Genomic DNA, 72,089 nt, shown 5'->3' with positions numbered 1-72,089 from the left:
ATCATGGCCTCTCCTTGGATCTACAATCAACACTCATGGAAGCAGCAGTTAAAAAATCAAACAATGTATTTCACTGGGAAAATCTGTGGCAAAAGACCCCTGTAAAGTGTTAAAAAGCAAAGATGTCACTTTGCAGACTAAAGTGCACCTGACCCAAGCCATGGTATTTTCAATCATCTCATATGCACTGAAAACTGGACAATGAATAAGGAAGACTGAAGAAGAATTGATGCCTTTGAATTATGCTGTTGGAGAAGAATACTGAATATACCGTGGACTGCCAGAAGAATGAACAAATCTGCCTTGAAAGAAGTACAGCTAAAGTGTTCCTTGGAAGTGAGGAAGGCAAGACATCATAACTTTGGATATGGTATTAGGAGGGACCAGTCCTTGAAGAAGGACATCATGCTTGGTAAAGTAGAGGGTCAGCAAAAAAAAAGGACTATGCAAAGGCATTCAACTGTGTGGATCATAACAAATTATGGATAACATTTTTAAGAATGGAAATTCCAGAACACTTAATTGTGCTCATGAGGAACCTGTACTTAGACCAAGAGGCAGTCATTCAAACAGAACAAGCGAATACTGCATGTTTTGAGATCAGGAATGGTGTGCGTTGTATCTTTTCACCATACTTATTCAGTCTGTACGCTGAGCAAATAATCTGAGAAGCTAGATTATATGAAGAACAAAGAATCAGGATTGGATGAACACTCATTAACAACCTGTGATATGCAGATAACATACCTTGCTTGCTAAAAGTGAAGAGTGCTTGAAGCACTTACTGATGAAGATCAAAGACCACAGCTTTCTGTATGGATTACACCCCAACATAAAGAAAACAAAAATCCTCACAACTGCACAAAGAAGCAAAGTCATGATAAATGGAGAAAATATTGAGTTGTCAAGGATTTCATTTTACTTGGATCCACAATCAATGCCCATGGAAGTAGCAGTGAAGAATTCAAATGATGTATTGCACTGGGCAGATCTGCTGCAAAAGACCCCTTTAAAGTGTTAAAAAGCAGAGATGTCACCTTGAGGACTAATGTGCACCTGACCTATGCCATGGTGTTTTCAATTGCCTCATGTGCATTCGAAAACTAGACAACGAATAAGGAAGACAGAAGAAGAATCGATGTCTTTGAATTATGATGTTGGGAAACAATATTGAAAATACTATGGACTGCCAGCAGAAGGAATATATCTGTATTGGAAGAAATACAGCCAGAATGATCTTTAGAAGTGAAGATGGAGAGACTTCATCTCACATACTTTGGACATATTATCAGGAGGGATGTGTCCCTGGAGAACGACAGGACATTATGCTTAGTAAAGTAGAGATGCATTGAAAAAGAGGAAAACCCTCAATGAGATGGATAGATGGATTGATACAGTGGCTGCAACAATGGACTCAAACATATCAACGATTGTGAGGATGGTTCAAGACCGGTCAGCATTTCGTTGTGTTGTACATCAGGTCACTATGAGTCTTAACCAACTCAGCGGCACCTAACAACAACATAGTGAGTACATCTAGGTGTGAACTTACGTGTTTTGTGCATATCAATATATAAGGCTATGTTGTAGTGTTAATTGGTGTATCTTGTCTTCAGGAAATCTGGCAGTTGCTAGAAAAATGTCTCACAAAATTACCACTGATGTTACAAACCACTTGAAAGAAATGTGTTCCTGTGACAAAACTTCTGCACATGTGCATCTGGTTTTTGTTGTTAGGTGCCATGGAGTCCGTTCTGACCCTATGTACAACAGAATGAAACACTGCCCGGTCCTGAGCCATCCTCATAATCTTTGTTATATTTGAGCCCACTGTGGCAGCCACTGTGTCAATCCATCTCATTGAGGGTGTTTGACTTTTTCTCTGACCCTGTACTTTACCAAGCAAGATGTCCTTTTCTAGGGAATAGTTCCTCCTGATAACATGTCCAAAGGACATGAGACAGTCTCGCTATCCTTGCTTCTAAGGAGCATTTGGCTGTACTTCTTCCAGACAAAGACAGATTTGTTCATTCTTCTGTCAGTCCATGGTATATCAATTTTCTTTGCCAACACCGTAATTTACGTGAATCTGAAGTGCATTATTATCTGATTACACAACGATGTAGGTAAATATAGTAGAAAACTAAAATTAAAATTTATTTCATTTGTATGCTTTAACTTCATTATTTTGTATATTTTTCAGAGTATACAGGAAGGTTGTCCAAATACGTCAGGCAGTTATTTAATACAAATAGTTTTTTTCTCAATTTTATAATGCTTGTCCTACCATCAGGTTTTTTTCAATACGTATTTTTATTAATTTATTCTTTCTTAAATAAAGTCCCCCAAATTATGTGAACTATTATTCACCCTGATAAATGTTCAACAATAATAATTTAAACATCCATTTGGTCAAAAGACCATGAACTCCTATTTCCTTAAGCAGAAGTAGCTTATAATTTATTTTTGACATAGTTTTATATCAGCGATGATAATGGGCCTGTAAGTATGACCTGGTTCACAAATGAGACGACTGAAGGTAACAGGGAAGTGAGTTGCCAGGGTTATTAGACAGATAGGAAAAAAAAAACATATAAAATGACAGTGTCATGAATGTATATAAAACTCTCAATGCATCCTATGAAAAATCTTAGTATGGGGAAAGGACATTGATGTCTATAAAGATCTCATTATCTGAACTATTTTACAGATCACCTCATTTGAAACAACTGATTTTCATGTTTTTTTTCTTTATAAGGGTTCATCGATACTCAAAGTTCAGTGCCTTTGAAATATCTCAGAAGATTTGTTATTGGAAACTCTCCCATGCTCAAAATGGTTTTCCAATAGAATATTTCAGAAATGAGAAGTACTGGAAGAATTGATCAATAATCATTTTTTCCTATATGGAGTGTTGTAACTATGTGCACATTTTAATATGTTAGACTCTAGAATGAGACTAATACAATGCACAAGGTACTTACCTTAATCGTTTGCATTACCAAATACTGCAGTTCTTGATTTTTGTGATGTTTGAAACAGTGATTCTAGATGCCTCACTCTGATAGTTCTTGTATTCTTCAAATTCCATTTCTTTAATGAAGACTTGGTACTGACCTTCTTTAACCCTCTCTCCTCTGAAATCTTCCGTTACTTATTGCTTTACAAATTCTCTTCATAAATAATTCCACTTTGCTATCTAAATTCTTCATTTTTCTCAAGTCTTACCTTCTCAATTAGCTTTTAATCTCCATCAAGGCAGGTTGCGTGTCTTTTGACTTTTGGTACTGCTCACAGTAATATATAAGTAGTTCAGATTTAATGTAATTGAGTTTAATTTAATTTGATGTAGATTCCAATGGATTTCTTCCATTTAGACTTGTGATATTTTTACCCATTTAAAAATATCTAATTATATCAATTTCAGCCCTTTTCACTTATTCAGGTAATAAGCTAAGACTTATGTATATCTTGCAATCTTGAGTTACATTTCATATCCTCTTCATCTAACTCTGGAGCCCTGTTGGCACAGTGGTTAAGAGCTTAGCTGCTAGCCAGAAGGTTGGCAGTTCGAATCCGCCAGCTGCTCCTTGGAAACCCTATGGGGCAGTTCTACTCCTTCTATCCTATAGGGTCGCTATGAGTAAGAATTGACTTGATGGCAACGGGTTTCATTTTAATAGGTTTGCCTCTAATCACTTTTCTATTTATATTCTATAAATTCTGGCCATAAATTACAACATAAAATTTCCTGAGCTCATATTTACTGCCTTCCTTATTCCATAAAGATACCATATATTTATATATTCATGAAAAAGACATCAACAGATATATGTGAAAGGACATATTAGTAAATATGTTATTTAAGAAAGAGGTGATAAGTTATCAGGCCCGATTTCAGTTAAAAGACACACTGTTTTGTCACAAGTACAAATTTGTTTCTATCAATTGATACTAGGTTTTTTTTTTGTATATGTGAGTACTATATTGGGTCTGGAAAATGCTAATAAATATTAATATATTAGACCCGTATTTCACTTTGCAGTTTCAAAGCACTTAATTCATTCTCACCTCATTCTATCTCTCTGTCTTTGTCTCCCTTTCTGAAAATAACTCTATGATGTAGCTGGGAAGATATTATTATTCCCATGTTAAAGACAGGAAATTGAATTTCAAGGGAATGATGTCATTTTTTTCATGGTCATATAGCTAATAATTGTTAGCAATTGATAGTATTAAGATTAGGAGGCTAGGTTTTTAATTACTAAGAGGCAAGATAGTGTGGTAGAAAGACTGCTGTCAGTCTTGGTTTAAGTCTCTTCTCTGCCAATTCTTAACCATATGGCCTTGGACAAGTGTTTTAGGCATAATAACATCAACTTCCCTAGCTTGCTACAGGGATAGTGAGATCTTATGAGTAAATTACCTAGACCCTTCACTCGTAAACATTTCCCTACTCCTTCCTGAGCCTATTCTATATCAGTGATGCAGTCTTTGCATTCAGGTATCAGCCAATGTAATGAAATGGAAATGTGCCTTTTTGAAAAAAATGTAGCTGTCAGCAATGGTAGTAAAACAGAAGATGAAGAAGCAAAATATCAAAAATCCATAAGGCTGCAGGAGTCCTAACAAGATAAAACATTTGATTACTTCTAGGTCACAAGATCTTGTAAAATAATTCCTGCAATTCTTTGGATGTGCACCTAAACATTTTAAAAGGTCTGTCAGGATTCTCTCTATATCAAGGAAGCAATGGGATCAAGGTGAAAATATCAAAAAGGATTAAGAAAAATGATGTATGAAGGTAAATCCTAGAAAATATTTAGTAACTTTCACCAAAACATGTGGCTTTGTGTTAAAATGGTATTTTAAAAAGAACTTCCTCTTGCTTCTTATCTTTCATTTGAGTCAGAGGGCTAAGTGTGTTTCTAAACAAATTAAAAAATACCAATGCCAGGCATCCTGGTTAAATTCTGTATCCCAAGTAAGTTTGTCAGGATAGACTGGAGAAAATAATGAGTGAATCAACATCACAACTGGCTCCCTGTGTTTGTGTGTGTTTATTTAAGTCAGGGGATTAATGTTAACCCATTCCCAATCGCATCTGCAGACTTTTTTGCCTGTTGGCATCGGGTTGATTCCAAAGCATGATGACCCCATGTGTATCTGAGTAGAAATGTGTTTCATAAGGTTTTCAATGGCTGATTTTCAGAAGTAGATCACCAGGCCTTTCTGCAGAGGTGTCTCTGGGTGAACTCAAACCTTCAACCTTCCAGTTAACAGCAGAACGCTTTAAACATTTGCACAATCAGTGGACTCCATCTGCAGACTAGGGGTGGTGAAATAAATGCATGGCTAACTGTGTGTGTGTGTGTGTTTCTTCCACTTTCTATTTATCCATATCTTAGTTTAACTCTTTAAGGGTGAGAGACTGAATATACTAACGGTTTATGCTTTTTGCCAAATCATATGTAAAAGTAGAACTCTGATCCACAATCTGCAACAACCAGTTTAAGAAAGCAAAACGCAGCCTCTGTAGCAATTGGTCCAAAACAGCCAGGACATGATCAATAATTGACAGCTTCACTAATTTTTGCTCCCTTTTCCAACTTAGGACAACTGGAAAGAGCCAAATATGCAACTCCAGCCAATCACGTAAGTTAGCCTATTTCCAGAGTCCCTATGCCAACAACCTCCAATCAGGACATTCTGAAGCTTCCCCTTTTTTCCGTTTTAAAGCTTCCCCATGTCTCTGCCAAGTGAGTGATGGGTGACTGACTCCCTTGCTACAGCAAGCTCTGAATAAATAGCCTTTACTTGTTCTCATTTTGTTGGTCTTTGTTTATTTCACAGGACTCAGCATTTTCACCTTTATAATTTGATTTTTTCCCTTTTATTCCTTCCCTCTCAATACTGACTCTTTTTTTCCTCTCTCTCTCTTTTTTTTATTGCTTCCAGGGACATCATACCTTGTTCTCTTTTGTGCCTCTCTAGCTTCTGTTCTTTTCTTATTATTGTCCTGTCTGCAAGACAATCCTTTTTGAAAAGTGTTCTCTCTTTAGCATTTATCTTCATTTTCTCTAAAGTAAAACTTGAGAAAAATCACTAACAATTTCTAGTTAGGAGGGATGTTAGTACCAGGACTCTGGCATGTCCACTCAAAATCTGTGTACTCTCTTAAAAAATATATATATGTATATACATATATATGTATATATATATATAATTGTTTAAGGTATATGTCACCAGTTTGCTGAGTTGTCTAAACTCAATTGGTTAAAAACATGAAGCAGTTTATTTTTCTCCAATCACTGCCTTCTGTTATGCTGTGAAATATCTCCTTATCTGGTCTTCATATCTGAGATTCCCTATTCCTAGCCACTTTCTCATTTATGAAAACTTCAGTTAGAAAGTTGGACCTTGTCTTAGGCTAGGTTCTCCAGAGAAGCAAAACCAGTAAAGCATGTAAGTATGTATATAGAGAGATTTATATCAAGGAAATGGCTCATGCAATTGTAGGGGCTGGAATGTCCCAAGTCCGTGGATCAGGATAGAGGCTTCTCTCAATTCACGTAGCAACAGGGGCTGGCAAACCCAAGATCTGCTGGTCGCAGAGAGCAGGGGCAGGGCTTTTGCTCGTAGGCTGTGAAGATTGATGAATCCCAAGATTAACAGGCAAGAACACAAGGCTTCTGATTCACGTAGCTGCAGGGGCTAGTGAACCCAAGATTCGCAGGTCCGAGAGTGGGGCTTCTGCTCACAGGCTGTGAAGACCAAGGAATCCCAAGATAAGCAGATAAGCTGATAGCTCAAGTCCCAAGAACCGGAGGTCACATGAACAGGAGGCAACCGCAGGATCCAGAGGGAACAAAAAAGCCAGAATGTTTGCTTATATTTGGATGCAGACCACACCGCCAAGGAAACTCCCTTTCAACTGACTGGCTACTTACAGCAGATTCCATTATGGGAGTGATCACATATAAACACTGAGAATCATGGCCTAGCCAAGCTGACACACAATCTTAACCATTACACACCTCAAACTTCATTTAAGCCTCATGTCCCTCCCTATATTCAGAGCAAACTAGATTTGTGGCTCTAGGGATCTGAGGGAGCAGTGGAAGTGCAGTCTGGCTCTTAGACACACCCTCTACCACCCTTTTCTTGGTCCAAGACTTTCACTGTCAGGAGTTAGGGGTGATGCTTAGGAAATAAAGCTAGTCTTATTTAAGTGGAAAGTATTGAATTTTCTCTTTGTTGGCGGTAGAGCTTCTCAGATTATCACAACTGCTTCTTGATGCTTCAGTGTGGTAGACATACAAATGTTTGCTCTGTGGGATTGCACATCCCAAGTTTTTAAGAAAATCCTTCTTAAGAGAATGTCTCCCGACTGCACAGTTCCCTGATCTGGAAAGTCTGCCTCAACCTCAACTTTTTGCATCTCCTCTTATACCCTGTCACAGGCAGTCAATCCAAAAGCTTGTGCTGGCTTCCTCTTGCCTTTTGGTTAGTCCTTAAACCTGGTCTAGTGAAAAGATGGCTCAGGTCTTCTGTGGTATTCCCTTGACCTCTGGAAAACCCAGACATTCTTGATATTTCAAATATAGAATACAGGTTGCTGTATGCCTCTCACACACCTCTTTCCAATTTTTTTTTCTTGCTCTGGGTGGTCTACTGCCTAAAAGACACCTAACCAGGGGAATAGTATGCTAGGCTCCCTTTTCTGCAAGTAATTTCTAAAAATGTCACATGATTTCAGATTTTTTTCTAGAAGAAGCATCTTCTTCCCTATGGGAAGACATCTTAATAATTTTTCTCCAAGAGCATACAGTTTCTACAAGACCAACAACTTGATTTCCTCTCTATCTTACTCCACATAGACTCACCCTCTTTCTTACAGATTGGGAAGAAAAGTGGAATAGTAGCTGGTAGTGGAGTTAATGCTGGTTCTCCAACCCCATAAAAATCTCTGGAGTGGAGTGGGATGGCAATGTTTGCCCTCAACTGTTGACCAACTCTTTTTGCGTATTGGGTAGTTAGTGTCGATTTTTCCTCAACTTGGGTCCTAGCCACTGATACTTGGGAACTGGAAGATATTTCACTTAGCTGTCAATTACACATGCTTAACATAATAACCCTTCACTAGTGTCATGGATTGAATTATGTCCCCCCAAAAATGTGTGTATCAATTTGGCTGGACCATGATACCCAGTATTGTGTGGTTGTCCACCATTTTGTGACTGTAATTTTATGTTAAAGAGGATTAGGGTGGGATTGTGTAATACCTTTACTAAGATCACATCCCTGATCCAACGTAAAGGGAGTTTCCCTGGAGTGTGGACTGCACCACCTTTTATCTTACAAGAGATAAAAGGAAAAGTAAGCAAGCAGAGAGTTGGGGGACCTCATACCACCAAGAAAGCAGTGCTGGGAGCAGAGTGCGGCCTTTGGACCTGGAGTCCCTGTGAGAAGAAGGTCCTAGTCCGGGGGAAGATCAATGAGAAGGCCGACGAGAGAGAAAGCCTTCCCCTGGAGCGGACACTCTAAATTTGGACGTCTGGCCTACTAGACTGTGAGAAGATAAATTTCTCTTTGTTAAAGCCATCCACTTGTGGTATTTCTGTTATAGCAGCACTAGATGACCAAGACAACTAGTTATCCTTGAGTTTGTGGGTTTGGAACTTTAGAGTACAAAAGCAATTAGCAAGATTTGATTTCACTATTTATTTGACGTCTTACATAACTTTTTGTAAAGTGAGGGAACTGGACTAAAATCTGGAGTTGCTTACTCATATGATTTTAGAGGCTGGCCAGGAAAATAAATGCATCATTGTGATCATTGTGAATGGGGGCTGTGACCAACTTATAGAGTGTCAATACCCACCTGAGGTATTGAGATAGTTGGTCAAACCAATCTTAGCATGCATTCTTGAAACCAGTTACTAGCCTCTGCTAAATGGCTTTTAATGTCTATTCCATGTTCAATTGTCTATGAATTTGTTCTCTATGGGCATTGAGATAATATATGAAAATATATGAAAGCGTTTTTTCATTGCCTTATGATAGGGAGGGGGTGCTACTAGCATTTAGTGAGTAGGGGACAGAAATGTTATACATGTAATTGTCCTTTGTTACACATGATTTTCAAATGACACGCAGGTATTCACGCAAGTAACAAAATCTGCTCGTATTTATTTGAGCGTAGAATCAATTCTGTAAATATGTGTGTGTATGTAAAATATAAAATTCTGTGTACGTGTGTATAGATATACACACAAAGTAAGTTTTGCATAATTTTGTAGTGATAATTTTTTTTCAGAAATACAATTACTGTGTATGTTGTTGTTGTTAGGTACCGTTGAGTTGCTTTCAACTCATAGCGAACCTACGTACAACAGAAGGAAACACTGCCCAGTCCTGCGCCACCCTCACAATTGTTCTATGTTTGAGCCTATCGTTGCAGCCACTGTGTCGATTCATCTCGTTGAGGGTCTTCCTCTTTTTTGCTGACCCTCTACTTTACCAAGCATGATGTCCTTCTCCAAGGACTAGTCCCTTAGGATAACAAGTCCAAAGTATGTGAGACAAAGTCTCACCATCCTTTCTTACAATGAAGATTCTGGCTGTGCTTTTTCTAAGACAGATTTGTTCTTTCTTCTGGCAATCCATGGCATATTCAATATTCTTCACCAACACCATACTTCAAATTGCTGTGTACACAAAAGGATTATTGCACTTTATTTTGTTTAGAAATTTGCACAGTGTCATGAAGTATGAGCCCCCTTTTCAGAAAATCATTTCAGGAGCAGCAAATTGCTCGTAGTATTTGAGGCCGCAATGTTTCACACCTGAATGTAATGTTGCATTCAGGTGAGTATACATACGGAGGCCAGCATCTGGCTCTGTCATTGAATCTTCTGGGTAGTTGTGCTTAAGATAGTACAGATTGAATTTCAGATTTTTTCCTAATAAAGTTTATTTCTTATTATCTATGTTTTACATTGCAGATAGGGCACTATACAGATTTTTTAAAAAACAGTTCGTGTAGGTAAATCTTAATATCTAAGATCTTCATTTCAGAATGGTGAAGCATGTATTACAAAATATTAAGTAAAAACAGTAGAAGTTGGTTTTGATAGGTTTGAGAAGCAATGATCTATGTCCACTGCCAGAGATCTACAAAATCCTAAAGGTCACTGTTGTGGATTGAATTGTGTCCCCAAAAAGCTTATGCTGGAGTCCTAATTCCTGTACCTGTAAATATTACCCTGTTTGGAAATAAGGGTTTTCTTTTGTTACATTAATGAGGCCACACTGGAATCGGGTGGGTCCTAAAGTTATTCCTTTCTGAGTGGTGTCTTATAAAAAGGAAAAATAAACACAGAGAGGTGCATACATACACAGAGGGAAGACACCATGAGAAAACCAACTACAAGCCAAGGAATGACGAAGAATGCCCGGGGCTATGATATGATAAGCAAGGGCCTTCCCCTAGAGCTGATACTCTGATTTGGACTTCCAGCCTCCAACGCTGTGATATAATAAATTACTTTTCTTTAAAGCTACCTACCTGTGGTATTTGTGTTACAACAACACTAGTTAACTGAGACAGTCATCAAAATTCCAGATACATATATAGATGTATAGATAGTCACCTATCCCCGGGCGTATATATCTCCTGTGTCCTTTAACGTTTTATTGTCCTCAGGCTGTAATACTCATTTTTTAATTACCAGGAGTCTAAAGTAATCTAGTCTTACTTGTAGCCTGAGACCAACTGAAAGGAGCTGCGTGGAAATTTCACATTTATTGTTTATTGCCAACAGTATAGGCCTAGCTTCTGGGATATTGTGGTATTGTTAATGCATAGCTTGCATAGTTCACTTTTGCATGCTCTTATGATTTTAATTTGTTTTCCTCCTATCCCCCTCTGTTGCTTTCCCATGACTTTGACGTTTAACTAAGTTTGTCTTTGAGAGGTAGAATGACCTTGGAGGGTAGAGTAACTCATCTGTGATGTGATAATAACGGGGCGAGATGATCTTCAAAGATTGCCAGGTGCAGAATGTAACCACCAGAAAAAACTATAATCTTGTGCATATAAAAACTTTCAGCGAGACTCCAAAGGGGAGACAGTTCTTTTGGAGGAGGTCATTCACCTTTGTCTCCTGTGTATCAATATACAATAAAACACTCTTGCAGCTCATCCCACCCGTCTCAGTATTGGCTTCTGAGGCAGGCGGCTCAGACCCGCCATTGCAGTAACACAACTGCAGAGAATCTATTCAATCAGATTGTTTCCTGAATAGGTATAGTTATAAATTATAGATTTAATATGAGAAAAGTACAGTTTCTTAAATATTGTCTATGGCGATTTTTAGTTATATACAGAAACTTTTTTTTTTTTACCACTGCTAAAACATTTATGAAACTGACAGGATTTTAAAATACATGCTAATAAATTGGATAAACTCAATGTTAAGTGGCAAAGCTTTTTCAACATTATAAAGAGAATGCATCATTTAATTTTCAAATGTTATATCTTTCTAATTAAATTTCTAATTAGTGAGTACATGCTGAAAGAGATGAAAATATTAATGAGCTATTATTGATAGATGTTTCATAGAATGAGGTCAAATTTTATCACTTCTATGTGTGTGTATATATGTGTATATATATAGTTTGTGCATATATTACAGAGAAAAATCTCATGCAAGATAATTAAGTGTCACTTGTCACAAAATTTTCCCAAAGAGGTTACAGGTGGCATACAATTGCAGGAAGTCAATTTCTTAATCTTTCCCCTTTCAGTTATTTACTCCCTTTTGTCTATAGATGGATCTTCCTATTTGCTCATTTCTTTCTCTTTAATTACAACTTAAAAAAAAAGAACTTGAGACAGCAATCTCTACTGAAATTTCTGTGCTCATTCTGTAAACATGTGAAGAGCATATGATATAGTCAAGGGACCATGCAAATATTGTGAGGGATAGAAAATTTATGCCTGCCCCTCTCCTCTTTATACTACAGTTATAGAAACACTTAATTTACATTTTCCTTTAAAAAATTTACATATCTCTCATTTAGTTATGTTTTTTGAGTTGGACTGCAAAAAATAATTTTTAGCATAGGCATTTTTGTATCTTCCTTCTCCCTGTTTTGTATTTTCCTTATTTCTATATCATTGTTCTTTCTTTTGTAAAGTTTTGTATATCAGTGATCTAGTGTCTAAATTATGAGATTGAAATAAAACCCAAATTGATGTTCTATATGTAACAGGAGTATAATCCAGGAGAGGTACCTTTATATTGTTCATAAACTTTTCTATTTTGGACTGTAATTATTAAGGGGCTTGACTAACAGAAGTTTGTTTTTTCAGAGGAAGTAACCACAGTATTATATAATACGTGAATTTCTCCTCAATATAGCAAGTTGGTTTGAAGGAATCTGTAACTACCATGTCCCGAAGGGTGCTTGAACTGGGGTTCGTGACTTCAGGGTATCTGTGAAGTCCTGAAATTATATGCAATATTTTATGCATTTGTATGAGTGTACGTGTGTGTGTGATTTTTCTGAGGAAATGGCCCATTTGACATTACCAGATTCTAACAGTGGTCCATAACCCTAAACACCTTAAGATACCCTGAAATCTCAACTTATTGTCTCTAGACAATTCTATGGGAAAATATTTAATTTCCCGTCTTCCAATGTTTCACTGAATAAATAGAATTATCCTGCCTTTAATGATAGAGACAATACATTACTTTGGTCATTAAAATCCACTATTGGCTTTGACAGGCTTTGCTCAAATAAAGACTAGTTTCACTTCATTTCTAAGCAATTCATTTCCATCTAAGTGACATTCCTGAAAGCTGTACATTTCACTTGTGCATTTTAATGATTTAATTTCATAAGCTTAATAATCTTATCTCTAGTCAAAGATAATGTAGCACTTTCATAACTCTAAACTTTGGGATAGAATGAGATTCTTTCTGCTTCCTTTTCAACCTAGACCCTGTTAGGATTATATCAGATACCAAAGTAAGTGTGAGACAAGTCTACACACGGAGATTTTAAAAGAAACGCGTCCAGAACCTACTGTTTTATTCTTGAATCCCCTCACCACTTAGAGAATATATAAGAGGAGTAGTCTCAAGAGAAGTTTTTATAAAAGGGATTAGTAAGGATATTTCTTTGGAGAGGACTGTTGCCCTGCAGGCTCTTATTTGAGGAAGAGTTACCAGGAAGGAGATTACTTTCCAGTCTCAAGCTTGAGGAGGGTAGACTTCTTGGCTCTCAGTTGAAGAACTTTGAAACAGTCAAGAAACTTCTGGGATGGTGCCTGACCACAGCAAAGCAAAATAAAGCAGATTGTGGTCAGAGGTTATGGTAGAGTTCATTTTGAAACTTAGTGATTCTCAGAACATGGATACCACTTATGTTACTGAGAGTTTTCATCAAGGGTCAATACTCATTAGTCCATACTACTGTGTTTCCCAATTTCCCACTGGAGAGGAAAAAAGAAAAAAAAAACTGACTTTTAAAGATAGATTGTCTGGAAGTCACAATGTAAAATTGCCTTCTAAACTAACTCAGCTAAATCACATTTGATATCATATTTTAGTGACTTTCTCATGACTGTTCATCAGCTCTCTCAAGTCTCAAATGGCTCTTTAATTAACTGATCCTGCTTCTGTGGCTCGTTTTCTGTCAGCTCCCTTTCCTTAGAACATGGGTTTACCTCCATATGGCAGAAAGGCTGTCTGAGAGTCCGTTATTATTAAATGTGGCCCAGCAACACGTAAGTATGTTACCTCAATGATGGTGATGTCACTCAGGTAGTTGGCCTACAAGGAACTTTCACAGTTTCACTTATTTCATTTTAATGGGTCTCTTGGCTTTGAAGCTAGAAACTGAAATACCATTGCAGTCTCCTCCAGCAATCTCAGACTTAATTATTCCACTCCAGGAAGCTGTCTGATGGTCCTGCAGATACCTGCTTTTGCACTAAAAGGCAATCCCTTATTGTGTGACAAAATCACCTTTGTTTCATGTTCTTTTTTTATTTATTTACAAACAGCATGGAAAAGCACTTCTCAGCACAATTTAATGGGTAATTACCACAAATCTGATTTCCAGATTTAGACTGGATATTTGTTAGGGTTTTCTTTCTATCCTTTCCTGTGTAATCATGATGACTTCTTAAATACTATTCCAAGTACTAGGCATTGTGGGTAATGTGGTGTAAATTGCCAGGATAGCTGACTCAAATCTTTTCCCCTACTAAGTTTTGATATTATTTATTAAGTTTCATAGCTTAAATGACACCTCTTATATGCCCATCTCTACCAATATCTTTTTTGCTGCTTTGAGCAAATTTAGTTTTCTAAACTAAATTTTTTTAAACTAAATTTCTATGTGATTTTGCACAAAGCAGAAGAAAGAGAGACACATTGCAAGAAAAAGAGGTAGAGAGATCAGAAATTTACAAATTTTGACATTTCAACACACAGCTATGAAAATGAAATTGGTCAGTAACATTGGCTGAGAGATCAAAAATTTCCTTTTGTAATCTCAGAATATTTTCACTAATTTGAATAATAACCAAAATATATTCACTTTTATTAGTAGTCAAAAAGAGGTAGAACTGAGAAACAGAAACTTTGTAATATTTTGCAAGGGAAGTATCAGAACTCTGTTCATTACTCTGCTCAATGAGGACTGATAGAAAATGTCATTCTTGCTTCTTTCTTATATTTTTAAAGACAAAGGAGCAGGCAAAGCATGTGGTATGTTTCCTATTAATAACATTTTTTAAAACTTACTGGTTTCTTAGACTTTGAAAAAGTGGTAGGTGAGAGAAACAAAAGTGAGAAGGGCTGGCATTAGAATACTTTCTGTGTGCAGGTAGTTTTAATTTTGTTCTTTTCAACCTAATGCTTTCATCTGTGCAAGAAATTAAATGCATGAGAATTAATACACTCAAGCCAATAGGTAACTGAAGAGAAAGGACCTCCATCGTGCACAAGGTTTATAGACATTTAATTCCCTGTGTGGATGGGATGTTTACTTATCAGGACCAGAGCTTCACACAAAACAAGAATTAGATTTTCTTCATTTTGAGCTTGCAATCCAACTTCATTTAACAACTGTGGAACTGAGAAAGAAAAACAGATGTGGAGACAGACGATATTTGGAAAAAAAATGCCAGAATGAAGCTGAATTCTGTTTGTTTATTTTGGGTTTAGGAGATTCTGGGGGGAAAGAGATTGAATTTACACACACAGAAACCACAAACACTTTTTTCTAAAACTCATTTTAGTTTATCTTCCCTGAACAAACTGAACAATATTTAGTGAAGCTCTGTCTTAGTCCTAGGGACCACTTTCAAATTATAGGATGGTCAGGGGAGGACTGGTGAGCACAAAGGAGATTGACTAGTCACTGCAGACAGAGCAGGCAGAGGCAGGATTCACATAATTTTACTTTTGTCTCAAAATGAAAAATTCTCCATAAAATGAGTTTCTGTATTTTGCAGGCACATTGACAAACATATAGATTTACAGAGATGTTATTTGATTAGTCTTAGAGACAAACAAAAACTAATATTAAGACCACATAAAGAAATGACATTTTAAATATTCTTCCTGAGATCTAATATTGAAGATTTTATGATCAAAGACTAATATGCCAACATATAAAACCTATATATTGTTACCACACAACCAAAGCATATTGTTTCCTGCTCAAAGGTAGCTAGCAGGTTAAAATGAGACAATAGCTTCAAAGAGCTTTGAAAATGTGTGGTAAGAAAGTTACATAAACCTGTAGCATTAATTTTAATTTTTATACATAATAAATTTCATTCTTCCACTCTCCATCGGAAGATATTATTTTTCATATTCAACAAAGAAGGCTGATTTAATCAACAAATACTAATTAATGTACTAAGTACTAACACTTAGTGCTGTGTGATTTGTTTGTTTCACTCCGTGTCCATTAAATGGAAGACTTTCAGGCAGAGTGGGTACAGGTTTTGTGGGGTCTGACTCTTACACATTTTTGGGAGCCCATTTTAAGAAATGAAGTAATGAAGTACACAATTTCAAACACAGCTCCTAGGGCCTTGGTAAGGGTGGGTGGGAGGGCGGGGGTGGGGGGCTGCTACTGATGGCCCTGAAGTTTAAGCATAATCAGCTTCATAGTTAATCTTACCCTGTTCTCATGTTAATTTCATGAAAAGCACAATCCTTTCTTCTTTTGAATTGGAAACAAATGGCTTCAACCTTCAAAATCAAAGAAAAAAGAATGCACTCTCTTTTTCATTTCAGTACTATGTTGAACAAGAATATCTTCAATTCTCCAGCATAAAACAGTCATAAATAAGCCCTACCTGCTTAGTGATGTTATTACAATGGCACAGTGTTCGGGCAACAGTTGATCTAAATGACAGACAACAGAAGATTAATTCAGCACCATCAAAGAATGTCTTCAGGAACTTATGGCCTCATAAGGGGAAATATTATGAGACAGTCTAGAAGCCAGGCCTATAAAACCAGGCATGAACCACAAGGCCTCAAAGCAAAGATTCAGGTTAGGGAAACTGAGGTGCATGGCAACTTTCCATTTACTAAATTAGGATACAGGACTAGGTTTTGGTAAGGTTACTCATAAAACATATTTGCTGGCCACCTACCTACCTGTTGTTAGGTGCTCTCAAGTCAGTTTCCACTCATAGCAACCCTATGTATAACAGAACGAAACACTGCCTGTCATGTTATCAGGAGGGACCAGTGCCTAGAGAACGACATTATGCTTGGCAAGGTAGAGGATCAATGAAAAAGAGGAAGATCCTCAGTAAGACGGATTGACACAGTGGCTGCAACAATGGGCTCAAATATAACAACGATTGTTAAAATGGCACAGGACCAGGCAGTGTTTTGTTCTGTTGTACAAAGTGTCACTATGAGTTGGAACAAACTTGATGGCACCTAACAACACAACAACAGCATTCAGATACCTCCACGGTCATTTAATCCAATCTATCAGATTTCAGTTTTTCACAGATGCTGGGGCTTAGTTAGTTCTGGGATGGTGCAACTGGGGCAAAATTTATTCTGCATGGTACAGTTAGTGTTTCCATGTTTAAATATGAGAAGGATTCAACAAGTCTAAAATCTAAAGTCCTTACTATGCCTAATGATCTGTCCTCCTTGGTATTTTTCTGACCACATGCTCTTGTCTCTCATCTGCTCACTTGGGTCCAGAAAGGCTGGCCAGTTTGCAGTTTCTTGAAAACGCAAAACATGTTCTCACCTCAGGACCTTCACACTTGCTCTTCCCTTTGTGCAACACCGATCACTTGAAATTCTGTCTCCCTCTTATCTTGCCTTATTTTCTTCATACAATTTATTATCACTTAACATATTATATATTTATTTTTTATTTTTTTAATTGTCCATCTTTTCTCATTGTAAGGAAAGCTCTACCAGAGTACAAACTTTGCTTCTCTCAGCGCCCTTTAGTCAACCTAAATCAGAGCTTGGCATAGTACGTTGTTGTTGTTAACTGCTGTTGAATTGCCCTCTTACCCATGGTAACCACATGCACAAGGGAATAAACAGCTGACCAGGCCTGCATTGAATGCTATAGCATTTTCTTTTGCTGATTTTTGGAAGTACATCACTAGGCCTTTCTTCCTAGTTCTTATCAGTCTGGAAGCTCCACTGAAATGTGTTCAGCATCAAAGCAACATATAAGCCTCCACTGATGGTGTCTGTGCATAGGTACATTTTCTGAGAATTGAACTCAGGTCTCCCGCATGAAAGGCAAGAATTCTACCACTGAATTATCACTACCCCTGGCATAGTATGGATACTCAATACTATTTTTTGAATAAATGAATAACATCAGTCCAGTGAGAAGATTTGACTCACCCCATGGCTAGTACATGACTAGTACCTGCTCTTTATCATTGCATCAACTTTCCCCAAACATCAGGAATAATTTCATGGGTTCCTATCTGATAATTAATCAGCACTATCAGAAGCTAAAGTTCTCCAGATAATGAATCATCACCTTGACCCTCATCCACTTCTCTTCACATTCATTAACCTGGCCCTGTTTCTTTTTCATCAAATCCCTCCTTTATCAAGCCCTTCCTCTGGGATTTAATCTACCATCAGCAAATGATCCTGTACTCTCAAGCTCTTCTCTTAACCTGCTCTTCACACTCTTATCCCAACACAAATTGGCTCTCTCTCATTGGCATGACTTCTCTGTAGCTTTCCTTTTTTTTCTTTCTACCTGACATGCACATAGACCACTGTATCTGAAGTAGGAGGAGATATTCTCCTTGATCCCTACTTTATTTTTTTTAAAAATATTTCTCCTCCTTACACATACAAAATCGCTAGCCTATTTGAAGTCATCATGAGGTTTTGTAGCTGTAACCTGCATTCACTCCACTTATCACGATTGCTTTAGCATCTCACTCAATCTCCTATTTGCTACTCCCTTTCTAAATTACTCAAGCAAATTTAATCACTTTAAGATTTCCACTGCACTTTCCCAGTATGTTTTGTTTCCTCATTCAACAAAATGGTTATTTGATGCAATATTTGTCTTTTCAAATATTTTATACCAACTCTCCCCTCCTACCACACCCCTTAGGCAAAGACTTCGCTTCATAATTTTTGAGAAAATAAAAACAATCAGATAGGAACTCCATCATCTTCTGACCATCAAAATCTCTAATCAGCTTTCATTTGTTCTCATACTTCCTATTCTTATCAAAGTCAGCTCTCTCCCTTTATGCCCTGGATCATAACCTTTCACCTCTCATAGAGTTGGCTTCTGTAATCATCCCTTCTATCTCCTGCATCATCAACTCTCCCTCTCCACTCAATCACTCCATAAGTATACTGTATACTCAGTTAACTTTTATTTTGAAAACTTCAAATAAAAACTTTTAACAATTTTTATCAGGTCCCTATTCTCTTCCAGCCATCACCCTATTTCTCTAATTTATTAACAACAAAATATGTTGACGTAATCGACTATTGTCTCTTTTTTCCAATCTTTAACTTACATTCACATCTTAACGCTCCAGATGAGCTGCTTCATTGAAATTGCTCTTACCAATGTCACCAAAGACTCTCAACTGTATAATTTCCTCATGAAAGCAGGACCTGCCACACTTCTAAGCTTTACATCTGCATTAAAGTTTGGAAGAAAGAATGTGTCTGTTCTCTTTATCGGGAAATCAACAGCTTCACAGAAAGCCCCCAGCAGGCTGCTGTTTCTCTTTGACCAGAATTATGGCACTTGGCTATCCCTGGCTTTAAGGGAGTCAGGGAAAGTAAGTAAATAGTTTTCCAGTCTTTATTTGGGAGACTGCAACGGAAATGAAGGTAGGAATTATCGACTAGATTTAAAAAAAAAAAACCAAACCTGTTGCTGTTGAGTCGTTCTCTAGGACAGAGTAGAACTTCCCCATAGGCTTTCCAAGGAGCGCCTGGTGCCAACATTTTGGTTAGCAGCCAGACTGTTAACCAGTATGCCACCAGGGCTTCCACTGACTAGATTAGCCATCAGGAATGTCTGCAACAGTTTTTCTCCATCAACATTACAACCAGTCTAGTAAAAGCCATCATCATCTCTTTCTCGGACAACTATATAGCCTGCAGCTGGTCTCTATTCTTGACCCATTGCAGTTTATTTTTCATGAAGCCAAAGTCATCTTTGTAAAACATATATCCGATTTGTCATTCCTCTACTCAACCCATGCACTTGCTCCTATCACATTTAGAATAAAACCTGTATTTTTTAACCTGGCTTACAAAGCTCTGTTTATTCTCTGACTTTTTCATTTCTTATCACTCTCCACCTTGCTCACCCTGCTTCATCACTTTACCCTTCTATCTGTTTCTAGAACAAACCAAAATGATTTGAATCTTGTTCCTCTGCCTGGAAGGCTGTTCCCTCTGATCTTCTCTTGTTTGTATCCCTTTGTCATTAGATGGTAAATTAAATGTCTCCTCCTCAGAAAGGCCTTCCCAATATTAAGTAACCATCTTTTCACTATTGCATCACTCTGTTTTAGTCTTTACGTAGCATTTATTTCTCTCTGACTGTTTTTAAATTTATTTTTGTTTTTCTATTGACAATCCCCATCTGTTAAAAAGCATATACCATGAGAACAAGAATCTTGCCTCTCCTTATAATGCTGTATCCTCAGGTCCTAGAACAGTGCCCCCACATAGTAGGCATTCAATAAACATCTGTTAAATGAATAATGAATTTACCAATGTGCTAAAAAATTAAACATGCCTGTATTAACCTCTAAAAACATTATGAAATAGATATTAATATATTTCTATTTTCCAGATTAGAAAACAGAAGCATTACCAGAGACATTTAAAATTACACTGTATGGTTCTCCAGGATTGCCAGTCGGACCTTCTGACTCTAACAGTTATTTTCTTTTCCTATTGAATTGCCTTGTTGCTTACGTGAAAAGCAATGGGTTCAACCACGTGTTTGGGTCTATTTCTGGACTCTATTCTAACCAATTTATATTTTTTCTATCTTTATGCCAATACCATATGGTTTGATTAACGTTGCTTTTTTGTAAGTTTTGAAATCAGGTAGCATAAATCCTGCAACTTGGTTCTTTTTCAAGATTGTTTTAATTATCTGAATTCTTTGCTTTTACATGTAAATTTTAGCTTGCCAATTTCTAAAACAACAACAAAAAAGTCCATTCTCTTTCTATTTCATGCTGCCATTCAATGTAATTAATGTATTCATTACAGACATGGGGAAAGTGAGTAGCTTAGAGAGGAGAAAATAGATTCCATTCTATAGTGGTTCTTTAATAACTCACTTATCTACAGCTGGTCTGAAAAGTTAACTCATAATGTCTTGAGAAACTGGAAGTGAAAGATCGGTAATGCAGTTATTTCCCCAACTTTTCAACTTCTAGTTTACAAGAGTGAAGAGGTTGTTTAATGGGAGTATTTTGGAAGTCTAAAAGAGAAGCATGAAGCTGTGGAAAAAATTTCTTATTACAAATATTACATAGATAATGAGGTAGTAAATGCATAAAAATAGCTTAAGGGCAATGTCTGACCTCTTACTTCACAAGGGGAAAAGAGAATCAATATCAACAGCCCAAGGCTGATTCTCATGAGGCTGAGGTCAGACTTGCCTCCTCTCTCTGCCATCTTTACTAATTCTGACACCAACCGTCCCTCCCACAGCACTCTCCACTGGGTTTGGCAATTCATTGCAATGGCCACACAGAACTCACAGACCATACTCACAATTATGGGGTTTATTAGGGAAGTAGCAGTTACAACTCAGGCCCAAGAACACTCAGGATATAGTTTTTCCATTAGGAGAGCCTCTCCCCAGCCATTCTTGCAGACACGCCTCTCCCTGGCCTTCAGCCTTTGCCCAAAGGCACTCAGTTTTCTCTCTCTGTGAGCTGGGAAGCCCACCGTACCATCTCCTGCTGCTGGGTCTCTCTTGCTGCTCCCTCATCCTTGGTAGAGGTGGGCTCCTCTCCTTGCTCTGGAATTGGCTCTCTTTTAAGGCAAAACTGACCAATCCCCTTGGTAGGCCACAATTACCCTATCACACAGTCACCTAGGTGGGAGTCTTAAGGCCAAGGCTATAAAGGCGACACACAAAAGTAATTAATCCACCACAAAATGGAAACATGAAGCTAGGGATATCTCTACAACAGACCATGGCAGAGTTTATGAAGCCATAAATAAAAGTAAGTCAATCTTCCTCCAAGTATAAAAAATAGCAAGCAATCCTAGAATAGAGGTTAACTGCAGCTAAAAGTCATTGGATGAAATAAAAAAAAAAAATAAACTTGTGCTGTCTTAATTTGTAAATCTTTCATTAAAAATTATGTGGGCATAAGTTATTGACTGTATATCAATACTTACAAAATTACTTTTCTTTTAGAAATCGCTATTTTTGGAGAAAAAGAATATCTTTTATCGATGTAAAAAGTTGTTAGCCCCATAAACCTAATGTCACTTTATTATTGTAAGCTATGAAGAAGAAACTGATATTGCCTCAGTGCATTTGAGATTCAATTTTATTTTAGGGATCACAACTGCTCAATAGGACAAAAGTGATATAGTTTTAACATCTCTAAATTAACATCATATAAAAGAATTTCATTAAATGCATTATTTACTGCTATGCATCATATACTATGTTAAAAATTGGCCACGTTAATTAGAAGAGAATTGAGGACTTGATTTGAGTGGTAGTTAGTATAGTAATGAATGTGGCTAAAGTAGCAGGTGATCTAGTTTAGTGAATAGACACGACATTATTGATCTATCTTCTTTGCAAAATTACTTATAACTTTAAGGAATGTTTGAAAAGATTGGAGAAGAAAATCTGAACATCCCATTATAAAAGGTTGAGTGTTGAAATGTGAATATATTTCCAGAAAAAGGTTCCTAAAACATCTCAAATGAAAGCGGCAATTTTCCAGAGAGTGTAGATGACAGAATGCAGAGTATATTCTTGACCCCCTGGCTTTTCCTTCCTCTACATTGTGCATGAGGAAGAGCCATACCAATTCAGTTAGTCATTGTGTTACGGTTGGTATATTTCCGTTTTAAATTTAACAGAATTTATTTAAGCAGTTAACATGTTTACATATTTCTGTGATGGCCTGGTGTGCTTGCTTGATTTACAAATACCCAGTGCTGTGTGTGTTAGAAGATGCCAGGACAGTCAGCACCCATGAGGCTCCTTCTGGTCTGTGTCTGCTGTGCCTCTCAGGTAGGGGTGATGACTGCTCTTTCTAGAATTTGACAGCTGTACCTCCAGTATGTGAAAGTTTTTCTTACTACTTTCAGGGACGGACTTACTCTGAGAGTAACAAAAGCCTTATTTTTTTCCCCCGAGGCGTTCAACACTTCAACATGTGGGGCCGGGAACCATTTTTTTTTTAAGAAGTGAGAGAAATTGCAAGTTTATCTAAATTTTTGAGTAATATAATCTGTGAAAACAGTTTTATTACTCAACACTTCTGAAATGTGAAAATGAAATAAACAAAACAAAAGCAAAAGCACCATGGGACTGAATAGTCTGTAAAATAGATGGAAGAATTAACTGGAAGCTGCAGAATTTTTGATGTTGTTTCAGGTATTAACAGGCAGCAAATAAGGAAGGAGTGTAAGCAAAAGACTTTACGCCTTTATGCCAGGAAAAGAAAATCTGTACAAATAATGTGTGAGTACACAACATTCAGAATTTATCAAATTTTTTGAAAATCTGTATGTAAGAAACAGCCATAGGACAGATATTTGGCTTCATTTACTTCTTTTTTTTTGCTTCATTAACTTAAAAAAAAAAAAAAAACTTTATTGAGGCATGTTGTTGTTGTTGTTAGGTGCCGTCGAGTCGCTTCCGGCTCATAGCGACCTTACGTACAGCAAAACCAAACACTGCCAGGTCTTACGCCATGCTTGCAATCATTGCTATACCTGAGCCCATTGTTACAGCCACTGTGTCAATCCATCTCATTGAGGGTCTTCTCCTTCACTGACACTCTACTTTACCAAGCATGATGTCCTTCTCCAGGGACTGATCCCTCCTGATAACATGTACAAAGTATGTGAGATGTAGTCTCGCCATCCTTGCTCTAAGAGTTATTGAAGCATAATTCACATAAGATATAATTCATCAATATTAAGTGGATGCTATGATGATTTTTCCTGCCACTTCCCCCTAGTCTCATCCCCTGGTAACCATCAATATTCTTCTTACTTTTTTTTTTTTTTTTTGATGAATTTATCTATTCCAGATATTTCATTTAACTGGGATTATACAATATTTGTCTTTTTACGTCTGGTTTCCTTAACTTAGTATTATGTTTCCAAGGTTCATCCATGCTATGGCATGTTTCAGAAATTTATTTCTCTTTTTGTCTGAATAAAATTCCATTTTATTGAATAATACTCTATTGTATGAAACACTGTGTGGAGTATACTCCATATTGTTAATCCATTCATATGCTGATGGATTGGGGTTGTTTTCACCTTTTGGCTATTGTGAATAATGCTGCAACGAACATCAGTGTACTTGTGTCTGCTTTTGATTATTTTCAGTATATACCTAGGAGTTATACGGTGAGATGGGTTGACACAGTGGCTGCAACAGCAGGCTCAAACATAGCAATGATTGTGAGGATGGTGCAAGACCCTGTTGTACATAGGGTTGCTATGAGTCAGCACTGACTTGACGCCACTTAACAACAACAACGAATGGTATTTCCATGTTTTTTAAAGAACTGCCAAACTGCTTTTCTACAGTGGCTGCACTATTTTACACTCCCATAAGTAATGTACAAGTGTTCTGATTTCTCCACATCATCACCAGTACTTGTTTTCTGTGTATGTGTGTGTGTTTTTAATCGTTGCCATCCTAGTGGATGTGAAGTGGTATTTAATTGTGGTTTTGATCAGCATTTCTGTGATGACTAATGGTATTGAATATCTTTTCATTTGTTTGTTGGCCATTTGTGTATCTCCTTTGGAGAAATGTCTATTCATGTCTTTTGCCCATATTTTAAATGGGGTTGTTAGTCTTTTTGTCGTTGAGTTTTAAGAGTTATTTATAAATTCTGGATATTAAACCTTTACTAATATATGGCTTCCAAATATTTTCTCTTCACTTTCTTGATAATATCCCTTGATGCACAAAAGTTTTTAATTTTCATTAAGACCAGTTTATTTTTTTCTCTTGTTGCTCATGGTTTTGATGTCATATCTAAAAATCCATTGCCTAAAAGAAGATCTTGAATCTTTACCTCTGTGTTTTCTTCTAATGGTTTTATGGTTTTAGCACTCATATTTAGGACACTGATCCATTTTGAGTTAGTTTTTGTGTATGGTGTGAGCTAAAGATTGGCTATGGGTCTACCTTCATTTTTTTGCATCTAGAAATCCAATTGTTCCAGCACCATTTGTTGGAGAGACTATTCTTTCTCCATTGAATAGATTTGGTACTATTATAAAAAATCAATTGGCCATAGATCTATGGATTTCTAGATTCTCAATTCTTTTCCATTGGTTTATAGGTCTATTCTTAGACCAGTAACACACAGTTTTTATTACTGTAGCTTTGAAACATGTTTTCAAATCAGGAAGTGTTAGTATTCCTTTTTTTTTTTTTTTCAAGACTGTTTTGGGGATCCTTGCAATTCCATATGAGTTTAAGGATTGTCTTTTCCAATTCACGCACAAAATGCTGTTAGAATTTTAATAGGAATTGTGTTGTATCTGTAGATGACTTTGGGTATAATTGACATCTTAACAATACTAAATCTACCAATCCATGAACATTGAATTTTTTTTCCCATTTATTTAGATGTCCTTCGATTTTTTCAGCAGTGTTTATCATTTTCAGTATAGACGTCTTTCACCTCCTTGGTGAAATTTATTCTACACATTCTTTTAAACAATACTGTAAAAAGAATGATTTTCTTACTTTCCTTTTCAGATTGTTCTTATATGGTAATATGTCATGGATTGAAATGTGTCCCCCAAAAATATCTGTCAACTTGGCTGGGTCATGATTCCCAGTATTGTATGATTGTGTACCATTTTGTAATCTGATATGATTTCCTTCTGTGTTATAAACTCTATCACTTTTATGTAATAAGATGGATTAGTGGCAGTTACACTGATGAGGTTTACAAGATTGGATAGTGTCTTACGCCAATCTCTTTTAAAGATATAAAAGAGAGAAGAGACCAGAGACATATGGAAACCTCACACCACCAAGAAAGCAGTGCCGGGAGCTGAGCACATCATTTGGTCCTGAGGTTCCTGCGCAGAGAAGCTTCCAGACCAAGGGGAGACTGATGACATGGACCTTCCTCCAGAGCCAACAGAGAAACTGTTCCCCTGGAGCTGACACCCTGATTTTGGACTTGTAGCCTACTGGACTGTGAGAGAATAAACTTCTGTTTGTTAAAGCCAACCACTTGTGGTATTGCTGTTATAGCAGCACTAGATGACTAAGACAGTATATAAACACACAACTGATTTCTCTGTATTCCTCTTGTACCTTGTAACTTTGCTGAATTCATTTATTAGATCTAGCAGCTTTTTTGTGGATTCTTAAGGATTTCTATATGTGGTATCATGTCATTTGCGAATAGATCTTCTTTTCAGATTTGGATACATTTTACTTTTATTTCTTGCCTAATTGCTTTGGCTAGGACTTCCAGTATAATGTTAAATAACAGTGGGGAAAGCAAGAATCATTGTATTGTTCTTGATGTTAGGAGGAAAGCTTTCAGTCTTTCATCGAGTTTGATGTTCATTATGAGTCTTTCATAAATGCCATTTATCATGTTGAGGAATTTCCATCCTATTCCTTCTTTTCTGAGGTTTTCATCATGAAAGGGTATTGGATTTCACAACTATACTCAAAAGCAATATTGGTCTGTAGTTTTCTTGTGTTGTCTTTGTCTGGTTTTGGTATCAGTGTAATGCAAGCCTCATAAAATGAGTTACGCAGTGTTCCATCTTCCTTTATTTTTTGGAAGAGTTTGAGAAGTGTTGCTAATTCTTCTTTATATGTTTGGTAGAATTCACCAGTGATGCTATCTAGTCCTGGGCTTTTCTTTGTTGGGAAGTTTTTGATCACTATCTGTCCTAGTCATCTACTGTCACTATAAGAGAAATACCATAAGTGGATGGCTTCAATAAACAGAAGTTTATTCTCTCACAGTCTAGGAGGCTAGAAGTCCAAATTCAGGGCATCGGCTCCTGGGTAAGTCTTTCTCTGTCAGCTCTGGAGGAAGGTGTTTGTCATCAATCTTGCGCCGGACTAGGAGCTTCTCCATGCAGGAACCCTGAGTCCAAAGGATGGGCTCTGCTCCTGGTTCTGCTTTCTTGCTGGTATGTGATCCCCAACTCCCTGCTCGTTTCCCTTTCCTTTTATCTCTTGTAAGATAAAAGGTGATACAGGCCACACTCCAGGGAAACTGCCTTTACATTGGATCAGGGATGTGACCTGAGTAAGAGTGTTACATCCCACCCTAATCCTCTTTAACATAATCTAATTTTGCCTCATTAATCACAGAGATTACGATTTACAACACATAGGAAAATTATATCAATCACAAAATAGAGGACAAACCACACAATGCTGGGAATCATGGCCTAACCAAGTAGACACATATTTTTGGGGGACTCAATTCAATCCATGACACTATCTCAACCTCTTTCCTCATTATAGGTCTGTTAAGATTTTCTTCTTGGGTAAATTTAGGTGGTTTGTATGTTACTCAGAATTTGTCCATTTCATCTAGGTTACATAGGTTGTTGATATACAATTGTCATAGTATTCTCTCATAATCTTTTTAATTTCTTCAAAGTAGATAGGAAGTTGATGTTTTCATTTCTGATTTTTTTTACTAAAGTTCTCTCTCTTTCTTTTCTTTGTCAGTGTAGCTACATGTTTATGAATTTTGTTGATCTTTCCCCAAAACAAACTTTTGGTTTTGTTGATTCTCTGTGTTATTTTTCTCTTCTCTATCTTTGCTCTAATCTTTATTATTTTCTTACTTTTGGTTCCTATGGACTTCCTTTGCTTTTCTCTTTCTAGTTTCTCAAGATGTAAAGTTAGGTTATTTATTTGGGGTCTTTCTTCTCTTTTAATGTCACTGTTTATTGCTATAAATTTCTCTCTGAGTACTACGTAATAAAACCATCACACAAGTTTTATTATGTTATGATTTTGTTTTCATTCACTTCTAAGTATTTTCTGATTTGCCTCATGATTTCTTTTTTGACCCATTGGTTGTTTAAGAGTATGTTGTTAACTTCTCATCTTTTGGGGAATTTCTAGTTCTCCCTCTATTATTAATTTCCAGTTCCATTCATATGATTTCAATCTTTAAATTTCTTGAGGTTTGTTTTGTGAACTACTATATAGTCTATCCTGGAGAATGATCTATGTGCATTGGAGAAGAATATATATCCTTCTGCAGTTGAGTGGGAGCCCTGGTGGTGCAGTGGTTAAGAGCTATGGCTGCTAACCAAAAGGTCGGCAGTTCAAATCCACCAGCTGCTCTTTGGAAACCCTATGGGATAGTTCTACTCTGTCCTATAGGGTCACTATGAGTCAGAATTGACTCAATGGCAACCAGTTTGAGTAGCTGAGTAAAGTGTTCTATAAATGTCTGGTATAGTTGTTTTACAGTGTCATTCAGATTCTCTGTTTCCTTGTTAATCTTTTGTCCAGATGTTCTATTCACTATTCAGAGTGGAGTGGTGAAGTCTCCAACTATTATTTTATGACTGTTTATTTCTCTCTTCAGTTCTGTCAGTATTTGTTTCATATATTTGGGGGCTCTGCTATTAATTGCATATATATTTGCAATTGTTATCTGTTCTTGATGAGTTTATTCTTTTATCATTATATAATATCCTTCTTTGTCTCATAACAGTTTTGACTTAAAGTCTGTTTTGTCTGATATTATTATAGCCACACTAGCTTTCATTTGGTTTCTGTTTCTGCAGAAATTTTTTTTCCAACCCTTCACTTTTAACCTATTTGTATCCTTTGATGTAAAATGTGTTTCTTGTAGACAACATATAGTTAGATTGTGTTTTTTATCCATTCTACCAGTCTGGGCCTTTTGATTGGAGAGTCCAATCTATTTACATTTAAAGTAATTCCTGATAAAAAGGACATATTTCTGCTGTTTTGCTGTTTGTTTTTTGAGTGTCCTATATGTTTTTTATCATTTATTTCCTCAAATTCCTCTTTTCTGTGTGTGTGTTTTGTTGATATCTTTCTGGTGTATATTTTGATTTCCTTGCTATTTCCTTTCATGTACATTTTAAAGTAATTTTCTTACTTATTACTGGGGGATTGCCTTTACCATCATAAATTTATAACAACCTAGTTTGCATTTATACAGATTTAACTTCAATAACATACAAAAAGCTCTATTCCTTTATGTTATTTATGTCACTAATTATATTCTTACACATTATGTACTCAGTATCACGTATTTAGAGCCCTGGTGGCACCGTGGTTAAGAGCTACAGTGAGCTATGGCTGCTAACCAAAAGATCTGTGGTTCAGATTCACCAGCCGCCCCTTGGAAACCCTGTAGAGCAGTTCCACCCTATCCTACAGGGTCACTATGAGTTGGAATTGACTCGATGGCAAGGGGTTTGGTTTTTTTGCTTTATTACATATTTACGGAGCCCTGGTTAAGAGCTACAGCTGCTAACCAAAAGGTCAGCAGTTCTAATCTACCAGCGCTCCGTGGGAACCCTATGGGGCAGTTCTACTCTGTCCTGTAGAGTCGCTATGAATTGAAATTAACTTAATGGCAGTGGGTATGGTTTTGGGTTTTGAGGTGACACAGTGGTTAAGCTTGTGGCTGCTAACCAAAGGGGTGGCAGTTCAAATCCACCACCTGCTCCTTGGAAATACTATAAGCCAGTTCTACTCTGTTCTATAGGGTCACTATGAGTTGGGATTGACTTGATAGCAATAAGTTTGGTTTTTTTTTGGGTTTGTGTGACAGTTTGCTTTTCTCTTGGTGCTTTAAAATTTTTGTCTATCTTTAGTTTTTGATAATTTTATTATAATATGTCTCAGCATGGAACACCTAGGGTTTATTTTAGTTGGAATTTGTTGTGCTTCATGTATGTGCAAATTCCTATCTTTCATCAGAAATGGAAAGTTTTCAGCCATTATTTCTTGAAATATTTTTTATGCCACTCTCTTTCTGGGATTCCCATGAGAATATTGTTCTGTTTAATGTGTCTCACAGTTTTCTTATGCTCTGTTCATTTTTCTTTAATTTTTTTTCTTCTTTTCTTCAGAGTGAATTAGTTCAATTTCCTCTCTTCACATCTGCTACTTCTTTCTTTACCAGCTCAAATCTACTGTTAAACTCCTCAAATGAAATTGTAATTTCAGTCGTTGTACTTTTAAGCTCCTGAGTTTGTGCTTGCTTTCTTTTTATAATTTCTATCTCTTTGTAAATATCCTCATTTTGTTCATACATCATTGTCTTTATTTCCTTGTCCATATTTTTCTTTAGTTCATTGAACATATTTAAAGAATAATTTAAAATTGTAATAGACCCAGTATCTGGTCTATCTTAAGGGTAGTTTCTGTTTGCTTATTTTGTTGCTTTGAATGGGCCTCCTTTCCCTGTTTCTCTGTATGTCTGTACTTTTGAAATTATTATTATTAAAAACAGAACATCTGAGTAATATAATACAGTAGTCCTAGGACTTATGTTCTCCCTCTTCCTCAGGGTTTGCAAATTGTTTTTTGTTTTCTTTAATTTACCTTCTTTTTTCCTTTCTTTTTTATTTTTGAAGGCTACGGTAGTCTGTTATCTTACATACTTTTTGAAACTATTTTTGGAGAAACAAACAGGGGAAAATGTTGGAAAGAAACAAACAAAACATCTCTTGCAGCCCTTGTAGACTGGCTCTATGCTGGAGTAATCCTTAAGGCTGCAGATCCACCCAAGGAGAAAGTTTAGGATTACCTCAGGTTTTTCTGGGCAAATGTATTGCTCTGGACATGCATGTGGCTCTTCAAAGTAAATACACTTTAAATGCCCAAATTTCCCACGGAAATTCTCTCCCTAGGACTTTCACTCTGTGTCTCTAACACCCTCCTTTGCCTCAGGCTGCCATGGGTTCCTTTGTTCACTTTAGGATGCTACAGGCTATACCTGCTGCTCCTCAGCCCCAGCTACCTCCAGTATGGATGAAACAGAGATAAGCACTTTGCATTTGTCCTTTGAGTAGTCACTCAACTGATTTGGATAGGCAAACACCATACTACGTTAATAAAGTGCTGTCTACTAACTCCAGAACCAGGGCCCAGAGTCCAAACTTCCAAGCTGGACACATGGCTGCTGGCTCTAGCTAGCTGCAAAATGAGAATGGGGGTGGTGCTCAAGTCAGCATTAAGAGAAAAAAAGGTCTAAAAATCTTCTGTTTTGAAATTCTTAACCCCACTGACATGCTCTCCAGGCTACTCACGAGCATTCCCAGGAACACTGCAGTTTCTGCCTTTTTTTTTTTTAAACCTTCTCTGTGGGAGGAAGGGAGTATGGATCTTCTTACTCTCCCATCATGATTCATTAACTTTTAATTCCTAGTTGGATATAAGTAGTTTTACAAGTTTTCATGGAGTTGAAAGGCAATTCAACCGTACTTTATGATTACAAAATATTTCTGCAAGCAAAAAAAGATGTCAAACTCTTAAGTTTAGAAAAGTAAAAAATTCTTAAAAGGTCTTTCCAAGGAAGTGAAATTAAGATCAATTTATTGGTCAAATAATTTTAACCCTAGATCCAAATTTTAGGTATTTCTTAGTTTTTAACATATATTTCAATAGTTTTTTCACTACATATTTATATTTTAAAATATCTTAAACACTTTTTACTAATTTTGGTTCTCTCCAATATAACAGAGATTAAATACTAAATAAATGATAGGCAAAAATGGTAGTTTGTTTAAGGGAAAAATATTTATTTCATATATATTTTCTAAAATAATCCCAAATTCACATATATTTTCAATATAATTTTACAATGTTTGACATAGCATGTAGTATATGATATTTCTAATGTTTGAATTCTGAGTTTCAAGCCACAAAAAAAGAAAAAAAAAAACAGATCTGGCTAACTTATTGGATTATATTGGAAACGTGTCAGGTCGTCACTCAAAGACTTGGTAGGAAGGCTGGAGAACCAGGCTCAGGTAACGGAAAGGAAACAAGGTAGAATCAGCTACAAGATTATATTATATTATATTTTGAAGTCTGGTAAGGACTTGATGACTGAACATTGCTTCTGCTGGAAGCTGCCACTGGAGATAAATTAAAAACCATGGCTTTTTCGTCACATCCAGGCTCAAAATCCCAGGTAGCAGCATTCACCTGAGTGAACCTAGGTCAGGTGCCTGCACTTTTACTACAGAGATACAGAAGACATCTGGTCCCCTTTCGCTTGCCAGCATGACTCCTATCATGAGTTACGCAATGGAGGATTTTCCTCCAACCAAATGAAGAGGCTATGAGGCTACGGATAGTGGAAAACTAAGGAAAGACAGATGTCCTCTAAAGTTGGCATTTCTTCAAACACACAGGCATACACACACATATTTAGAATTAACAAATAAGACTGTGATTTTTATAAAACTGTAAACAATACATATGCACATAAAAGCTGGGATCATAGTAATTTATGTTAGTGATCAACATACACAGAAATTCTGTACTGGCGATGACACCACTCAATCTTTAAAACTGCATTTTTCTATTGTTAGATAAATGTGAAAATGTAGGCTATTATATTTTTGTCTTCTAGTTGGAATCCACTCTATGGCAACCACTACCACCAAAACAACAATTCGATTGTACAAGTTAATTGCTGATACTTTAAAAATCTTTTCACATCTATGAATTTGCTTATCATTTCTGAGTTTTAGTTGTGCTTGGATATACCAAAATCTCTGAGCCATTATTACAGTATTTATTGCAAAAATCGAATGCCTATCCTGTATAACATATTCAGGTTTAAAATACATTTACAGGTGATTAATTAATCATTTTTCATTTTTGTTCAAGGATATTTCAGATTGAAATAAATTTTTTCTTCATTTATACATCTGATGAGTTGGATAAACGTTGCCAGTCAGATGACTACCCAGGGCATTAGGCAAATTAAAGATACTAAATACAAATAAACCTAACTTCTGTCAACATTCCCTCCCACGTGTGTGTGTGTGTGTGTGTGTGTGTGTGTGTGTGTATGTTTCTGGATACTATCATAAAATTGCTATGGCTTAGTGTCCTCAGTACTTTAGTTTTCAACCTTTTTCAGCTCTTTTTTGGCTCACTGAATTTTGACATTTGGTTTCTGTCAATAGAGATGATAATATGAAATGTATCTTATGAGGAAATGAGGAGGAAGAACTATCAGATCCAAAAACCATGTTCCAGATAGAAAACCTTTCCAACACTGCAGTTGTATGCTGGCATTGATGACACACACCTCTGGTAAAGATGAAGCAAAAGGCTTGTTCTAGGACTGGTTTGAGGCAAAGGCTTGGAGAGAGGATAGTCTTTTACATCAAAATAAGTTTGATTAAGGGAGACAGAATAAAAATATCAAAATAGGAAGCTATAATCTGGCAGATACCTGAGTTCTAGACTCTGAAGAGATCCAGTAGAAATGTATCAAAAGGTAGCGTTCAACATCTAAGAAAGCAGATAGTGATGCAGGTTGCATGGTCTCTTCTCCATTTTATGGTAACTGTGGAACCGACTCGACTGCACCTAACAACAAGAACAACAAAGAGTGGATGGGCTCAGGTCTAGGGTTATCACTTTAAGACAGAAGGAGGTCAGACTTTCAGAATAAGGTCAGACATGTTAAAATAATCTCTTGGAAATAATGGGTCTACAATAAAATTAGGGACAGTGTATAAATATTTGAAAGAAAGTGAATTCAGTTCTTGGAAAATAATTGAGAAAAATGGCAGAGACGCTAAGACCCAATATTTCATGTATTCATTTATGTGAAGTAAAAACAATTTCTCATGCCTAAAATGAAAAAAAAAAATAACGTAATTCATTGATTCTAACATGTACGTTGTCACATTTCTAAAACTTGGACACATCTGGCAATAAATGGCTTCCTACAATTAAAATTGGCAACAATTATTTTTTTCTTTACGAGATATAAAGTAATGATGCCTCTTACAACTGAAGGTCACAGATTTGATTATATATAGTAATATGTCATAACTTTAAAAAATAATATACATAAGCAAAAATATTGCCAATAAACTCAAAACTATATATTTTAAAATAATTTAAATCTAACATTTTCTTATTTAAACTTTGACAGTGGTCTTTATCACCTCCTATTCGCTTTGTTAAGAAGCCCTGGTGGTACAGTGGTTAAAGCACTAAGCTGCTAACCAAAAGTTCAGCAGTTGTAACCCACCAGCCTCTCTGAGGGAGAAAGATGTGGCAGTGTTCTTCCATAAAGATTTACAGCCTTGGAAACCCTATGGGGAAGTTCTATTCTGTCCTATAGGGTCGCTATGATTCAAAATCAACTCAAGGGCAGTGGGTGGTGTGTGGTGGGTGATTCTCCTTGTTGGTGAAGCAAAGGTTCCCTACCCTAAATAGTACAAGGTGGTTGACCACATGACACCTGACACTAGACAGGTGAAATCAGACAGAAGTTTACTAATCAAACATATTCATACATATTCATAGCTCCAGAGGAGGACATAGTACACCATGCAGGTCCACACATGGGTTACAATCAAGAATAGAGTGAACAAGCAGGTGCTGTGGGAGGCAGGCTTGCAGTGACAAGAGGGAGTGATGATTCCCACAGGAGAACGTGACTGGCTTGTTTAAATAATTTTGTGGGTTGGCAGACAGGTGAAACGCATTAGATTGTGGACTGGATGGAGTACATTTGGTCTGGCTGACAGGGGAACTAGCTGGGTGACTTTCCTGTTGGGTGAGAGGCATATCTTGTGAGGGAAAGGAAACTCATGGCTAGACCTTTGGGCCCTCTGAGGCTCAAAGTTGTCAAGACACCACATGGAATTTCAGGACTTATAATACAAGACCAATGGACTTCCTTCAGATTATCGGTGAACTTCCTGATACTTTGTATACAATTCTTTTTGTGTATGTATATGTATATTTTTCTGTATAAAGGGTCTGTAGTTCTCAATTAATTCTGAGTTAGTAATAAAAAAACTGAAAAACTTGAATACTCATAAATAATTTTTAATATTCTAAATTTTGATGATGTAGATGATTAATATATGTTTCTAAATTAGTACATTAAAGTGTTATATAGATAACTTTTTTTTTCTGTTTTGATTCATTTTCACCCTAATTTCCCACAGCTTAACTGACATGAGTCCACCTGGATTTATAGTTGTTATGTTGTTAGGTGGAGCGCTGGTGGCAAAGTGGTTAAGAGCTCAGCTGCTAACCAAAAGGTCAGCAGTTTGAATCCAACAGCCACTCCTTGGAAACACTACGGGGCAGTTCTACTCTATCCTATAGGGTCTTTATAAGTAGGAATTGACTCAACAGCAATGGGTTGTTAGATATTGTCAAGCTGATTTTGACTTATAGTGACCCCATGTGACAGAGTAGAACTGCCCTATAGGATTTTCTAGGCTGTAACCTTTACTGAAGCAGATCTGTGTGTCTTTCTTCTGTGGAGCTGCTGGGTGGGTTTGAACTGCCAGTCTTTCAGTTAGCAGCCTAATGTTTGCAGTTGTTGCACCAGGGCTCCATAGATTTATAGTAGAGTCTTTTTTTTTTTTTTTGTCTTGGTCATCTAGTGCTGTCATAACAGAAATACCACAAGTGGATGGCTTTAAGAAAGAGAAGTTTATTCTCTCACACTCCAGTAGGCTACAAGTCCAAATTCAGGGCATCAGCTCCAGGAGAATGCTTTCTCTGTTGGCTCTGGAGGAGGGTCTGTGTAATCGATCTTCCCTTGATTTGGGAGCTTCTCTGCACAGAAACCTCAGGTCCAAAGAAAATGCTCTGCTCCTGGTACTGATTTCTTGGAGGTGTGAGGTTCTTATGTCTCTCTGCTTGCTTCTCTCTTTTATATCTCAAAAGAGATTGGCTTAAGACACTATCTAATCTTGTAGACCTCATCAATATAACTGCTGTTAATCCATCTTATTACATCATAGTGATAGCATTTACAACACATAGGGAAATCACATCAGATGATAAAATGTTAGACAATCATACAGTACTGGGGATCATGACCTAGTCAAGTTGACAGATATTTCTAGGGACACAATTCAATCCATGACACTTTTATTTATTTTCAGGGAGAAAAAGTATACAATTTGAGTTCTCAAATAAGTCACATTACTACATTTTGGGGTCTAGAAAATGATCAATTTCATATTGACATTAAAAAAATCTATTAAGTATAAATCAAACTTTGTAATTTTAGAATGATTTATTCTAATATATATATCAGAGAATACCGGAAAGATGTTTACTTGTGTTTTATAGACTATGCAAAGGCCTTGGGCTGTGTGGATCATAACAAATTATGGATAACATTAAGAAGAATGGGAATTCGAGAAGACTTAATGGTGCTCATGTGGAAATTATATATAGACCAGGAGGCAGTCATTCAAACAGAACAAGGGGATACTGCATGGTTTAAAGTCAGGAAAGGTGTGTGTCAGGGTTGTATCCTTTCACCATATTTATTCAGTCTGCACGCTGAGTAATAATCCCAGAAGCTGGACTATATGAAGAAGAAAATGGCATCAGGATTGAAGGAAGACTGATTAACAACCTGTGATATGCAGATGACACAACCTTGCTTGCTGAAAGTGAAGAGGACTTGAAGTACTTATGATGAAGATCAAAAACTACAGCCTTCAGTATGGATTACACCTCAATGTAAAGAAGACAAAAATCCTCACAACTGGACCAATAAACAACATCATGATCAATGGAGAAAAGATTGAAGTTGTCATGGATTTTCATTTTACTTGGATCCACAATCAATGCTCATGGTAGCAGCAGTCAAGAAAGCAAAGAACGTATTACATTGGGCAAATCTGCTGCAAAAGATCTGTTTAAAGTGTTAAAGAGCAAAGATGTCACTTTGAGGACTAAGGTCTGCCTGACCCAAGCCATAGTATTTTCCATAGCCTCATATGCATGCGAAAGCTGGGCAGCGAATAAGGAAGAACAAAAAAGAATTGACTCCTTTGAATTATGGTGTTGGTGAAGAATATCAACTATACCATGATCTGCCAAAAGAACGAACAAATTTGTCTTGGAAGAAGTACAGCCAGAATGCTCCTTAGAAGCAAGAATGGCAAGGCTTTGTCGCACATATTTTGGACGTGTTATCAGGAGGGATCAGTCCCTGGAGAAGGACATCACGCTTGGCAAAGGAGAGGGTCAGTGAAAAAGAGGAAGACGCCCAACGAGATGGATTGACACAGTGACTGCAACAACAGGCTCAAGCATAACAATGACTGTAACGATGGCACAGAACCTGGCAGTATTTCATTCTGTTGTACATAGGGTCGTTGAGTCAGAACCGACTTGACGGCACCTAACAACAACAACAACAACAATCCTAGAAAGCACTCCTGTGCACGCCTCTACTGAGTGACATCTCAGGAAGGTCCAGAAATGGGAGAAGGGGTGAACCTGTTGCAGTTTCATGGAGTAGAGGCTTGATTTGTTTTTATTAGAATATTAATATAGGGTAACTCTGAAAGGCTGGATGACTAGGAGGCATTCTGGTTCCTTGGGAACTATGCAACAAAGACAGTGAAATTCCCCAATCATCTCACTTTACAGAATGTTCCTCTGTTAACAATTTGTTGTACAGAATATACTTTTTTCTTTATAGTCTTACTAAAATTATTTAATTTTGAAGAAAGTAAAATATTTTTACTTTTACTTTTTTATTTCCCTGAATTGATCAACTTGGGGAAAAAAAATCCTTACTTTCCATTGCTGTGAAGGAGAAATGCTATACTGAGAACTGGAAGAAATGGGATCCAGTCTTCTGCAATTAACTTGTTGTGTTAGCCTGTGTAAATTATATCTCTGGACTCAGTTTCATTATATCTTAAATGAACATATTTAAGTAGATGATTCCTAAAGTGCTTTCCAAGTCTCAAATTATATACCTTATGTGTTTAATAGCAACTTGGTTCATTGAATGATAACAAAAATGCTTTCCTCACCCCAAGCAATTATTTTTCTCTTTTCTGTTTGGGCAGTGATTATTGAATGGCCCGTGGTCAACTTTCTTGAGTTTTCAACATACAAGTTGTAAGTCTAAACACTTCAGAGTAACTGAGGGGATTCTTAATGACTTTTGTTTACGCTGAATAGTTTTACACCTCATTGTGTTTATCTGCAAACCTCTTCACTCTTAATTAAGGAGCCCTGGTGGCACAGTGGCTAAGCGCTTGGCTGCTAACCCAAAGGTTGGTGATTCGAACCCAACAGCTGCTTCTTGGGAGAAAGATGTGGGAGTCTGCTTCCATAATGATTACAGCCTTGGAAACCCTATGGGACAGTTCTTTCTGTCCTATAAATTCACACTGAGTTGGAATCGACTCGTTGGCAATGGGGTTCACTCTTAATTGTGAACAATTTGATAAGAGGCTTGTGTCAACTGGAACTAAATGAGTTATTAAGCAACTCTGCAAATCCAATAGCTGCACTTGGTCTCATGTACTCATGACAATCTCAGTAGGCAGGAGACCAATTGATGGAGGCAGAATGACTAGCCTCACCTATTTTTAAAAAGCATGGCGTCAGAATTACCAGCCTACAGCATTTGCTAGCTATGGTGTGCAATAGACAAGGAAGCAGGCAGATCTGTAACATGATCTGGGGAGTGAAAAGGTTGACTACATACGTAATCATGATCCAAGACTTACTTCTAGAGATTACAGTACATAAGACATTGATTACTAGAATTTTTTCTCTCTAATCCTTTGCCTTAGTTATCCTCTACCCCTGCCATCTTCAGTTTTAATATCACTTAATTTAAAATAATTTTTTTTTTTTTATAATGAGTAGCATATACAGACATTAGTCATTTAACTACTGGGATTTAACTTGTCAGATTTGCTTCTGGCACAAAGACTAGTAAACTGGGGCGATCTGGGGGAAAGTGGTGGGGAACTAGAATTGGGAGAGCCCCTGGTAAGTAGGTAACTAAGTGGGAGTTATAGACACATTTGTGGATGGCAGGGTTGAAATGAAGAAGGCAGTGTATAAAAGAAAGAGGAAGCTAATAGGCAATTCAGCTGGAATCAAATTTTACTTCCTTTGAGTTTTATATGTTTCCTGAAAGTTGGCCCCCAATGAGAGTTTCTAAGGAAACTGGGTTCATGCAAAATGTAGATGCTCTAGCCTGAGATGTTTTGAGTTTATTTATTCAGCTCAGGGCATTTGCTCTCCATATACGTTATTTTAGGATTATGATGCCAGATGTTCCTTGTGCAGGATGCTGGCAATGAAATTCTTCACATATTTACCTTTTGATTCCTATCTCGGAATCTTGACTGAATGCCACCTAACTGGAATTAAAATAAATACACAATCCAACTTTGTAAGTTAAAAATTGATAACTCTGCTCAATAAGATATATTTATCAAACTTAATATTGAGACAGTAGGCAGTTTTCTCAATTTCTGTTGATTCTATCTGTCCTCAATTGTATCCTGTGAAATAAAATTAAAAATATATAATTATAGTCTTCTTAGTAGGCTGTTCACTATTTTGAGTTAAAAAGCACTCTGTGCTGTCAGCAGAAACACAGCGGCAGCGGTCTAATTTCCTCCATTCCCTATAATCCACTAGGTGCCTGCTTAATTACAACCTTCCATTTACTAGCTCTCTGGCTGTATTCCATCTTTGCTTGTATATTTTTTTCATTCATTTTATAGTCCATTTCTACTTCATCGAGTGACATATAATACAGACTATGTCTCGTTTTCTCCCTAGCTTGCACACATTTAGTCAAGCCATTTCTGTATTTTGTTATAGAATTGATTTTAACTTTTTTTTTTTCTGACTCAGGAAAGACATTCTTTAATAAAGTTTAGTCTTTTGAAGGTTGTGTGTGTGTGTGTGTGTGTGTATGTGTGTGTGTGAGAACATTATGGAAAATAATAGGTAAGAATCATTTCAACTGTAAAATTGATGAATAAGGTGGTGGATACTGAAAAGAAAGTGGAGATGCTGGTGGAAGAATTTTGTTGCCATACAATATATTTTGTTAATTATTTTTAATGTAAGAAAATCTTTTGTGTATGTATATACATTATCTATGCAATTTTTCAAACTATTAATTGCTTGAACTAATATCGAATGAAGTCAATAAATAAAAATAATTTATTCATTTAATTATAATTTATACAGGTAATTATTAATTGTACATATTTAATTGTATTGCTGTCAAGTCAGTTCCCACTCATAGCAACCATGCAGGACAGAGTAAAACTACCCCATCGGGTTTTGAAAGCTCTAAATCTTTATGGAAACGGATTGCTGTATTTTTCCCTAGATGTGCTGCTGGTGGGTTAGAGCCGCTGACCTGGTTTAGAGCCACCGACCTTTTAGTTAGCACTTAAGCACTTTACCACTGTGCCACCAAGGCTTCTCAAAAACCCATTGTCTTCAAGTTGATTCCGAATCATAGATATATGGGGTTTCTGTATAGCTGAAACAGTTTTGTCATTTGTATATAATGTATTAGATTCTACAGAATTTATAATACTAGGTCTAATTTATAGTGAATTTATTCAATCTAGCTGAATTGTAATCTACATAAAGGCAGGCACCTTCTTTTAGCACCATATTCTGAGGCCTTGATATAATGCCAAGGCGCTCTGGTGGCGAAATGGTTAAGCACTTGGCTGCTAACCAAAAGCTCAGCAACTCAAACCCACCATTGGCTCCGTGAGACAAAAGACTTGGTGATCTGCTCCCATAAAGATTACAGCCTTGAAAATCCTATGGACACTTCTACCCTGTAAATTGGGGTCACTATGAGTCAGAATCAAATCAACAGCACACAACAACAACAATATAACGCCTGGCATAAAATAAATTCTCAATAACATTTGTTGCAATAGATACAAGCAATTTAGTGTATTTTCCCTATGACAGACATAAAAAGCTTACACTTCTTGATTTAACAATAGCACACATCTGTATGTATATATGGAGCCCTGATGGTGCAGTGGTTAAGCGCTTAGGCTGCTAACCAAAAGGTTGGCAGTTTGAATCTACCAGCCGCTTTTTGGAAACCCTATGGGGCTGTTCTACTCTGTCCTATAGGGTTGCTGTGAGTCATAATTGACTCAATAGCAACAGGTTTGGTTTTGGTTTATAGGTTGTTACAGATTGAATTGTGTCCCACCAAAATGTACATCATTTTGGCTAAGCCAAGATTCCCAGCATTGTGTGATTGTCCACCATTTTGTCATCTGTTGTGATTTTCCTGTGTGTTGTAAATCCTACCCCTATGATGTTAATGACGCAGGATTAGTGGCAGTTATGTTAATGAGGCAGAATGCAATCTACAAGATTAGGTTGTATTTTGAGATATAAAAGACAGAAGCGAGTAGAAAGACAGGGGGACTTCACACCACCAAGACAGCAGTGCTGGGAGCAGAGCGTGTCCTTGGGACCCTGGGGTCCCTGCGCTGAGAAGCTTGTAGAGCAGGAGAAGACTGATGACAAGGATTTTCCCCCAGAACCAACAGAGAAAGCCTTCCCTTGGACTTGGTACCCTGAATTTGGACTTCTAGCCTCCTAAACTGTGGGGAGAGAATAAATTTCTCTTAGTTAAAGCCATCCACTTGTGGTGTTTCTGTTATAGCAACACTAGATAACTAAGACATATGTATATATATGTTTAAGTTTGGCCAACTGCATAATGAGTTTAACATTGTGAAGGCTGTTGTCGGCTATTATGAGAAGACAAATTCAAGAAGGTTATAGAGTAGCAAAACCACAGAAAATTCAATCTAGAGATTTAGAATACAAATGTTTGCTTTTTTAATATTATAAAAATGACAGCTGGGGAGGCAGAGATTAAATGGGGAAAGGAAGAAGAGATTTTTTAGGGTGATGAAAATGTTCTGTATTTTGGTTGGGGTGGTGGTTACGTGGGTATATGCGTTTATCAACACTCATAGAAAAATATGCTGACAGTGGGTGCTTTTTACTGTTTGTAAATTATATACCTCAATATATTTGATTTTAAAAATGTTCTCAAGCAAGCAAAAAATAAATAAATAAAATAAAGACGATGGCTGGTATTGTGCCTTTTAATATGCTTTAGCCAGAAAAAATATTCTACAACATGACTGGAAGTTTTACCTGGAAACAATTTGTCACCTTGGAAGTTGTTGACCAGAAAATCAATGACTCTGTCATTTTCATTTTTTTTTTTTTTGACTTTTTCTGGCTGTTAGCCACTGTAGAAACAATGCATAGAAAACATGAGAGACCAAAAAAGCCAAGAAATATCCTTAAGCTTTTTGACTATTATTAGCGAATGGGTTAGAAAGTAGGGTCACACATTATAAATTGTTGCATTTCTGAACAAGCATATTTTTATAATGATATCAAAATTTTGATTTTTACTATAGTTTTTTATTTTATTTTAAATTTTACTTTCATTGCTCATATTTATTCCCTGAGCAACTGTCCTGCCTCATTTGATGGGATTTTGTTTAATGTTTAGCTATGCTTTAAAGATCTTTTTCATAGTCTTGTCTAACTTCAAATTATATGATTCTTTAAACTCCCCCACTGGAATGCAAACTCAGTGTTCTAACTTTAGTGCTTAGCAATGAAGTCATCATGTAATATGCTTTAAATAAATAACCCATGGGGTGTCTCCTTCAGTGGATTTTCAGAACTTCCTTTGAGAAAATATCTCAGATCAGATAGTTTGTTTTGTTTCCTGATTTAAACAAACAAACAAACCAAACCCATTGCCATTGAGTCAATTTTGACTCTTAGTGACCCTATAGGACAGAGTAGAACTGCCCCATTGGGTTTGCAAGGCTGTAAATCTTTACGGAAGCAGACTGCCACATCTTTCCCCTCAGAGTGACTTGTGGGTTTGAGCCACTGACCTTTGGGTTAGCAGCGAAGTGCTTAACCACTGTGCAGCCAGGGCTCTTTTTTTGTTTCCCAGTATCTTATACAAAATAATATGTCATATGTTCTTTTAATTCTTAGCCTCCAGTATCTTAAATTAGAACGTCAATTCCAGTTACGTTGAGGATAGATGGGCATGTTGCAATGATATTTTTCATACTTAGTGGATGTTCACAACATTTTAAACACTGCTTCCCATGTTTGGGAGAATTTTTGTAATTGTGAGTTCTGTATCCTCAAGGAAGATGCCAGGAATTTACTTAGCAGCCTCCCTTTCAACTAGGCTATAGGCATGTGACCAAGGCTCTGTCAATCAGAAGCATCCATTCAACACTTTGATTTGGAAGAGGAGCTGCCATCATGTACTGGGTGTTACCTAATGTACCAAGCCCTAATCTGAGCATGCCCAGTAACCCTCTACCATCAACTGAGTTTACCAGTCCATTAATCCATACATATGATCCCATGAGGAGTTCCCAATGAGCAATTAATGGAGGAGGAAAAAAATATTGTCCACCAACCCCATGGTATATGACAAATATCCAACACTATTTATTTCTTGACTTCCCAACATCACCAGATACTATTCTTCCACATTTAAACTTACAACAAAAAGTCTCAGTCTAACATAATTCAACCACTTTTCATACAAATGAAACCATGCAGTACGTGTGTGTGAATATATATATATACATAACAATTTAGTCCATAAATGAGAAAATATAAAGATGGCATTATGGTGGACTTAGAAGAGTAATTGCATGGACAAGTAGTATGGTATATAAGAAACATCTGAAAGAGGACCCATTCAGCATTACAATAGTACTCATGGATGCTTCTAAAAAACAGTGGGGAAGAATAATTACCATAATGGGAATAACTTTTAGCAGTACCTACCACTGTCCATTTGTCCTGAAAGGAGAAAAGACTTGAGGTGCAGTTCCACACCCATTCATGGATATTGGTTAATATTTTAGCTGGATTGGCATGGACGTAGAAGGAACAAGAATGTAGGACTACTGGCAAGATAGTTTGGGGAAAAGTTATTTAGATGGACAAACAAAAATATACCTAGAATATGAGATTATTTGTGTCTTATGTGAATGATCAATTGAAGGCTCCACTGTGAAGGAGATTATTAATATTAAGATAGAAAGAATTATCCAGCTAATAAATGTCAGTAACCATGCAATACTCACTGGGATCATTTTTTGTTTTCAGTGATGGAGGTTATGCATGGAATCATTATGTTCTTTCCTTAATATAATCTGACCTAGTTACTGCCTCCAGTAGATACCCAGTTTGCCAGTGGCAGGAGCCTCAAGAGGCAAAATTCTTAGCCCCTGATACTGGTATCATACTAGGGAGTGGGGAACAAACTAGCCAAAAAGGGGTAGACAGTTTAACTGGTGGTAGGTTGATTATACTGAAACATTCTATCATGAAAGGGACAGTGATATAGCCTCATCAGAGTAAATTATTTTGGATTTGGTTATTTGAATTAGTCTTTTATTTCTTCCAGGAACATTATCTGTGGACTTGTTAAATACCTTGTCTACTATTATGGTATTCCATTGCTTCTTACAATGGAACTGATTTTACAGGACAGAAGTGAGGCATAGATGTGTAGTGATTGGATTTAAAGATCTTGCCATGTACTCTTTATCACCCAAGAGCTGCTGGTCTTGACAACTATGTATAAGTCTACTGAAGACACAATTATGGCACTAAATTTGTGAGGCCCGAATGCTATTTTGTAAAATGTGGTGTATGTTCCAAGAATCAAGTCAAACCAATTGCCGTTGATTCCAAATTATGGTGACCCCATGTGTTAAAGAGTAGAACTGTTCTCCATAGGGTTTTCAAGGCTGTGAACTTTCAGAAGCAGATCGCTAGGCCTTTCTTCTGAGATGACTCTGGGCAGGCTTGAACCACTAACCTGCTGGTTGGTAGTTGAGTGTTTAACCAGTTATGCCACCCAGAGATCCGTGGCATATGTTATACATAACACTAAATAATATACAGTGCTGTTTCTTGCAAAGATCTGAGAACCAAGAGGTTCTTTTACACCTATGAACCATTAAAAAAATTATGATTTATGATCCATGACCCTTGATTTTGTTGGTTTGCAATTCTTTGTACCAAAGTGAAGATATCTTCCACCATGGCACCCAAATATATCTCCAGTAGCTGAGACTACTCCCTGATTATTTCAAGTTTCATATGCTGTTAGATGAATAGGCCAACCACGGGAGTTACAGTGTTGCTGGTGTGATTGACCCTGTCAAAGATGGATACACAGTGGATACAAAGATGATTGAAATAAGGGCATGTTCTGGTTTTCAGAGTGTTATTATAGTTCGTGGTAAAGTGAATAGAAGATTATTGTAGATAAGTACACAAAGGAAAGACCACAAATATCTCTGTGTCTAAGGAATAAAGTTTGATTTACTCTGACAAATGAGAATTCTAACAGCTGAGGAATTAGCTGAGGGAGGAATGAACGTAAAATACATGCTTCTTGTTGTTGTTAAGTGCCGTTGAGTTGGTTCCGACTCATAGTGACCCTGTGTACAACAGAATGAAATACTGCCTGGTCCTGCACCATCCTCACAATCATTGCTATGTTTGAGCCCATTGTTGCAGCCCCCTGTATCAATCCACTTCACTGAGGGTCTTCCTCTTTTTTTCACTGACCCTATACTTTACCAAGCATGATGTCCTTCACCAAGGACTGATCCCTCCTGATAACATGTCCAAAGTATATGAGGTAAGTCTCATTATCCTCACTTTTAAGGGGCATTCTGGCTGTACTTCTTCCAAGAAAAATTGTTTGCTCTTCTGGCAGTCCAATACCATAATTCAAAGGCATCACCTCTTCTCTGGTCTTCCTTATTCATTGTCCAACTTTGAATGCATATGATGAGATTGAAAATACTATGGCTTGGGTCAGGCACACCTTAGTCCTCAAAGTGACATCCTTACTTTTTAACACTCTAAAGAAGTCTTTGTAACAGGTTTGCCCAATGCAGTACGTCCTTTGGTTTCTGGACTGCTGCCACCATGGGCGTTGATTGTGGATATATGTAAAATGAAATCCTTGACAACTTCAATATTTTTTTTCCGTTTATCATGATGTTGCTTATTGGTTCAATTGTGAGGATTTTTCTTCTTTGTGTTGAGGTATAATCCTTCCTGAAGTCTGTAGTCTTTGATCTTCATTAGTAAGGGCTTCAAGTCCTCTTTGCTTTCAGCGAACAAGCTTATGTCATCTGCATATTGTAGGTTGTTAGTGAGTCTTCCTCCAATCCTGATGTCACGTCCTTTTTCATATAGTCCAGCTTCTCCGATTATTTGCTCAGCATAAAGATACAATAAGTATGGTGAAAGGATATAACCCCAATGCACACCTTTCCTGACTTTAAATCATGTAGTATATGTGTGTGTGTATATATATATATACACCTTACAATTTAGTCTGTAAGTGAGAGAATATAAAAATGGCATTATGACTGACTTAGAAGAATAATTACTAGATATTTAGATTTGGAATTGGATGCAGAAATCTATGCGGCCTTGGATTTGCCACACTTTTAGGGTGAGAGCACTTGTGATTCCATTTGTATGAAAAATAGTTGCATTTTGTTGGATTGAGTTTTTTTTTTGTGGTTGGAAGTTTAAATGTGGAAGAATAGTATCTGGTGATGTTGGGAAGTTAAGAAGTAAATAGTGGTGGATATTTTCCATATTTTGTGGCCATCAGCATGTTTTGAACCCTCAACTTATTTTTGTGAATTTCCAGTGCTATGAATCCCACCTCTCCAAGTTAGAAGTTCCTTATCCAAGCTTCTCTTATAGCTAAAGTATAGATACCTGACCTAAGCTCTATAAATCAGAAAATATCGCCTGAGAATTCTGTTGGGAGAAGAGTGCCTCAAAGAAGGAGGCACTCGTAGGATCTTTATAGCAATTGTGACAGAGTCCAGTAGAGTGATTTCAGGTTTTTGGTGCATAAGCAGCAGAGGTTCTAATGACTGTGTCCATGACCAGCCTGTAGTCTTTCCCTGGAAACTGTCCCTGTCTCAATAACCTAAGAGCATTAACCCAAAGAAGCTGAGGGCCACCTAATGCACATGAATAAATTCCTTTTCTACTTAACCTGCCAGTATGGGTTTTATTGTTCGAAACATACATATGGTGTATGTGGTGTGTGTGTGTGTGCATGCATATAGATATAGACATACATAATACATATTTTTCTTCATATGTGTCTATCCATATATAGTATACTTCTTAAACATAATGTAACTTAAAGGACAATCATCTGAAAAACCCTTGTTATATGTATGTGTATTTATGTGTATTTATATGTGACATAAAATTCATTCAATTTGAATATTTATTTGTATCTTAAATTCTAGTAAGTTTTAAAACAGCTTTTATCTTTATTTTTGTTTGACAGAATATTTTTATTTTCTATGTATCCTTGTTATAGAAAAAAAATAGACTATGAGAATCTCATCATCACCTAATAGAGCCTTTTGAAATAGTGTCAAAGAATATTTATTTTTCTTTCTTTCTTTCTTTTTTTTACATTTCAAGGTACTTCTACTCCTATAAATTCAATAGTAAGAAAAAATTTACTATTTTGTAAATAATATTAAATAAAATAATAATATTGTTATTTATTTAAAATAATTTTTAATAGTTTGAAGTTATTATTTTTGTTCTTTGCTCTATGAGATGGAATGTCCCAGCATTTACTAACTTTTATTTCTATCTCAGTCATTCATGTAGATTTTTTTATAAAAATAAATTTATTTTTTTTAAAATACATTTGTAAATGTTTGCTATGATTTGTTCTCATTGCTAATCAGGCCCATCACTCAGTAACTGAATTGACTGCATTTTAAGTGAATTTGGGTACTCCTAAAACAATTAGTTTTTAACTAAGCAACTGGATCATGTCAAAGGCAATCTTTTTCACTTGTTCAGATGATCCAAGCTAACTGATGAGCCATTTTCTATCATGGTGATTGTCTCTGAACCTGGTTCAAAATAGCACATGTCCTTAGCCTTTATTGGAAACCCTGGTGGCACAGTGGTTAAGAGCTACAGCTGCTAACCAAAAGTTGGGCAGTTCAAATCCGCCAGGCGCTCCTTGGAAACCCTATCGGGCAGTTCTACTCTGTCCCATAGGGTCCTTATTAGTTGGAATCAACTCGACAGCAACAGGTTTGATTTTTTTTGGTTTTAGCCTTTATTAGGCACTTAAGACTTGAGTTAGGAATCTGAGAGTCATAAAGCTTGAGCAGGTTTATAAGCTTAAGTTACTATTGTATTTCTCTTGCCATTTAGGGTGAAATCTATTCACAATTAAAGAAAAAAAAAAAAAAAAAAAAAAACAATAAGGAGGCCTTCCAAAATATCTCTTTCAGGCTTCTTGCCATTCAAATATGTCTTCTGGGATTTCTGCCCTGATTTCCTCTCATTTCTAGTGCTTTCTTCCATTCAAGTGTTTGAAGAGGGAGTATTTAAAACAAATAGACCAAAGGAATCATGTCCCATGTGGTACTGATCCAAGAGCTCAGTTCTGATGTCTTCAGGGAACAAAGAACAAAACAATCACTGAGCCTCTGAGGATTTTGGGGAGGTGTAAGGGGCTGGAAATAATCCAGCTATTTTCACCCTAGTTTGTGTACACTCATGTCATCAGCAGAGATAACCTACTAAAGGAAAAAAAATTCTCTACTCACTGGCTGCTCAGTAGGCAAAGAACTAAATCTCCTGGTGCTTTCTACACTTTGTGGATTTTAATTGATGGGGCTGGTACACAGAATAAAGCTGTTTTGGCACAAACAACAAGTGTTGGCATTTGAACAAGAGTGACAATTTTAATTTTATCTTCATCTCAAATTAGAACGGGGGAAAAAATAAAAACAACCTGTTGTTTTGTGAAAATAAAGTTTTTTTTTTAAATTCACTTTCCAAGAATAAGGAAACAAAATAATTAAAACAAAACTTGCCTACGTCCTTTTACAGTGGTTAGTTAATAAGCTTTGGCTCACAATTTCAATCTGGAATTTCCCTAGACTACCCTTTCTGTGATAGAGGCTGGACTTTACAGTGGCATTTTATGCGCCTGGTCTGCATTTTAAAGCCCAGCCCTGTTGTTTAGGAACAGAAATGGATACAATTTAATTCTGTTTATTATAGAAATCAAGTGCTTTTGGAAAGAGTGTTGTGAGCAGCTGTTTAATACTGTGTTTCTGTTAATATAGAGGTTTATTTCTCTTTCCCTGTGAGGAAAGGCAGTTCATGAGATTTCTAGAGGCTCTTTTCTGTAGAAATACAGGCCTGCTGCCAGGTATTAGCAGCAAAAAAAAAAAAGGTTCTTAATTGGTGGGGCTGTCTCTGACAGGTGTCAATTTTAGGACTGTAGCCCAATAGGATTTGTAGGGATTCTGCAAGGAAGATGTCAACAGTCAAAATAGAAAAAGAAAATCACATTTTGTTGTATAATTTCCCAGCTATTTTTTTTTAATCTTATATATAGCTGAGCTCAATATGAAGGAAGTTTTTAGAATAAGAATGGGAAAGCATTATTTCTGCTTTCCTCAGAGACTGTTCAATAGTTAAGGAAATTAAATTTTTCTTTTAAAGAAAATCTAGTACAAGAATTGAACAAGTTATTAGGTAAGGTGATTTAGTAATTGTACTTAGAAAAATAAATAATTGAAACTAATAGATTCTTGGGGTAGGCCCTTGAATATAGTATTTGATGCTTCATACAATAATATTAAGGAGTTCCTGGGTTAAGGCACAAATGGTTAAGCGCTCAGCAACTTTAGTAAAAATGTGGTACAAAGATGAAGCATTCTCAAACTCTCTTAGGGGCCAGTTCTGCATCTATATCCATTATCTCAAATCTTAGAGTTCCTTTTTGCTAGTGCTAAGAGCATGACAGTCAACTGTAGGTAAGAACTGAAGTGATGCCATGAATCAAAGAATAACAATTTCCAGATAATTCCTTATTCTTAAATAAAACTCTATGAATATAAACTGTATGTAAACTACTTTGACAGTTGGAATAATATTGAGGAACAATTCAATGGAGTAGAATTTGTACCACACATAAATTTTAGGGCAAATGCCCATGTAAAAATATACCTTGAGGCACACATACCCCACTGGATTTCTAAAAAGCATGTGGGTGGGCATGTAGGTAGAGTGTGTTTTCTGCATTAAGACTCCATGGGGCATGACTATTTCTCTATATTTCCTGATTTTTTATACGATTTTACAAAAAAATAACTAGTTTGAATTTCTTCTTATATTGGTTTATCTTTCTGTTAAAAAAATGTAATTTTAAAATTTATTGCAGAAAACCCAGTTTTTGACTAAATTGTGCAAAACGGTTCAGAAGCAAAGTGTTTAAGAGTCACATAGTATTTGTCACCCATCTGCCTAAAAAGCTGATGCATTTGAGTACAGATTTTATTTCTTCTTATGGTAGCATTTTCTGCATTACAGAAATGACCAGCTTTCAATCTGAATAAAAACACAACAGCAACAACAACGACAAAAAAACCCGTTGCCATCAAGTTGATTCCCACTCATAGTGGCCCCATAGGACAGAGTAGAATTGCCCCATAGGGTTTCCAAGGAGTAGCTGGTGGATTTGAACTGCCAACCTTTTGGTTAGCAGCTTGAGCTCTTAACTACTGCACCACAAGTATTCCTTCTACTTGAATAAGCAGTATTATTGAGTTAGACAGTGAGGTGATACAGAAAGATGCCTTAAAAACTGGATTTGAAAAGAAAGAGCTTTAAAATAAAGGATTATAGGTCTGTACTTACATTCTTTTGTAGAAAAGATAATCTTTATAAGAAATTTCACCCCTTTGTCTTTTTGGATTCCAAATAAGCATTCAAATTCAGAAGCAAGGAAATTGGAGCGTAAAGATAAAAGAAACTTGGGGACGAGATGACTATGAGGCTACCATCTCCACTCTAGATTGTCTTCCAGAGACAATTACAGTTTTATCTTGTTTAAACTCTGTAAGCCCTATACGTTTGTATGTTGTTTTTATGTTTTGTTTGTTATATAAAGATGAACCTAATTGCAACTAATACCTTCATTCAAGCAATTTTTTTGCAAATTGCAGTAACGAAACTGCATACATTTCTCTCCCTCTGTCTGTCTGTTTTCCTTTTGGGTTGGGAGGGAGAATGTCATACAGATATATCTATATATAAAAGTTCTGTATTGAATTGTGGCCCCCCCCCCAAAAAAAAAAGATATGTTAAAGTCTTAAACCTACCCCTCCCCACCCCGGACCTGTGTAATATGGTCTTTTTTTGGAAACAATATCTCTGCAGATGTAGTTCGTTAAGATGAAATCATACTGGTGTAGGGTAGGCCCTAATGTGACTGATATCTTTTTAAAAGATGAGAAGAGACCAAGACAAACAGGCACAGAGGGAAGACGGACATGTGAAGTTGGAGCCCTAGATTGGAGTGATGCATCTACAAGCCAAGGACTGCGAAGGATTGCCAGGAATCCCCAGAAGTTAGGAAGAAGCAAGGAAGGATCTTCCCCCTAGATTCTTCAGAGAGCAAGGCCCGGCTGACACCATGATTTCAGACTTCAGCCTCCAGAGCTGTGAGACAATAAATTTATGTTGTTTAAGGCCACCCCGTTTTCTCTACCGAACAAGTATTTTAATTGTATTTATCATTTCTGTGCATGATTCTGCAGTCTCTTTATCAAAGACTAGACTGAGTTTGAATGAAATAATATGAAAAAACCAAACCTGACACAGAGTGGCAGTCAAAAAAATGTTATTTCGTCTTTTTACTTTAGAGAATGAGGCAATGGTGTGTTTCACATAGGAATTGTGAGCACTTTGTAGTCTTTGAAGGTCATGTTACTCTGGTATGTGTTTAAAACCGAAACAGCTGATAATAACATATAGTTAACCTGTGAGATACATTTTAGAAAAGGGGAAATAAAATTTCTATCCTACATCTGCAAACATGTTGTCCTCATTTGAATGGAGATAAGAATCAAATTAGCTGATGTCTTTTTAAAGACAGTACAATTTCTATCTTCAAGAATTTTATAATCTTAGACCAAGTAGGTCTTCATCAGCCTATAAAAAGACTGTATTCCTGCACTTTATATATATCTGTATATATATATATACACACACACATATATATGAATATGTGGAGATATATGTATATGTATCCATTTTCCAGTATTTTTACATGTGGATTGATGCTTCTTGCTTTATTATATGTAAAGAAAAAGATAACTTTGTTTCCTTGTCTGAATTAATCTGCTTTCACAGTGAAGTTTAGGAGAAAGCTATTGCTAAACCATTCGCTTCTTTACCCCCCTGAACTGCCACGTGCGAATGCATTTAAACAATTTGAACTTTATATGTGAGCATAATCCAACTTTAGTCCTATGCTATATTTCAAAAAAATGTGGATAATTTTCCTAAATTGCTTTTACATATGTTTTGGCCCTCTGTTATGGCTATACCAAGAGGTAGCACTCATGGAAATAGTACCAGACAGTGATCCTGTTTTAATAAGATTTTCTGTCTAATTATATATGCTCCTAAGTTTCAAATAATATTTGGACCAATAGCCAAGTTTTCTTGGTACTTAGCTGAACTGAACTTCTGAACTTCCATGTTCACTTTTTAATGATGGAAACACTGTTCTAGAGAAAGCGAATCCCTAGGTCTGGTCAAGAGATATACTTATTTTTCTTTTACAGTCTACTGTGCTTCGTGTGACCTGTATGTACCTTTTTCAATCAGCTTACTATTAAGGAAATGTAAACATTATTTTCAGAAGACAGCAGGCTTCTTTCCTAAGGTAGTAAATGCATATTTTGAACTGTGTTCTGTTATGTTAAACTTTGAAAAGAAGAAATGTCTTTTTTTCTTTTTTTTCACTTTTGCTATTTACATTAAATTAAGCTTGTGGCCAAATGATGTCAACTCTGACTGTAAGAGATAATGCTTACATATAATAATGAGAACCAAGTTTTATATTTTATAAAAACCTTTGTTTGCTTTGAGACACATGGGATCCTAACAAACCCTGGTGAAATTTCTTATTAACTTCATTTTACAGGAAAGGAAAGAGTCTTAGAACTTTAATGACTGGCTGAGTGTCTGAGTTAGTTCTTGAACTGAGATTTATTGACTTTTTTTTTTCCATTGCTGTATTGATTCCATTGTGCCACAAATATCTCTATCCTGATATGATTAGCCTTTTCTAAAAGATAGAGGAAAGCACAATAAATACCACAGAAACAACTAGATTTTATTTGTTGCATAGCAAGCGGCAAGTTTAAGCAGAAGAGGGGCCTGAAATAGCTAAACCACAAGTAAGCTGAAGTTACGGGGGAGCAGAAAAAACAAGACTCAAAAGAAGTGCCTGCAGATAGACGGAGGGGTAGCCCCCGTTCCTTACTTTCCAGCTCCAGTTCCTCCATGGACCACCTGAACCATGAGGTTCCTCTCAATTGTTTTTGTTTTGAAAGGAAAAAAAGAAAAAAAAAAAGTAAATAAAATGCTGATTTCTCAAGCAAGCAATAAAATTGAAAAGGCATTGTAAATTTTGCTTTAATTTTGTTAGAAGATGGAAATATAGCTCTACCTCTTTCCACCAATATTGCTACACAAAAAAAATTTAAAAATTCTAAAACATTCGAATGATTCTTAAAATGTATAAAGAAAATAACCATTCAAATTCTGTCACACATATTTATATTATGTTATTCTGAATATACATAATTATTATTATATATAATATTGCTATGAATTATTGTAATTATTTTATGAATATTTCTCTGGCTGATTCTAAGCTCAGGTATCTACTTCCTCTCCTCTGAAGGTTCTACTGCAATTACATAAGGGCCCTAACAAAAACAACAACAGTAAAGCAAAATTATCATCAGAACTCAAGAACTCATAGGTTCCAACAGAATATCGGCAATTTAAAGGAATTCCGAGAGAGTAGAAATCACAATGAAAAAACTGAGGGAGAAAGAAAAGAAAAAACTGTGGCCCTGGGCAGTAGATGTGAACATAGACTCTAGAAACTCCAAGGTCAGAGTCAGCATGTACCAAAAGTGAGAGTAGACCAGGGAGCAATCAGCACAGAAATTCATTAAAGAACTGCTTTTGGAAGTGCCTCCTCTGTTCTTTGTAAATAAATAGGCTGACAGCAATTACTTCTACCCTTAGACTGAACCAAAGAATTCCTCCAGAAAGAATTTGCAACTGACCTCTGGGATGAGGGCATTAGGTGCTGAAAGACAAGCAGAGTAGAATTTGATAAAAATATGATTTGCACAATGAACGCAGGGGAAAAAAAAGAAAGAAAAGAAAACACACACACACAAATCAAATATCTCCTTAATTTGTGAAATGTTGGGGGTCCTCCAGTTGCCTGCGTAATTGTTCTTTATCCACATACCCTATTGCCAAAACCATTGTTAGGTCCCATCCAGTGACCCCAAACCACCAGTTAATCTCCTGCATTCAAGGGATGTGGCCTATTGCAGAAACACATGCACACACACACACACACACACACACACACACACATACACACACACACACAGGAGACCACACAGTCCAACTACACTAATTAACCTAGCATGTCCTTCAAAATGGGAACTAACTTCATATGTAGGAGGCACATTGAACAAGGAAAATTCATGGTGTATAATCATAAAAGCAACTTTGTATTTGTCTTCCACTGTCCCTTTTATCAGAGCCCTGGTGGTGCAGTGGTTAAGTGTTCGGCTGCTAACCAAAAGGTTGGCAGTTTGAATCCACCAGCTGCTACTTGGAAACCCTATGGGGCAATTCTACTCGTCCTTCAGGGTTGCTATGAGTTGGAATTGACTAGATGGCAACAGGGTTTGGTCCCTTTTATCCCACTGCTCAGGTGGGATAGTCCTTCCCTTACTCTTTGATGAAAATTGAGGCAAGACCCATGACTTGTCTATTCATTCTTAATTGATAGAAAGTGCTTTGGTCACTGTAAATAGCAAAACGCGTTCTTGATTGAAGGCCTTAATGTCTCTGCTTACTCTATATAAATTGACATTACAATATTCATCCAAAGATAAGACTTTCCATGGCTCCACCAGCTTTTGTGGGTGGGCTGTCTATTTTTGGGAAAAGGTGTAGTTGGATTCTTTTCTCTTTCTCTCTCATATCTTCCTTTACTTACAGCTTCTTTTTCTAACCCTTCTAAGGTCTGTGAGAAAAGATAAGAAGATCATATAGCTTATTTCAAAGGGCTGTTGTAAGAATTGAACTAATACATGATATTTAATGAAATCTAAGATGCTAATGACTGAAGGCACTATCATGTACCACTAGGGAGGAAAAAATAAATGTTGCAATTAATCTATGATGAAATACTTTTTTTTATCACTTCTCTTTTATTGATTATTGAAAGAGCTATTTTTAATTTATTCATATAAAATTTTTGATCATATACCATTTTACTGTTGTTACTGCTGTTAGTTGCTGTTGAGTCTATTCTGACTCACGGTGACCTGTGTGCAGAGTAAATCTGTTCCATAGGATTTTCAAGGCTGTGACCTTTCAGAAGCAGATTGCCAGGCTTGTCTTCTGAGGCACCTCCGGGTGGGTTCAAACTGTCAACCTTTTGGCTAACAGTTGGGTGCTTAACTGTTTATGCCACCCGGGGAATATATACATACATAAAAAGGAAGTCATAGTGAAATAAATTTATTATTATAGTTCCAAAACTTCTTCACATTCAATATAACATGTTTGAATCACATTTCTACTCAGTGTCATTGATGTCTTTGTTCTTCTACATACTTTCCTCTTCTATGAGATCGAGAAAATTTTCAGTGTAGCATTTCCTAAGAGAATTCTCCACTACCATGTCTGAAATTTTCTTCCAAGTAGCTGACACACTTTCTGCAAATTTTGATGATGGTACTTCCTAGATCTTCTCACAAGATATCAGTGAAAAGATTTGAGTCAACAATCAAGATTCATAATACTTCCTTGAAAGATCCTTAAATGGTTTATTGATTGAAATGTTTAGAGGTGCAGTTGTCTATGCTACGGGAGGAGCAACCAAATAAAGTTATGCACAGCCAAAGACAAGTTAGCTACTGCTTGCCAACAGCGTATTGTAAAACATCACTGATTATAAGATACATTCAGATTTCAGAGGTTTTACAATGTGAAAATATGAACATTTTGAAATCGATGAAATATGATATACACCCACACATGTGTGTGTGTACACATGCACCTATGTATGTGTTAGGACAATTTCTGGCAAATATTAAGCACTTAGATATATATATTAGTTATAATTAGTATGATTATTATTATAACTTGCGTGATACCCTAGAAGGATGATTTTGTGTTCTCTGGGAATGGCATATGTTTTAAACTAACCTTTTTCTGTTGCAGGTAGTTTTGTAGGTATTCTGAAGACTCCTCCACTGGGAACATTTGGCTGTACTTCTTATGATATATGTGATGCATTTTCCTCTAGCTGCCATCTGTCCCTACCCTTTCTGGTAGGGCCATAGAACCCTCCAAGGGTTCAATAGCTTCAGGCTAGTTCTTTCTCATGCATAGTACACATCTGTCCATGAAACACACCCAGAAATCCTTGCTTTGACGTCTTCTGGAATCAGACTGATCCTCTGCAAGGCAGCTAGTTAACTTGATTTACTACATCTGTTTTCTAGGTAAGAGTCATATCCAATCCATTCAGCCCAGCCCCATCCCCCCTACCAGCCTTAGAATTAATCTATAGACATATCTTGAAAACCTTACCTAGATTACCATAATGTTGTTGTTGGTAGGTGCTGTAGAGTCAGTTCTGACTCATAGCGACCCTATGTACTACAGAACGAAACACTGCCCTGTCCTGCATCATGCTCACAATCATCGTTATGCATGAGCCCATTGTTGCAGCCACTGTATCATTCCATCTCATTGAGGGTCTTCCTCTTTTTCGCTGATCCTCTACTTTACCAAGCATGATGTCCTTCTCCAGGGAATGATCCCTCCTGACAACATGTCCAAAGTATGTTAAGACATAGTCTCGCCATCCTTGCTTCTAAGGAGCATTCTGGTTGTACTTCTTCCAAGACAGATTTGTTCATTCTTTTGGCAGACCATGGTATATTCAATATTCTTCGCCAATACCACAGTTCAAAGGTGTCAATTCTCCTTCGGTCTTCCTTATTCGCTGTCCAGTTTTCACATGCATATGATGCGATTGAAAATACCATGACTTGGGTTAGGCGCAGCTTAGCCTTCAAGGTGACATCTTTGCTTTTCAACATTTTAAAGAGGTCTTTTGCAGCAGATTTGCCCAATGCAATGCATCTTTTAATTTCTTGGCTGCTGCATCCATGGGTGTTGATTGTGGATCCAATCACCATAATATAAGTGTTATCAAAAATTTGGGGAGTGTGACTGGGAGTACATGTGGAGACATTTTATATTTCATTTTAAATTCTTCTGTAGAATGTGGGAAAATATTGCCAAATGGAACAAATACATATTAAAAAGTAAAATGGTGACTAGGAATATGTCTCTCTTTTCATCTTTTGTCAGTCTTGGCAAAGGATATAATTGTCTAGTTTCGTTCAGACATTAGTTATGTAGATGCATTCTCCTCTGGTTCATTCTTACCATAATACCCCATGTTTTTCTCCACATCTGTGTCTTGCTTCATGCTATTCTTTCTGTTTGAAATATGTAATCTATACTTAGGCTCCAGACACATGTCTTTACCCTTCATCATGACTAAATTATTGCATCACCTTCTCTAGAAGGTTCTCCTCTTTCTTCTTCTTTGCTTTCCTATTGAGTACTTAAACTTGTAACAAACTATCTTAATCAAACTAGAACTAAAATAATAATCACATCTATGAAAGCATTAAGTTGGTTAAAGAAGCCTTTGAGTTTTCAGGTTGTTTAGATATCTCTCCTTAACAGAAGACAATCTTAACGGTTATAGTACTGAATCTTATTCATTTTTTTAATTCTAGTTCTAAGCATAAGAATTGACAGATAGTAGGTGCACAATATATATTTATTGAGAAAATCTGAATGTATATAATCTTGTTAAGAATACAGAATCATTTATAACTCATAACTTTCTAACATGTGTAAAATTAAACAGCTTTATCTTCTCTATTAATTATTTGATCATAGCTGTCTTCTAACTTAAGACCTAAGATTATATAAGCCTACAAACTGACAACAATAACAACCTCAGCAGTTAATTTTAATCTACCATGCTCACAATGAAAGTCTAGTTATCCTGTTGATAGTTGCATGTATTTACCATGATGTTATTTTGCACAGCATCTGGGATATTCATGTGAAGTCCGTCTTCTTTTTTTCTGTATTTTTTTCTGAAATCAACTTATGATTCTTAACATCTGGCTAATACAAAGTCCTCATTAGCTCATTTATGTTTTCTAAAATTTCTCAAACAGAATGCAGAGTTAGAGCCCATGTATTTAAACAGTTCTCTATAGATATCATCTTTGGTTAGCTATCCCATGGAGAATAGATACTATTTTTATGTTTGCTTTTTAGTTTTTGTTTTTATTGAAGGTCATATTTTTAAAAAAATTATTTCAATAAACAGATTTTGAGAGTTTGCAGACTTTTGAGAATTGTTTAAGCAGCAGAAATCTTAACTTGGCAAGCCCGATCTTTGTATTAAATGTTTATGTTTAACTAGGTAAATTTTGCTGATAGGGCAAGATTTTATTTGCACAAAAATTATAAGCTTTTTTTTTTTTTTCTTAACCAGTGGCCTGATTTCAATCCCTTGAAATTGTTTCTACTCTTCCTGAAATGTTCTTTCCTCATCTCTTCAACTTGATAACTCCTATGCACAATTTGCTTTCTCTTTAAATATTACTTCTGCCAGGAATCCTTCCTAACCCTCTCCCTATTATTCACGCTCATGAACTCTTATTTTTTCTTCTGTTTTCTTCATGACTCTTTTAAAAATTGGCAAATATTGAATCATTCATTCATTCATCAATGCAGTAATTAATTTGATATCTCTCCCCTCCTCTTCTAAACTGAAAATTCTATTAGGGCTGGAAAATATGTAGCCTTACCACTGCATCTAGTGCTTAGCTCAATACTTCACACACTATCCAACCTCAATGATATTTAGTAAATGAATGAGTTAAAAAAATCAGCAAAATTATGAAGGAAATTCTCAAGTAATTGAACAAAGTGGGAGAGGTGGGCAGAGATTTGCCTATGTGGGCAACTGCTCATTTTTTTAGTTATGGAGGAACTACTTCCATTGCTTTTTACATATTTTATTAACTTTTCATTTTCACTTTAAAAAGGCCTGCAGAAACGTCTTTGCCACCTCAGTAGCTGAAATAAATGAGCAATTAAAAAGTGCAGTGTTTCACATAAGATTGCCCACAGTGCACATCTAGTTACTTTGGACCTTCACGCCATTAATGTATCCTGACTCTGCCAGGTAAGTCGTTCCTCAAATGTAAACTTCCTTCTTCTGTACGAATGGTAGTTGTTTTTATTTTTCCTTCCTGGTCTCAAGTTTGTCTTGTTTTTCTGTGGATACTTTTAATTTTTTTATTTTAACATATGTGGATAATTAGAAAGGAGAATTGTCAGAAATGAAAATGCTGTCTGTAAATAATTTATGTTGAATTTTTTTTTCTTTCTTTCTCTCTCCTTTAACCTTAGTGTAAAGAACAAGAACGCTCATGCACTAAGCTTGCAGCTTTTGGTGTCAGCTAGGGTGCTACATTCAGGAAGAAACCAAACCCAGAAATTAAAAAATTATTTTGTTTGTCCTCAAAACGAGTAATAAACCTCCCAGATTTCCCAATTCCAAACAGAATCTTTAAGGTATTGTTAATCTAGACAGGGGATGGAGCATTGGACAAAACAGACAAATCCCTGTTCCCATGGAGTTTATATTCTTGAGGGATTTTAGCTTTAGGTACTTAGTGGTATCTGTTATATGCCTTCCTGTGTGGCGTGGAAAGTGATTTTTCCTTGGAATTGACCCAAGTATTTGTGTGAGTCCAGTGTGTGGAAAAGTAATATAATCCTGTTCTTCAGGCAACAGGTACTTTGTAAATAATTTGGGTTTCAAATTGGGGTCACCTCAGGTCACTCTTGGAAGCAGGAATGGTGAGTGAGCTCACCACCTAGTAGCTACCACTAATACCACATTTAGGAGATTTTGCTGTGGCAGCTGAATCAACAGCTGGGATTCTAAAATCCCTAACTTGCACATAGGATTTAGTTTTCTCACCCACAAAATTATGGTCCTATATTTACCATCTGTGTGTCACTTTATATTTATGAAATTATATAAAAAAAGGATTTATTGGGAAAGTAAAAAAAAATCATTTCTTAGAAAAAAAAATTTTTAAAGCATGGATCAGTGGTTAGAATTGAAGTCTTGTTGAGAAATGCTCCATTAGGTGTAACAATAGCTCATTAACAAAGAATAGTGATTAGCTAGTAACTTTTGAAAGGGATCATTACTAATTAAAAACAAAAACATAAAGCTATTGAAAAGGCTATCCTCATTACAGGTAATAGCAAAAAGCTTTCTAAACTGCTACAAAGTTCATCCAATGCTTTATTCTCCTTAGCTATAACAATTTTAATATACAATGGAAAGAAAAATGAAAGTTAACCTTGTGGCACCTTTGAACGTCTTTTGTTTTTGCCTTGTATTCCAAGGGCATCTGCTATTTGCTAGAGGGTTTGTTGGAATTGAAGGAATGGCTGCCAAAATGTAGGTCACTTTGTCAAGTTTAGGGCAGTCTGAGGAACAGAGAAACCTGATTCTACCAGTATAATAATATACACAGGTGAGATGCAAATCTCTTGCTAACTGTTCCCCTTGGTGTCATTAGCCCTTCTCTCCGTAAATAAATGGCTCTCTGAGAAACAGCTTCTGAGTATTGTGCTGGTACTTCTGAATGATATTAGCCTGCAGAAGAGGAAAGAATAATCAAAGAGAAAGTGTTCCCTAAACAGGCTATAACTGTATAGTGAGGCATTGTGCCAGTCTAGGGAACAAAGAGCTCGAACTTTATGTGCTTTTGTAGAGTAGCATGTCAGTTCTCATACACCCTCTTCTTGTGAAAAGTAACCAGTGAGTTATTTTTATGTCTCTGCAGTATAGTCATCTTAAATTCACTGTTTATAGTATTTTATACGGAGAAGGGACCTTAAAGATGAACATTTTACAGACAGGAACCATTTTCTCATTTGCCTTTTTCTAGAACTATGAAATCACATTCTTATTTTTTTAATTACAAATAACTGAGTTTAAGTGCTAGTGGAGAATGCTTTTTTTTTTTTTTTTTCCCTGGCAAATTATCAATTCAAATATGCTACTTAGGTTGAGGAAGAGAAAAATTCCATAGAATCCTCCTCTAAATGTTTGGTTGCTCTTTTCTCCAGAGTTTGGATAAGGTTTAACAAGTAACTTTTACAAATTTTTTTTCTTTCAAAACAGCTTTAGATTCTTAATCTGATGTTATCTGGAGTTTGATAATTGGAGGCAATTTTGTTTGTTTTTCATAAAAGTTATCCAAGTCCATAACCCAATAACTGTATGGTTCTAATTTAAAATATTTGTACTGAAGTAAAAATAATCATCTCTGTAACTGTGAGGTTTTAAAAGAAAAGGCAGCCTTCTAAGTCAGTCATAAACAAATTTACCGTCGAGATTTTCCTTCTTATCTAGAAGTCATAGATTGCCAGTCAGCCTCATGACTCTCTGTGTCTAGGCAAGAACAGTTGTTAATGGCCCATTATCCTTGGCCTTCCTGATTCAGACATGTAAATCATGAGGAATGATTGATTTAGTTACATGGGCATAATTGGTCTATTAGGAAGAATCAGTTCATTAAAGCTTAGGGAAATGACTGAATTAGAGGTGAGGCTGGCTAGACTTACCTTGACATGGAGACAATCAAGTGAAGAGGGATAAATTCACATCTATTTAGTACTCCATGATGTGTGAAAAATATCAAAGAAATTAGGTTACTTTCTCCTTTTTTTCCTCTAAAAAGAGAGAAATCAAGCACTTTTAGTTAAAATGTAGAGTTCACTTACAAACAAAGGGAAAATGTGATTTCAAAGTATATGAAATTTCTTTACAAACAGAACTTCATTCTAATACATATTTAATAAATACTGTCAACATGGACTCTTTCTGTATTCAGGGTTGATTTACTTATATTTTCCAAAGGAAAGAGGAAGATCTTAAGGAAACTAGTTGATATTATAAGAGTAAGAAAAAGATTATGTAGGTGTATGTGTATACATGTGTATATGTATGTGTATATATATGTATATGTATGTGTATATGTATACATATATACATATATATATATCACTGTAGTCCCTGAGTGGCACAAACAGTTAAGTGCTCAGTGCTAATCAAAAGGTTAGTGCTTGGAGTCCACCAAGAGTTGCCTGGGAAGAAAGGCCTGGTGATCTACTTCTGAAAGATAAGCCACTGAAAACCCTGTGGAGTATGTTTCTACTCAGACACACATAGGATGTCCACGAATCAGAATTAACTCGACAGCAAATGATTTTGTTTTTATTGTTATCACTGTATTATTCTACAGGCAATATATTACATCACTGATAGAGCCATAGTGTCACAGGACTGTAATGATAATAAAACATTAAATTTGTCTTTTTGCAGTTTTTGCAAGAATTTCGTTTTTCACAGAGACCCTATAAATTAGCCACTTCTATATAATCCATAATCATATGGAAACTGAGTCTCAAAATCATCTTGATTGTGTGTAGCAGACCTGTACTTGATTCTAGACCTTTTTTTGCATTTTAAAAATAATCTAGGTAATCCCACTTATTTTATATATGATGAAATTAAAATTTGAGGTTTCTGATTTATTCTAGATTGTAGCTTTGATTCTAATTAAAATAAGCTTTATTTAATTATGTAAGATTTCATAAGTACATTTTTATTATAAAGAATTCAAATTAACCAATGAAATAGAATAGAGGATTTGGAAACAGACATATGCATTTACGAAATTTTAGTTTATGACAGAAGTGGTATAATCGGTAAATGACGAAGAGAAGGACAATTTAATCTGTAAAAATGGAAAAATGTTTATTGACATGGAAATATCAAAGGAGGAATACATCATTGTCTTCCAGAATAGGAGAAATGGAATATTCATTCATGAACAGACATGACTACTACTACAATTATTTTCTAAATAATCAGACATTTAGGCTTGTATGTGCTGTTTAACTTAAGAGTAGCTGAAGACATTTTAAAATTTCCAACTGGTTAAATATTTTCTTCATAAATTTGAAAAATTTTCAGAATTACTGTATTGTTACCATAATCTCGGTGAATGGGGTCCTTATTGCTCCTGAATAGGCCTTTTAAGTGAGCAGAATTACGACATATATATATATTTTTAAATGACACAATGTGTCATATGCTCATGTTTCTATTTCCATTCAAATTCAGACAATTCAAGATTTCAGAATTTTTTATTAACCAAATTTCTCTCATATGTGTATGTCCTTTCTCTTACAACCAAAATTCAAGTTCTCAATGACATTACCATTATTATTCATTTGCTTTATCCTGTATAGCATACACAACACTCTCAGAAAAATAATACTGGCAATCAAAAATATGATTACTAAAAACAGTTTGAGAACTCTTTTTCTTCTTTTGGTCTCGCCTTCCCCGCCTTAGAGTATATCCCATTAGGGATGAACAGTCAATTTACTATGCTTTCATGATGACTTTTTACATTGGTAGGACGAAGGCAGGCAAAGCTTGGCACTGCTTACACCCAGATCATGGTCTCCAAATATCATTTCTCACAAAGGAACTAGGACTTCTCAGAGAAATTTTAGATCACAAGCTGGGGCAGGAAACATACAAGTTGAGCCTGGAACATGTTAAATCAGAAGTTAAGGAAGCAAAGACTACTGGAGTCATGTCAAAAGGACCCAAGTCAACTGGGAGAAGCTTCCAATATCCTCCCCGACTGATTGAACATGATCACCTTTAGACCTGTGAACCTGGGTATGAAGGAGGCAGGGAGTGAGTATCTAACTTCTCTTCTCTCTCTCCCACAGAATAGCTTGTGTGACTTCCACCTCATCAAATTAACTGATATGCCTGCAACAAGCAGTTGCCACCACCCTGAATTTAACAAACTCCTGGATATGTCAACCACCACCTAACCCTGGAGATAAACATCTGATTGCTGTGAATACTACAAATGGGTATTTCTCAAAGCATGGAACTTTTCTAGTAATTTAGGTACCCCAAACTTATTACTCTGGACCCAATACATTGCCGCAACTGGTCTCTGACACCACAAGAGCAAACACCTACCTAGATGCCAAATTGCCCTTGTCCAAGATGGAGACAACTGGAACATCTGGAATAAGAAACGTGATTCTCCATGGGGGTCATTTTGGCCTCCATAATAGAGGCTTTCTGCTCCCCTACATTTACTCCTAACTTGGGAGTGTTTCTGATTCCGCTTACGGATTCTCCCCTTTGGGAGGGATTTCTGGCTGGCTGACCCCCATGGTAATCAATGACTCATACTCCTAGCACTATGTGTGCCTCCTTAGGATATTATTATTATCATTATATTTTATTTCCAAATATTCAAAATAACCCCTTCCTATTGAGCATATCACACCATGCTGAGTAAGATGGTGATACCAAAACCAGGCAGATCCTGGTTACTTGGGAGAATTGCCAGGTAGCATTACTGACTGTAAGGAGCCCTGGTAGTGCAGTGGTTAAGCACTTGGCTGCTAACTGAAAGGTCAGGGGTTCAACTCATCAGCCACTCCACAGGAGAAAGATGCAGCAGTCTGCTTCTGTAAAGACTGCAGCCTTGGAAACTTTGTTCTACTCTGTCCTATAGGGTCGCTACGAGTAGGAATCGACTCGAAGGCAACGGGTTTATTACTGACAGTGCTCATGCATATGCTCTGGGGAACTTTTCTTTCTATTGGGTTACACAATTAGAAAATGACCTTTGCTGAGGTCATTAATGGCACGACAGACTTCCTCCAATTTCTTGGTCTGAGTAGTATTGGGTAGCTGCAGAGCCCTTGACACCCTGTTGGCCAGCCAAGAAAGAGTATATGCAATTGCCAATATTTCATGTTACACCTGGATCAGTGAAACTGACAAAGTAGAATTGTCCATTGTGAGACTTAAAACAAAACAAAAAAAGCCTCCTGGCTCTCTAAGCTAGATCTATGTGGGCTATGCGCATCTTCTCCTGGCTTGGTAACAGTTGGGGCTCAAGGTTGCGTTCAATCTTCCAGGCAGGCCTGATCATCCTGCTTGGAACAATTTTGGTCATGATTATGATATGCTGTGGCCTCAGAAAAATTATCTGCTTTTGACACAGCCACTCAAAGTCCAACCCTTTTGGATCCATGATGGGACAGTGGCATCACTAGGGTTGGTGTCACCTGGTGCTGTAACTCATAGTAACACTCCCCCCACCCGGTGCACCTCCTCCCATATGAGATCATACAGAAGCCTTAGCATTGCTTTCTGTACAATCGTTACTTGTAATTTTAATTCCCGTACATCACTCCTTCTTTTTCTTTAATTACTACTTCATTCTCAAAAAAGTTATTGGTATAGGTTCACAAATACTAATTACCACAATATCATAGCTAAAATACTAGAAAATTTGACAACATCAGTGACTATAAAACCACCAGCAGAAATGAAAACAACAGCACGTGCTTGTAGCACATGCAGACGAAACCATGTGATTCAAAGCATCATTGTAATTGGGTAATAATGACAGCTATGACAGGAGCACATTAGAAGGTTCAAAAAGTAAATTAGCATAGAATTTTAGCTGTGTAGGTATATTGATACATGTAAGCTGTTCTTACAAAAAATGTTTCTGTTGTTAAAGTTAACTGCAGGGTTATTTTTATAAAAAATAATAAATTTCTGCTGAAATATTGCACAGAAATTTTATAAACAGTCATTTTGGCGTCACCCCCTCTGACAGTGTCAGCCAGTGCAGTCCACACCCCTGTATCCCTCTCGTGATGCCATGAGGTAGCCTGTGTTTCTTCCATGGATTCTGAAATACCAAAAGGTAGAGGTGAGGAGTCTGGCTACTGGCTAAAAACCTATGTGTGATTTTTCATGCCCAACCCAACCAACCCAACCCATTGCCGTATAGTTGATTCTGACTCATAGCGACCCTATAGGACAGAGTAGAACTGCCCCCATAGAATTTCCAAGGAGAATCTGGTGGATTCGAACTGCCGACCTTTTGGTTAGCAGCCGTAGCTCTTAATCACTATGCCACCAGGGTTCCCTAGGCAATTATGAAGGCTTTACCTGCCAGGTCTCCTAAGAGAAACTTGCCCTCTGCATATCAGACTTGGTGCACAGCCAATGCATTGTAGTCTATGAAGGGAGTTACAGTCAAGGACTCGGGCTCCACATGGAAGGCTGTGTTCTTTTGCATGTTTTTATTCTTAGATCAGGCACCTCTGTACATAGGCCTTTTGTTGGGAGGCCTTTGGCAGAGGCCTTCTTCGGGTGCCTCTGCTGAGATGTCCTTATAGGGAAGCGAGGGGAAAACTTGAAGACAGTTTTCCCCACTCTGATTAAATAATCAGTTCATTTCCATACCTAGTCCTTCCCCATGAACTCCTCCCAGCCCCAGTCCGCCGCAGGAGACTTGTTCAAGGCATCTTTGGCAGTAAGATGATTCCCATGTCTGTACTGATTCACCTGACCCACTGGTGCCGTTCCATGCAGAGAAACAGAATTGAAGGTGGGGGGAGTTGGAGCTTTCTCTGGTTTATCCTCTTGCTTATACTATTGCTGTAAATGATTAAAGTCTTGAGTGTTCCTTTCATTTTGACTTGTCTTAATCAGCTACTTGAACACCTGGCGGCTCAGTTCAGCTCTCCCAGCTCAGCTCAGCTCTTGACAGTTTCTCCCAGTGTGGTTATTTTTGCCAACTCTGCATAAGTTGTGTTCATTTTTTTTAAAACCTTAGGTTTGAATTTTAAGAACTGTTTTTCTAAAAATTCTGTTTTGTGAATATGGAAAATATTTATGTAATTCTGTCAACTTTGTTTCTCCTGTTCTCTGAACTTTTTGGGGGGGGTGGGGTTTGCTTTTAGTTTATTTTCCATTTTTTCAAAAAAGATATAAACAAATATACCCTTCCTCTTTCCTAGATTAATGGTAGTATTCCGTATGTATTTTTCTTCATCTTGGAGCAAGATTTCATTTTAAAGATACTATAAAGTCAAATATTCCCTTCATTTTATGTGATTAAATGCAACAAGTATTTATTAAGTACTTTCTAAGTGCAAAGCACAGTACTTTGTGTTTTGTGTTTGATGAAACAGTTGAGTAGATTTTGCACTCAAGATACTTTCACAGATATTTTTCTATGTTTTTTTGATATGGTAGAGATCTACAAATCTCACTTTAGTTGTTTGAATTTTTCATTGATTATTGAATATATATAGGATTAAATAAATGTCAAAGAATAATAGCCAGTATAAAATACTACTAGCAAAGCAAACAATACGTGTATGATCTAATTATTTCAGAAATTGTAGAACATTTATAATTTTATGATAAATGAACTACAAACAGTAGATTACTAAACCTGTAAAGATGAAAAACTATAAAGATTTTCATCTATAAAGATGAAAAATTTCTGTATGTGTGTGTGTTTGTATGTATACATGTGCACATGTGTGCCTGTGTGGGAGAAAGAGACAGAAAGAAGGAACATAGGTTCAAGAAGGTGGGCTAAACTTTTACTTGGTTAGTAAGTTAATTTTCTCAGTTATTTTAATATGTTAAAGTCAAATTTCTTATTAATATGTCATATAATTTAGTTAGCTACCCTTATTAAGACTTTTGGATTTATAGAATCTCTTCTAGATGATTTAAATGTACATATTTATAATTATAACAAGGAGCCTCTTTGATTTCACTGGTGACATGCTAAGGGATATAAATTACATGACTTTTGTCTAATGTGTTCTCTGAAGGAGTTTACTTGTCAATGTCTAGCTGGATTTCATTGGACTTATTTGAATAATTAAAAACATGGTTTTGGTTCACATTCAAAAGTTTCAAAATATTTTTAACAAATTCTACATTTCAAGATACACTTTTTATTAAAAATTTTGTTTGTTATTGTTATGATGTGCTATCAAGTTGGTGCTGACTCATAGCAACCCTATGTACAACAGAAAAAAACACTGCCTAGTCCTGCGCCATCTTCACAATAGTTGCTATGCTTGAGCCCTTTGTTGCAGCCACTGTGTCAATTCATCTTTTGGGGGTTCTTCCTCTTTTTCACTGCCCTTCTACCTTACTAAGCTTAATGTCCTTCTCCAGGGACTGGTCCCTCCTGATAACAAGTTCAACCTACATGAGATGAAGTCTTGCCTTCCTTGCTTCCAATGAGCATTCTTGCTGTACTTCTTCAAGACAAACTTGCTCGTTCTTCTGGCAGTCCATGTTTTATTCCATATTCCTCGCCAACACCATAACTCATAGGCATCAATTTTCTTTGGTCTTCACTATTTATTGTCCAGCTTTCGTATGAATATGAGGTGATTGAAAATATCATGGCTTCAGTCAGGCATATCTTAGTCCTCAAAGTGACTTCTCAGCTTTTCAACACTTTAAAGAGAACTTTTCCACTAGATTTGCCCAATGCAATACATCATTTGATTTCTTGACTGCTGCTTCCAATGGGTGTTGATTATCGATCCAAGTAAAATGAAATTCTTGACAACATTAATATTTTCTCCATATATCATGATGTTGCTTATTGGTCCAGTTGTAAGGATTGTGGTTTTCTTTAGTTGGGGTATAATCCAATCTGAAGGCTGTAGTCTTTGATCTTCATCAGGAAGTGCTTCAAGTCCTCTTCACTTTCAGCAAACAAGGTTGTGTCATCTGCGTATTGCACATTGTTAATAAGTCTTCCACCAATCCTGAAGCCACGTTCTTCTGCATATATTCCCACTTCTCAGATTATTTGCTCAGCATACAAGGTGAATAAGTATGGTGAAAAGATACAACCCTGACACACATCTTTCCCGATTTTAAACCATGCAGTATCCCCTTGTTCTGTTGGAACAAGTGCCTTATGGTCTATGTACAGGTCCTGCATGAGCATAATTGTGTTCTGGAATTCACATTCTTTGTAATGTTACCCATATTTGCTATGATACATACAGTCAAATGCCTTTTGCATAGTCAATAAAACACAGGTAAACACCTTTCAGATGGTCTCTGCATTCAGACAAGATCTATCTGACAACAGCAATAATATCCCTCATTCCTTGTCTTCTTCTGAATCTAGCTTGACTTTCTGGCAGTTCCCTGATGATGTACTGCTGCAATGTCCTTCACAAAATTTTACTTGCGTGTAATAATTAATGATGTTGGTTGATGGTTTCTACATTCTATTGGATCACCTTTCTTTGGAATGGGCATAAATAGGGATCCCTTCCTGTTGGTTGGCCAAGAAGCTGTCTTCCAAATTTCTTGGCATAGAAGAGTGAGAACCTTCAGCACTGCATCCTTTTGTTGAAACATCTCATTTAGTATTCCGTCAATTCCTGGAGCCTTGTTTTTCGCCAATGTCTTCAGTGCATCTTGGAATTCTTCCTTCAGTACTATCAGTTATTGATCATATACTACCTCCTAAAATGATTGAACTTGGACCAATTCTTTTTGGTACAGTGACTGTATTCCTTCCATCTTCTTTCGATGCTTCCTGTGTTGTTTAATATTTTCCCCGTAGAATCCTTCAGTATTGTAACTCGAGGCTTGAATTTTTTTCCTATTCTTTCAGCTGGAGAAATTCTGAGCATGTTCTTCCCTTTTGGCTTTCTAACTCCAGGTCTTTGCACATTTCATTATAATGTTTTGCTTTGTCTTCTCAAGCCACCCTTTGAAATCTTCTGTTCAGCTCTTTTGCTTCATCATTTCTTCTGTTTGCTTTAGCTACTCAATGTTCAAGAGCAAGTTTCAGAGTCTCTGTCACATCCATTTTCGTCTTTTCTTTCATTCCTGTTTTTTTAATGACCTCTTGCTTTCTTCAAGTTTAAAGTCCTTGATGTCATCCCACAACTCCACTGTTCTTTGGTCATTAATGTCCATGGTGTCAAATCTATTATTGAGATGGTCTCCAAATTCAGGTGGGATATACTCAAGGTTATGTTTTGGTTCTTATGTTCTTGTTTAAATTCTCTTCAGCTTCAGCTTGAACTTCCATATGAACAATTAATGATCTGTTCTGCAGTTGACCCCTGGCCTTGTTTTGGCTGATGATATTCAGGTTTTCCATTGTCTCTTTCCACAGATGAAATCAATTTGATTTCTGTGTATTCCATCTGGTGAGGTCCACGTGTATAGTCACTGTTTATGTTGGTGAAAAAGGTTATTTGCAATGAAGAAGTCGTTGGTCTTGCAAAATTCTATCATGCACTCTCTAGCACCGTTTCTATCACCAAGGCCGTATTTTTCAACTACCGATCGTTCTTCTTTGTTTCCAACACTCGCATTCCAATCACCAGTAATTATCAGTGCATCTTGATTGTATGTTTGATCAATTTCAGACTGCAGAAACTGGTAAAAATCTTCAATTTCTTCATCTTTGGCCTTAGTGGTTGGTGCTTAAACTTATGCTGGTATTTCTTTGTAGTTAATTGTTGGCTTCCCAGCTACAGCATAATTTTACATGGATTATATCTATTGTTCCATCTGTCTTATTCAAACTCAATTTCCTTGCCTATATTTTATCCACAGTCCAAATCTGCTCATCTAACTATATATATAATTGCATGGTGTATTAGTCAAGGTTCTCCATACAAACAGAACCAATAGGATAGATAGATAGGTAGGTAGATAGATACGTAGATCAAAGACAGATGGATTTTAAGGAATTGGTCCATGTGATCCTGAGGTTAGCAAGTCCAAAATCAGTAGGTCAGGTGACAGTCTGGAAATTTTGTCAGTATTGAGTTCTAAATTCATATATTAGGCAGTAGGCTAGAATTTCCAGCAAAATATCTATGTTAGAATATTGAGGCAGAATTCTTTATCCCTGGGAAAGCACAGTTTTTGCTCTTAAAACATTCAACTGATTGAATGAGCCCCAACCACATTATCAAGGGTAATCTTTACATAGAGTCAACTAATTATCAACATTAGTCACATCTACAAAATACCTTCACAACAACATCTAAACTAGTGTTTGATCAAACAACTGGGCACATAAAATTAACCACCACACATGGAAATCCCATCTGTTATGGTTTTAACTGTGTCCCTGAAAAAGTTATATAGAAGTCCTAACCCTGGGGACCTGTGAATGTGACTTTGTTTGGAAATTGGGTCTTTGAAGATGTTATCAGTTAAGATAACATGAGATCATACTGGAGTAGGGTAGGTCCCAACCCAACATGAGTGGTGTCCTTATAAAAAGAGGAGAAGAGACAGTCATGCAAAGATCGAGGTAGAAATTATAGTGATTCATCTACATAACCAACACCAAGGATTGCCAGAAACCATCTGAAGCTATGATGAGGCAAGGAAGGATCTTTCCCTAGAACTTCAGAGAGAGCATGGCTCTCATGACACTTTGAATTTGTAGTTTTAGCCTCCAAAACTGTGGGATAATAAATTTGTTGTTGATTTAAGCCACCTAGTTTATGATACTTTGTTATGGGGTCTCTGGGTAGAGAAAATGGTTAAGCACTTATCTTAGTTATCTTTTGCTGCTATATCAGAAATACCACAAGTGGATGGCTTTGACAAACAGAAATTTATTCTCTCACAGTTTAGGAGGCTAGCAGTCTGAATCCAGGGTGCCAGCTCTAGGGGAAGATTTTCTGTGTTTGTCAGCTCTGGGGAAGGATCTTGGCATCAATCTTCTCCTGGGTCTAGAACTTTATCTCAGCACAGGGATGCTGAGTCCAAAGGACATGCCCCACTCCCGGCTCTTCTTTCTTGGTGGTAGGTGGTCCCTTCTCTCTGCTCACTTCTCACTCCTTTTATCTCTTGTGAGATAAAAGGTGTGACTCAAGCAAGAGTGGTACATCCCACCATAATCCTCATTAACATAACTAATTGTCTCATTTATGTAGCA

Source organism: Trichechus manatus, unplaced genomic scaffold (genome assembly GCF_000243295.1).
Source record: "Trichechus manatus latirostris isolate Lorelei unplaced genomic scaffold, TriManLat1.0 scaffold00263, whole genome shotgun sequence".
NCBI classification, from domain to species: Eukaryota; Metazoa; Chordata; class Mammalia; order Sirenia; family Trichechidae; genus Trichechus; species Trichechus manatus.
This window is presented reverse-complemented; position numbering follows the sequence as displayed.